The following is a 72,089-nucleotide window of genomic DNA, read 5'->3' on the forward strand; positions in this document are numbered from 1 at the left end:
GATTGTTGAGTATCTCATTCCTTTTGTATTTATGCTCATTTTTTTTCAAAAGCGTCCCATAAAAGCTGTCTGAGCCCAGATGCCATGTTTGTAATATTCTCTAGTGAAATAAACATTAATGTCAATGGAGAAAAAGTGGCTCCCATTCTTTTTTGTGTATTTATTTATTCAGTGAAAAAGATGATAGAGTTACTTGATTATAAAAACAATTACGTTTCTTTATCTTATAATAGCTGTTCCTGATGTCATTATGGTATGAAAGTTTTGTTTAAGAAAAAAGGAAAACTGATATTTTGGACATTGTTTAGGAAATCGGAGACATAGTTTCCTATGTGAAAATGTGGAAAGATTAATTTATTTGCTGTTTCTTTTTTTTTTTTTTTAAAGAAACGGCACTGCATGTTAACAACTTCCACTTTGAGTAAATGTGGCTTTAAGAAGATAAGAATCCTGAGAGCAGGAGGTGCTTTGTTTCTCTCGTTGCATTAAGAGTGCATTTCCACTGCGAAGGACATCTGAGCGTAAAGTGAGCCTCTTTTCGTCAGAAGGTAGGCCTTTTAACAGTAAAAAGCAAAGCTTTAACAGTGCTCCTTGCACCACAGTTCACAGCATACATAATGGAGAGGATAGAGTTACCTGCTACTTTAGGCTAAACATGACTGCCAATAATTGCCTTACCAATATTTGCATGTCCCTCTTTGTGTTATTGAACACCCTGCTAAGTAACTGAGCACCCCGGCCCAGGCACTATTTTAAGTTGTTTGCTGATTCCACGGTGGGCTGAAACGAGACAATTATGAACCACATTTCACACCATTATGGTGTTTTAAAGGGGCTTCAGGTTTCATTGAAAGCTTGGACTCTGGCTACTGAATACCATGCTCATGTACCAACATCTACAGATGATCTAGACATGACTTCTAAAAAATAAATTTAAAAAAAACAACAAAATGTTTGATATTTTAGAAAAAGAAGTCGTCAACTATTTAAATTACTGAACATGGAAACAGTGAAAAGGAGAACTTCCTGACTCTGGCCAATCGGTAGTAAATATCTTTGTATCGTTATATTTTGACCTACACTCGTTATAATCTGGGAAAACTGTGGAGTTTGGTGATGAGATGCATCACTTGCCCAGATTTTGTCAAAATCTGATAAATGGTTTATGAGATACAAACGAACAAAGGAACAGACAAAACCCCTTGGACCTAATCAGTGTAATTACAGAAATGCTGGAACGCAAGGGTGAGATGCATAATTTTCACAGGTTTTGGCAAAATCTGATCAAGACTGGCCAAGAAAACAGATGGATGAAGGAGCAAATTATGGAACAAATCAAGAAGTGAAACTTGACTAATGGTATAGAGGAAGTTCTATTTAAGAATGACAGGAAATGCCTAATACAGCATATATTTTTTTATCTTAGGAACCATAAGTAATAAAATGAACAGTTAACCCTGTAAGGCTGCAGCAGTGTAATCAATACTATTCGAATGCTTAAATTACTATTCGAATGTGACTTTTTTTTATAAATATGTTGGCTAACGCTAGCTAATCACACTCTTCTCGCCTTGGCCTACCCGCATGTGTCACTCAATGTCACGTCTTATGAACAATAAGTTAGCGGGAGTGAGAAACACATGGCATTGTGAGGTCTAAGCTAACATTACATCGAAACTATGTTCCTACGTTATACGACTCACACGTACAACCAAGCTCACTTGAATGCCAACTAACATTTTTTAAATAGCATATTAACATTCATCTTAATCACAGTCAGCAGCCTTTTTGCTTTATGTCACCTTTTTTATGCATGTTCTAAATTTTGTTGAAGACTATCAATCTTCTTCCCGTCAGAAACCTCTGTATTAACGCCCCGAGCCCAACATTATTTTGTCATTACTTACAAATGTTACTCCCTTGTGAATGGAAACTATCAATATCTGTGCCCCTGTTCTTTTCATTCAAAACTGGCCATTGAAGCAAACAACATTTGATGTGTTTTCTCTGAAGTATTCAGCACAGTTGCAAGGTTGCAGTTGTATTTCTTTTATACAGATTTACCTTCATGTTTCATGTAATTCATAGCTAGATAGTGTCCCGAGTATCACAAAGTGTATAACATTACTGATTAATAATTATAGTCTTTTGGAATTATTTGTAATATTTTTGTATTTCACCATCACATTTGTGCCAAGCTGCTGTTCCACTATGAGATTTGTTTCTGTATGTAAATAGTTTTCAAACGGAGGGGGCTTATGATAGTATGTAATGGCTTAATATTTAATAGAGGAGTTTGGTTCAGCTTGTGAAGTTTGAAGCACTGCGGCCTGTGTTACACGAATAAAGAATGGTTTTAGATTAAAAAAAACACAGCCTGTTCCCAGGTCATTAAACCCTAGTCTGCCTAATTTGCCTGTCATCCCACGCGTGGCTCAAACGCCAGATGTCCATGACCTTCTGCTCTCTGTGTTTTGCCGTTCTCAAACTCTGTTCGCTTCAGGAAACAACAACAAACTTCGAGCTAGCAAGCTACACGCTGAAAATGGCAAGTTTTAAAGAAAGTTTGGACCATGCACAAGGCAGGCCTGCTTGGTTCTTTCGGGAATGATTGTAAAGATTGACAAAGAATATGTTTACCGCATTTATTCTCTAACTGGGACATTTTGGGACCGATTGGTGGGGATTTGCTATGGACGAGGTACACATGACGATACACTGGAAAGAGCAAATTATGTTTAACCATGTATTCAGCTAATTTAAATAGCTAACGTTACTGTATTGTGTGAACAGTTAACTTTATTTAATATTTTATGTGGCGTGTTCTTTTGCAGGGTGCAAATGTTCCACCAAAACAAGTTCCTTCCTGAGACGATTTTGCAGAGCCACCATCGCTGCACCTGGAGCTTAGCATCGCACAAGACGATTGTGATTGGTTTAAAGAAATGCAAACAACACAGAGCCTTTTTTCTCCTATCCTAGAATGTATGTGTGGTGTAGCCTAGTCTATATCCACGATGTTCCACTTCCAGGATTGCTACGTTGCTGCCGGAAATTCCGCCGGATGTCACGCTTTCAGGCTGGATGTCTGTTACCTTGGGCTTTATGAGGACTGTGGTTAACTACTCCTCAGATCTCTGCAGGGTAAATCCAGACAGCTATCTAGACTATCTGTCCAATCTGAGTTTTCTGTTGCACGACTAAAACAACTTTTAAATGTACACGTTCCACCAAAACAAGTTCCTTCCCGAGGCTATTTTGCAGCAGCAATGTTGCTCTGTCCCAAGACGATTGTGATTGATTTAAAGAAATGCCAATAAACCAGAGCATGTTTTTCTCCCATCCCGGAATGCTGTATGGACTAGCCAGACCCTAGCCAGTCTGGCAATGCGAGACTATTAAACCCTTTACGTTGTCCAATGAATAAATGTATTAAAATGTGTTGAAGTGATTATCACAAAGCATCGGCGAGGTGTTATGCATATGATTTCTGATACAGAAAAAAACAGAGAAAACTAATTTGGCAAATTTCTGAATAAAATTCCTTGCATTGCAGAGCCTTCCATAAAAAATCTCCCAATCACACTGAGATAAATTAAAAAAACATGCAGCAGAATGAAGACATAAACTAATTAGGAATCAACACAATATGACTAATCATAAGTAATCCAGTTGTGGTGCATCAACAGACTCCCCAGTGAGAGCAAGAAGGAGCTGGAGTTGAGGCAAAGTGATTTCCCTCAGGCAGACATGCCATTTAAGTGTGCTCCATTGTTGTGGGTGAGATCCATTAGTCCTCACTGTGGTTCGCCACATCAAAGCAAACTCTCACATATGGATTATATTTAAATAGTGTTTTTTAATCATTTCAGTGAGTCTGGAACTGACCTATTTGACTTGTTCAGTAAGTTGAAAAGGGAGACGTATGAAATGTGTGTGTGCGTCACATGTGTACAGCTTACGTATATTTATCTGTGTATGCGTCTGTGTGTTTATGTGTGCATGGATGTGTGTGTGTGCGTGCGTGCGTGTGTGTGTGTGAGTAAACAGCTTAATGGAACCAAGCGGATTTCATAATGGAAAAGGCCAACGTTAGCGTAGCACGAAATAGTGTTGTTATGATGTGGATTACACTTCAAACCCAAAATCAACTTAAAGGATAATTTATTTATTTTTAAATCTGATACTCAAAGGCCTTCTTTGGCCTGAGAGTCATTTAATAAGCAGGTGAAAGTGGAATGCATTGGTCTGGTTCTCTGGTCATCGCCTCCCAAGCATCATGACAACTGTAACATGTTTCATAATTCATACTCAAATCATCCTAAAAGACCTTAAATCAAATCAGCAGTTAAGCTAAATGAGGATGATGTTTTTGAAGCATTTCACAGTCCTCTAAGTATTAATGCTGACTACATTTTGATGATGTTTACATAGCTATTGCCATCAAAATTCCTGTTTTAAGTGGTTCATAGAACCTCCAGCCAAAGCTCCATTTAAATGTCAGCAGAATTATCCCTTGAGATTGTTTGATTTTTTTTTTTTGTAAATCTGACAATATGGCTTTTGTGCATTTGCAATGACATTCAGCTCCAAGAGAGATGTTTTGAAGTTCACTTTAACACTGTTTCCCAACCACATGTAGGGTATTTAGGTATACATGTAGGGTGCATTTATGATTCAAACTCCTATCCTAAATTTGCTAAATTAAAACTGTTGTTTTCTTTATGTTGGTACCACTGTTTGCTGAGGTGCTAAGTTTGGCGTTTCTGCACACCTTAAAGGGTAACTACTGTTTTTTTCAACCTGGACCCTATTTTCCTATGTATTTGTGTCTAAGTGACTGATGGGAACAATCTTTGACATTGGTCCAGTATTAAGCAAGATCGCTGCAGTCGGCAGCGGCGAAACAAGCTGAAATGTTAATAGGGCAATTGTCCAGCTTGTATTTACCTTCACAAAAGTGCTTGTTTTGCCACTGACAGGCTCAGATTATTATTCTAAGTGTCTGACAACATTATGGATCCCTTCAGAGATATACCTTTAAAACCTCTTTGAGACCTTTCTGTTACCAGAAACAGATCTGAAGTCGCTAGCCCTAAACCCACCAGACTCCATTTAAAAAAGCAATACTTTTAGCGTGTATAGAGCCAACATATTTTCACATGTAAATTGGTAAACTATGTGTTTATTTCAACCAAAACTAGAGTCGTGATGGTTGGAAAAGTGGAAAGACGACCCAAAATGGCTTTTCATTGTTTTATTTTGTTTCTGTCGACTTTGAATGAAGTGTATTTTACGATGCTAAAATGAATATGGAGTCTGGTGTGTTAAGCGAACGCAATTTCACGGATGTTTTTATGTTTAAAACAAGGATCTTACTCTTTAACAGAAAGGTCGACCTCCTTAGGAATCCTTTCCATAATGTTTTCAGACACTTAGAATATTAATCTGAGCATGTCAGTGGCAAAACGAGCACTTTTGTGAAGGTAAATACAAGCTGGACAATTGCCCTATTAACTTACATTGTAGCTTGTTTCTCTGCTGCCGAGTGCAGCGATCTTGCTTAATACTGGACCAATTTCAAACATTGTTGTTCCCATCAGCCACTTAGACACAAAAACATAGGAAAATAGGGTCCAGGATGAAAAAAACGGTAGTTAACCTTTAACGCTTCATCTGTAATGACTGTGAGTCGGGCCAGGTGTTGTCTTGGACTCAGATCTAAATATTAGTAGTCATTTCAATCAGTTCCAGCATCAGCCTTTTATCATCTAAAAACATTGCTGTAGGGAGACTCTTGTCCAAACATGATCTTGAAAAGTTAATCCAACAAGTTAGAAAGCTCTTTGGCAACATGTCCAAAATGCTTTCTTTGTACTGTATGAACCCGTTTTTTTTAAGGCAAGGACCCTTTAACTGAGAGAGATGGATCAGGGACCCCATATTACATATATTGTATAAAATTAGGATGTATATTAAACTGGGCCTACAATAACGTGTGGGTCTCCTAAAGCTTTTATACATAACATTTTAGTGCATAGAAAACTAAGCTAATAAAATAATAGTTGTTGGCATGATTTTATAAATCACGTTTTGATACTAAACATACATGTGGCACTGTCAATTATTAAGGTGAACTGTACCTGTGGATACCATAGACTCTTAGAGACAACCTAGTCTTGCTTTAACAGACCTTCCTCCACAGCGCAGCGGTGCCTCTGGAAAATAGCCTCGGGAAGGAACTTGTTTTGGTGGAACGTGTGTACATTCAAAACTTGTTTTGGTCGTGCAACAGAAAACTCAGACAGACAGATAGTCTAGCTAGCTGCCTGGATTTACCCTGCAGAGATCTGAGGAGCAGTTAACCATAGTCCTCATAAATCCACCAGAGTTTAAAATGCCAACACAAAGTAAGCCCAAGGCAACAGATATCCGGCCTAAAAGAGTGAAATCCTACGAAATTTCCGTCTGCAACGGAAAAATCCCGGAAGTGGAACGTCAAGCATATAGACTAGAGACAATCTTACCTGGGACAGTAAGCCTCAATTTCTTTTTATTTTTTTTCACTAATAGGCTGATTTAAATTTTCTAATAATATGTTGGATTCATGTTATGACACTTTAGTCTTTGAAAAAAAACTTTCAAAAAAATAAACAAGAATTTGGTAGCCCCCCTGCAGTAACTCTGAGGACGCCCTAGGGGTCCTGGACCCCCTGTTGAAGATGAACCCCCCATCTGATTTAGAACACTGAGGTCTTGTACTATTCCTCTGGTCCCTGTTTTACTATTTATTGATCTTATTTGAATAGCTTAATGCAGGGTTCTTCAAAAAATGTTAAGCCAAGGAACCCTTATCTGAGAGAGAGACGGAGCAGGGACCCCCTACTACATATTCTGTAAAATGAAGTTAACTTAGTGAATTCCTTACCTATAGGCCAGTAAGCCTATGGACAATGTGTGTTTTTATTTCACAAAAAAGGCTGATTTATATTTGCTAATAATATATTTGTTTCATGTTGACATTTAAATTTTTGAAAAAAACTTTCAAAAGTTGCAAAGAAACTCCCTTCATTCATTTTGCCTGATAATGGTCTAGTACCGAAACGCTGCCTACCAATAAACTTATTTTTTGCCAGTTAGACAGTGTGTGGGAGTTTCTTTGCAGCTTTTGACTTACTTATCCCCCTCCGACGCACCTGTTTCACGTAGATGTGCCAAGTATTTTTCTGTACTGAAAAAGCAGTAACTCTGAGGACCCCCTAGGGGCCCCGGACACACTGTTAAAGGTGCTGTAGGTAGGATTGCAAAGATCCAGGACTTTTTTTTTTTATTACCTGCTTCATGTAGTTCTACTCGAACATAGGGTCAGTTTCAGCAAATATGACAGAAAGTTAGTTTTATAAGTCTTACCTACTGCACCTTTAAGGGTCGTTGGCTTAATGTACTAGTACAGTGCCCGTTGAAAACGGAAAATTGGAATGGGCCGATTGCTTGGCCTGTGGTATTGCTGCTTGTAGAATTCTCCAAAACCAAATTGTACCCCAAAATGACTTACAGAAGGACCCCAAACCACTTAAAATGCAAATCCACTGTATACCTCACTACTGACTTACAGTGTACCTCTACATCAGAGGAAGACATTGTACTACTATATTTACCTGACAGAGAACGTGGCAGATTCAGAATTTAATCACAAAATATCACAATTTAAATGTGGAGTAATCAGACATTAGCATCATGGAGTCATGGCAGTTAGCTACCCATCCGGCCCGTTATGAGAGCTAATCAGCACAAATCTGCGTTAATCAACCACCAGAACTGGACTGTTTGTTTGTTTGTTTGTGTGTGTGTGTGTGTGTGTGTGTGTGTGCAGAGAGAGAGAGAGAGAGAGAGAGAGAGAGAGAGAGAGACGTCTCGTTTCGTATGATCGTTAACGAATTTAACCATTTCCATACAGGTTTAGTGGCTTGACGGTTAACGGTGAAGTATGGATTTGTTTCGCGGGGGTATTTTGGCGACGGTAACGTTATTAGTGTTGTAAGTTAGCAGTAGACTTAATTAACCCGACCCAGGGTGAGTCTGATGAAAAGTGCTGCGTCTGCCCGGTTCAACTCTGAGATTACGTTATGTTCTGCCTCTGTTTAGAAGTGGTGAATGTAGGCTACAGCTCACAGCAACTTAATACGATAGTGTCTGGCTTATATCCAGCAATCATATAGCTAACGTTGGAAGCAGGAAAAGAGTCAAAGGCGGTAACAAACTATTTTGCAGCGGCTCCGTTCGGAGCTTAGCACCGCCCATGACGACAGTGATTGGTTTAAAGGAATATCAATAAACCAGAGCATGTTTTTCTTCCATCCCGGAATGCTGTGCGGACTAGCCAGACCCTCCTCCGCAGCGCTGTGGAGGAAGGTCTGGCAAAGTGAGACTACTAATAACATTAACTATGGCTCTGTTGTATTCAAGTGTCCCAGTTAGCCATGGCAGTGTGGCAGTGAGCCAGCATGAACAATAACAGGACTCTGAAAACTGAAGCAGCTAAATGGGATTCAGCCATCATTCATTTTCTTATTTACACCTGTGCTTTTTTGAAATGCCTTCCGTGAAAAAGGCCTTCCTGGGACCTGTTGTATGTTGACTCATATGTTCCACAGTAATTCATAACACAACTTCAGCGTCCTCCAACACTGACAAACCGTGAAAACACGACTCATGTTCAAACATTTAGGAATCACCATGCAGGAGATGGTTTCCTAGCATTTAAATCCCATTTTTAAAACACAAATGTCTGTTAACTCTTTAGGCCTATTTCCTCTTCTATTGGAGCTGATTTTCGCATGCAAGTCTTATCCAATACAGCAGCATTGTTTCAGCCACAGCGGCGGGCTTATGAGGGGCCCAGACTCCACAGATAAGCGCATCAGCCATTACCGGGTTCCTCCTTCAGACCTATTAGGTCTTGCAAGGACTTCAAACACCAATTTGTTCTGCAAATAGCCCATTCAATTTGTGCCTGCCAAAGAGAGACACCGCTCTCCCTCTCTGCAGTAATTGAATCTTCAAAAGGGACATTTTCCTCTATTTCTGTCAGGTATTAGAGTGATGAATAGCAAACGGTCATTTGAACAGAAAGAGAGGATACATGTTTATCCATTTTCCGATAGATGCTCATCATGCACCTTGATGATCGCTAGGCTGGAAATTGAATGGCAACGCTGCAGGATCTTCAATAGAGGAATATCAATGGTAAAGCAGACAAGTCATGCGTTGATAATAAGTAAGAGAACTTCCTGAGCACTTGATGAATTGAACTTGTAGTAATCATGTAATTCAGATATAAACACTGATGATATAATGATGCTTGAATGATACGACATTACGTCACAGTGCTATGTGTGTGAAGTAGAGTTCTCAATCTATAAAACCCAAGTTTGGTAAATTGTAACGGAGTACATATTCTGAGGCTTTACAATGAATTTAAGGAGGCTTTTTTTTTTTTTTTTTTTTTTTTTTTAAATCTTCAATATTTTTATTAATTAAATACACCATACTGGAGCAAATGTCTCGGAAAATATCACAAATAAATTTCTCTTTCATTCAGCATTTATATGTTGATGATGGTCTCTACATTACTAAATATGAGCAAGTTTCTTTCCGTTTGCCATGGGTTTAGGTTTGGAGAGGGGAGGAGTGAGGACTGGAGTGCGGAGGATTCAGATGTACTGTAGCCACGCCTCGACAACGACATTTACATGCATACTGTACATACATGGTAGTTTTACAAATACACCAAGAGAGTGTTCATGATTTCTTTTCCACAAAAAGCCACAGATTTCTTTTTTTTTTTTTTTTTTTTTTAAACTCCATCTTTTTCTATATATACCATCAAAGAAAAGAAAAACATTCCCCTTCGACAACACTTAAAATATATAAAGTGGAAACACCATGTTGTTGGGAAATGAGGATAGAAAAGGAAGAGAGGAAAAAAAAAAAAAAAAAAAAAAAAAAAAAATCAAAAAGTCCCAGGTTTTTCCCCCTAAAAATGTCTTGAAACCAAATATGCAGTTGAAAAGCCTGCATCTCTTTAACATCATTAGTCTTTTTTTTCTCTTCCCCTCACTTCAGTCACAACATCCTCTTGTGTGTTACTTAATTTTCTCTTGCTCAAGAGTCCCCTTGGATTGTGATCGCCCCCCCTTTTTAAATTCCAAGGGTTAATGGAGTCCTCAGCGTCCCGTAACAGGTGCATTAAGTGCAAGTATCCGCCCATATTTGGGGAAAAGCCAAGGTTGAAGGCTGAGTGTTTCTGGGTATGGGTTAGCAGAAATAAAAGGTCAGGTAACTGGTAAGATGGGTAGAGGGTTCCTTTGGGGGCAAAGGGCCTGGGGTGCTGCTGATCCACGCCGTCTTGGGTGACAATGAGTAAGGGCTAAAATGAAGGCACACATCCTGCTTCCTGCATGGCTCCCCGTCTAACACACCTGAATAGTGAGAGATACAGAAAAAGATTTTTAAAAACTTTGGGCCATCATTGACAATATCAGTGCACAAATTGCCATCCTGATAAATCAACTTTCCACCAGCTCTACTGTTTGATTTATTGATCAGCCAGGCTTTGAAAAACATCTGCTGTCCCATTTACTTTGCATTAACTTAAAAGTGCATCCATGAAGCGATTCTCTTTGGTATAATTAGAACCACGCTCCAACATAACTGCAGGAGGTGCTCAGTCCTGTGAAACAGAAAAAAAATAAATAATCTTTTCTTCTTTCCTTTTTCTTCTTTTTGATTCTTAGGGGCGATTTACTTTTCCCTTCATCCCTCAAATCACTAGGAGGACTTCAGTCTATTAGTAATTGCAAACTCCTACTTGGGGGCTAATTAAAGTGACTGACGCTGGGAGGGTCTCGCTCCCCTGGGTCAAAGTAGCTCCGTATGAAAGAGGTAATTTGTCTGTTCTGAACAAAGAGATTAGGAAAGGAGCTAGGAAGAAAAGCTTAATAAATGAGCATCAAATGTCCTACGCCGCCGAACGCCGACAACACCAATTATGTCACGGCAAAAAAACACGTGGCACATTATCAAAACAACGGTCAGCAGATAACCCCTGTGTTTTCCGTATGAGTGGTAACTGCTTCATTTTCTCTTTGCTAAACCAGCCTGTGTTTTCATATTCAATCTATGTGCTGCTGTTAGGGATACATGAGCTATATTGATTTTTAGAGCTGTAAATTCTACTGTACGTCTGTCATTTGAGGGCTGTCTACACTCAGGTTTTGGCAAAAAGAAAGGAGAATGTGTGTGTAGGGCTGCAACTAACAATAATTCTCATAGTCGATTAATCTGTTGATTTTTTTTCTCGATTAATCGATTAGTTGTAAAATGTCAGAAAATGGTGAAAAATGTGGATCAGTGTTTCCCCAAAGCCCAAGATGACGTCCTCAAATGTCTTGCTTTGTCCACAACTCAAAGATATTCAGTTTGCTGTCACAGAGGAGAGGAAAAAAATAGAAAATATTCACATTTAAGAAGCTGGAATCAATTTTTTATTTTTTTACTTTTGTCTTAAAAAATTACTCAAACCGACTAATCGATTATCAAAATAGTTGGGGATTAATTTGAGAGTTGACAACTAATCGATTAATCTTTGCAGCTCTATGTGTGTGTGATAGCGTGCTTTCAGCGGCGGGCTGATTCTCCTTTATTTCACCCACCGAGATAACAAAAGCATCCCGAGACCGTTCCCGCTGAGTGATGCGTCTCTTGTTTATTTAATAATTCTCTCTCTCTGCTATAATTAAAGCACCGGGACCAATATTCAGATTGCATTATAGCATCAATAATTCAGCAGTTTTTCACTACAATTGATGTTAGCGCATAAATAAACAATGAGGTCTTATATTTACTACACCAGGCATGCTACAAGAGACATTGGAGGGGGGGGGGGTGTAAGGACTTAAACAGACATTTAAAATTAAGCTAGATAATGCAACGGCTTTCAATTTAAATGTGAGAAGCTCTAAGAGCTGATTTGTAGAAGTGACAAGCCCTTAAAAGGCCTGTGACGTGGAGGCAGTGGGGCTTAATGGAGTTCTACCTCTCTCCTCTACTCACAAAACCACTCAAGGTGAAATGCATGCTCCCAACAATATAATTCCTCTTTCAGTCAGACTCTGACACACTCCAAACACCCCCCCCCCTCCCCTCATATCTCTCGGTGTGCTGTGTGCGCAGACAAGGTATCAATAAAGCTCCTTGTTGTGAGGCAAAAATGATTATATCTCCTGCGGGGGCAGAATGAAGCTATCCTGAAGAATGAAGTTATCCTTCGTATATGATTAGGCCCTCTGTTTTGCTTTCACTGGAGGCATCAAGATCAAATCGAGGGGGGAGCCATGATGACAGCTTCCATGATGTACTGGCTGCTGCAGCTTGCTGTCTGAGTTCAGCCCTTGGGCCCTTGGATACATATTTTTGGCCTTGGGAGTAATAACTTAGTCCAGGTAATCCCAGTCTTGGTGATGCAGTAGTCAAATGCAGTTTTTTTTTTTTTTTTTTTTTTTTTTAAATTTTTTAAAACACTCGCTATTAATGGCAGCGTGCGTCACGTTTTCAGCACAGTTGGAAGTCTGTCTCGGGACAGCAAATAAATTCAAGATGAGTCAAATATGTATCGGCTCATAACAAACAAGAGTATGGCGGACAGCAGTACAAAAGAATTCACGTTTTGTGCCGACGGTTAATGCAGATTTTCTGAGTGCGTGTCCTTCCAACAAGAATGATGGGGGGAAAAAATCCATCTGCTGTCTACAAATAAAATTCATCTCTGCTCCGTAAGATTTAGTATCTGCTGCGTGCCTCGCGGTGAAGTCGAATCGACGGCGCGAATGTAAACGGAGTGAGAAATGTCGCCGGGAAAATTACAGATGTTTTTCTTTCTCCTGCTAATGACTCCAGCTGACTGATGACAAGCTTTTACGGACTGGTACTTTGAAAGCGGTCAGCCTTCTGTCCGTTTTTTAATTCTTGGAAAATGAGACCACAAAGAAGTCCGGAGCGCTCTCCGTCATCATCATCCGACAGACAGCCCCCGCCATGCGTCACTGGTGCAGAGAGAGAGGGATCTTACCTTCTGGTCGGGCAGTAGTGGGTTCGTCTGCAGCGAACTCAAATGGCCGTTGATGAGTGCTGTGGGTCTGTCGTGTTCGCAGAACAGGCTGCCGTTGATGTAGTGAAACCGATCCCCGGGGACGAGCCGGTTCCGGCAGGTGGAACAAGTGAAACACTGCGGGGGGGGGGGAGACACAGAGACGGCCGTTAACTAGGGCTACACAATATATTGTTTCTTTAATCGCCATCGCGATATCAACAGACGCAATATACACACAATGCGAAAGGCTGCGACATATGGGGATACACACTCAGAGAGTTTTTTTGTGTTTGCTGAGAGAAAATATCAGCAGAAAACTGCACTTCAAAATATAACTGTCATTCTTTTGTTTAAGTGGCACTTTTATATTCAGTGTTCATTTTGTTCAATGAAAGAATGCTGGGAAATGATTTCCTTTGTCGTATTTTAGCAGAATACTGAAGGCAGCAGCGATGTAGAACTGAGAACATTTTAATAATCGGTTTATTTTTCGCAAAATATCGCGATATTCAACAACGTTATTGCATATTTTCCTCTTATCGTGCAGCCCGAAACGCGAAATGAACTGGCGCAATAACCCTATCGCGAAAGGCTGCGACATGACGATGAAATAGACAAAACTGACTGTTCTGTTTTTAGTGCTGCCTTTTATATTCAATTCAATGTTAATCAAAATGTTGGAAATTTGTTTTAAATTCAACAAGCAATTCATTGTATTTTAGCAGAATACTGAAAGCAGCAGAACTGAGTACATTTTAACATCTGTTCATTTATCGCGAGTGATATCGTTATCGTGATATCGTTATTGCGATATCCAACAACCTTATCGCATATTTTATATGGTGCAGCGCTACCGTTCACAACCAGGCCCGAGGACTATGAGGCAGTGCTCCAACCTATTATGAATAACACCGTGGAGCTTGTGAACGCAGACATATGTGCACTTCTGCACAACTGTGTGCGCAGGTGTCAGCGGCGGTTAGCAGTGAAAATCCGGGTGAACAGCAATGTAGGGTTTTCCTAATTGCTTTGACTAATTGATTAATGGTTTGGTCTATAAACTGTCAGAAAAATAATGAAATAAAATGCCAATCACAATTGCCTTAAGACCAAGTTAATGTTATCGGATGTCTTGTTTTGTCCGACACACAGTCCCAAACCAAAGCTATTTCATTTACGATCACGTAGAAGACAAAGAGCAGCAGCTTTTACAATCGAGAAGCTGGAGCGAAAGAATGTTTGGTATTTCTGCTTAAAAAAAGAAAAAAATTTTTTTAAATAATAAAAAAGGGGACTTTAACTATGAATCAAATATCAAAATACAGTAGACGCCGATTACATTTCTGTTGACGTTCTGTCGACTGGTTAATCAACTAATTGTTTTAGCCCTTCAGCAATTAAATGATTAGTACAAGTACAATGATTACGGTTTAGAAACTAAACTTTTCGGTCCTTATTTTAAACACTGGGACTGGGAATTTTTTTTGTCATTAATAATTGCTTTAAACTATCATTAACACTGCTCTTCATAGACAGCAGCTCTATGTATACTAGACTCTGTACCTTTGGAGACAGAGTCTTTAGTGTTGCAGCCCCATCCCTCTGGAACACCCTCCCTGCAGAAATCTAAAATGCTACATCCCTGGACATATTTAAAAAACTCCTGAAACACCACCTGTTTACCACAGCCTACAACCTACAACCAACAGTGTCCATGGGTTTCTTGAAAGGCTCTATATTAATAGAAGTTATTATTATTATTATTATTATTATTATTATTATTATTATTATTATTATTATTATTATTATTATTAGTAGTAGTAGTAGTAGTAGTAGTAGTAGTAGTATTATTATTATTATTATGTGCTACTATCTTCAAATTCCAAGACTACAAGCTTGTCAACATTTACTGACCACAAAAGACATATTGATACAAACATGCTAGAAAATGATTGTGTGATATATTCAATTCGGTACAACTGTAATGTAAGGGCCGTTGTAAAGAAAAACACAAGGCCTTAATCTAAGGCTGGGCAATATATCGATATATGAGGCTAGATATCGTCTTTCATTTTGGATATCATGATATCTTTTCCTTGTCTTAAAGGCTGCATCACAAAGTGATGCACTTTTTTTGAACTTACCAGACTGTTGTAGCTGTTCTATTATTTGCCTTTATCCACTTAGTCATTGTATGCACATTAGTGGTGATTATTTATCAAAACTCATATTGTGTTTATATTTTGAGAAAGCACCGATAGTCATCCCTACAATATCACCCCAATATATCGACATCGGTGCGTTGGGTCAAAAATATTGTGATATTTGATTTTCACCATATGGCCCAGCTCTACTTTAATCTTAGTGCATAACATTCTTATGTTATCAAGTTCAAAGCTTTCATAGAGGAAAGAGGAGTTTACCTTGAGGTGGTACACATTGCCCTGTGCCCTCATCACCAGTTCACTGGCTGGAATGGACTGACCACAAGCGCTGCAAGCTCCACTGTTTCCAAATAATCTGAGAAAAAGGGAGGAAGAAGAAGGACAAGAGCAAGTGTTACTATGGAACCCCTGTAGGCATCTTCATAGCTTTAGCCTCGTATAATGGACTGTGGCATCCACACTTCAGGGGCAATTCCAGGATTTTTTAAGTGGGGTGGCACAGAGCGGGAACAATAATCAGTCAGGGTGGAATGGGGTGGGGGGGGGGCATTTTATCAGAATACAGCATAGAAAATCTGCTTGGAAATATTGAATAGGAGAGAACAGCACAATGTAATTATGCTAAATAAACATCACTTTCATTATTCATTTCACTTGTTTTCATTTGAAACAAATTGTATATCTGAATACAATACGTATTCCCTATAGCTATATATCAGTCTCCGACTTTAATTAAAAACCAATTCCAGTGCTAGTTCCATGGTATCAGAATTTTGGATAGTCATCATGGAAACATGAATTGGTCATGTGACAAGGGCTGGGAAGATTGGCAGAACAGGCAGCCAAGTAGACAGTACTCTGATCCAATGGAAATCACAATTGTCAGATTGACAGCAATCATATTTCGGGGGGGGGGGCTTCTAGCCCAGCCCCCACCACACTTGTGTCTACTGAGGATGTGACTGAATGAAGTTGTTCAGTGCAAAGTTCACTATACCCCCCCCCCCCGGTCCATTTCTAACTTAAAAAGGGAAAGCATGCAGGAGGAAAAATAGAGAGGGGGAGAGTAACCGAATGAATAAATAGAATATCATCACAACATTGACAGAGAAATGAATCCTCGAGCACTCTGTACACTCTCCACAAGCATCTATCTAGCACTGAAACTGCATATTACTTCTGGTGCACTTTTTTTTTTTGCAACCTAATAATAACCTGGAACATAAGCAATCAGGACCTAAGAGGATTTGATTGTACAGCCAGGTGGAGACGTACTGCTTTTGCCATTAGGACTCCTGTGAATGCTCTGTCAGTGCCGTGTTTCCATTAGAAACCAGTAGCTACTCGGGTTGATATATAATGTGCATGGGTTAACCTTTTCAATCATGGTGTCAACACTTAGATTTGCTTCTGCTCATCTCTTTCGTCCCTAACCTTCTCTCTCTCTCTCTCTCTCTATAATGAAATGCTTGCTCCAGCTTCCCTTCTATCTTCCTTCTGAGTCCACAATTTAGATTACTTCATCTCGGTGAGCAGCAAACTGAATGAAATTTCGATTTGAGCAGAAAGTAATTTACTGGGATCTGGACCCATTTGTCATCATATCTCACCGGGTGTTTGCTCTATCACTGCACTTTTCCTAAGCAATCAAATAAGACCACGGCATCTGACATGCTCCGGAGAGAAGGGGAGAGAGGGATGGAAAGAGAAAGGGATACGGGGGAGTGGTTAACATTGGTGTGCATGTGTGCATCAGATAAAGTTGTTTGGCTTAAAAAAAAAAAAATTAACAAGAAAAAAGAAACAACGAGGGGAAAGCGCTGTAAGAGTAACATTATTTTTTCTTTTTTTTCTGTTCAGACATTCTTGAGGACAATTTTCCGAAAAGTATTTAACAAATTCACGCCGAGACGGAGCGAGGGAATAAATGCTTCTACCATCCCAACAATAACCTAAGCAGTTGTTAGATATGTTGACGAACAAACAAGCCAGAGCTCTCTGCAAAGGGACACAGAAATGGCTTTCAATAAGACAGCCTAGGCAGAAGCAAATTTTGTCTTAGCATCGTTTGGAAAGGCTCCATCAAAACTCAATTTCAGAAACTAATTAACTGGAGACTGTCGTCCCAACACTGCCAATTCTCTGCTTTCACTGGGACAAACATGATAGTGGAAATGAACATATAGGCCTGTTGCTTTAAGACTCTTGTGCTCAGGCAATCTGTGGAAAAGCAAAAAAACCACACTTTCGCGCATTTCAAAGCCCGCTCAAGAATTCAAACTTTGCTCAAACGGAAAAATATGTTCTTCCGTGTTCATGTTGCATTTATTCCTCGTGGAGTTTCGTCTGCGAGAAAGCTTTTGAGGGGTGTCGAAAAACAAAGACCACAGGACGCTTTCACCACAGCCTTTTTATATTTCACCACAGTGTGGAACTCATAGCAGGATAATTAATTTATCAGGGGATAGCTTTTGATAGTATTTGATTTAAGGAGCCAGAGCCTTTAGGTGCTAAATTAAGCTGCTATATCGGTTTGAACTTGGGCTCTAATGGCCTCCTCTGCCAGTGACCTACAGCACTGAGGTGAAGTAGACAGCCCAGGTCAGTATAATTAAGGCCAAGGGACTGTTTAATTGCAGTGACACATCTGGTTTCAGCTTTTTCCCTTGCTAAATAAAAAGATCGGTGGCTCTTACTATGTTTTTTTGGCAGATGGCTTAATCTTGATTTATCTGTTTTCTTCCCCCATGGATCTGGCTTTGCTACGACCAATGTATTTGATTAAATTAAATAACATACAAAACAAAAAAAAACACATTCTGAGCTGTCTGTTGTCTATCTATATAGGCAATGACTATTGGATTTCATTTCAGCACTGACTGCCAGGTGAAATATAGCATGGCGTGCAGCTAGGCTGTCTGGTAAATGCAGACCTCATTCACCAAGGCCTTTGAGTAGGGTAAAATTACCCCCACAACAATGATTTCTGCAACACAGTCCATTAAAAATGCCTCTCTACATCAGCAGCCAAAGCACCTTAAAAGCACTAGGCCATATTGATACAGAAGCGGGGCTTTGCATAATGGCAAGAGCTGCATTAGAGAAAAGGGTGGAGGGGCCGGGGATGGGGTGGGGTGGGAAGATTGCTAGGATGAGAGAGGGCGCATGTGGATCTGTGTTGTGTATGTGCATGTGTTTTGGGAACAGGGGGATGGGGAGGTGTGAGCATGTGCATGTGTGTGTGTGTGTGTGTGTGTGTGTGTAGGGGTGGAGGGTGGGTGGTGGTGGTGGTGGTGGATCAGCCAAATTACACTTGGTTAATTCAGAGTAACAGATCTGGCCCCAAGTGAATTGAAGGCCTTGAATTAATTCTGTTATGACAAATCAAGATAAACGTTTCCCCTAAATTGCATGCGATTTAATTAATTTCTGAGATCCCGGGTTTTTTTCCTGGCCTAATAGTTCACATTCTCTTGTGCTGTCATAGTGCTTGAGTGGGCAGACTTCAAAGTGATATTAAATAACCAACTATTAGATTTACCTCACACGTTCTATTGGAAAAGTGCCATTTAATTACCTAGGCTTATTCAATTAAAGGGGACAGCATTCTCCCTGAATCCAGCAGCCACAAGTAAATTAATTCTCCCTCTACTAGCAGCCCTCAGAAATAATATCACCTCCAGCTTAAAACAACATGATCCCCGCAGCAAACGCAACTTTGGCTTAAAAGTTTGACATTAAAGCTTTTCGGTGGCAGCGCTTGCATGAAAAAGGAGAGATGGTGCCTGTCTTGTGATGTGTGTGTGAATATTCCTACTTGATTGATGGGAGATGGATATCATCCCAGGCCAGGCATACATCCCATTATGGCTGTGATGCCATGCGTTTCGACTCCTGATCAATCAGATGAGCATTTTCTTATCAGCTGTATTAATATAAGTTTGGAGCTATAAACTTATGCGATATGGGCAGCATGGCAGTCTATCACAAAAAAATGAGTCTGCCCCTTTAAGATGAGTGGGGAGAAACAGCGGCAAATGGCCTTCGTAATAATCCCTCTTCTCTATCTGTCTTTCTCTCCTGCTCTCTCTCAAAAGCCAATTTGGTTAATTAAATGTTTTGTTTGCCGTGTGGCTCTCATTCATTTCGGACACGTCATTGTGAGCGGATACAAGCCAGGGACCAGATCTCATTAGATAAAACCCATCAGGACTAAAGGAAATGGAGGGGGACTATAATTAAAGCATTTAATTGTGTAGACTCACTGTCAGATGTTTTTTTTTTCCCCTGCCACTCCTATCTTTATCTCCACAGAGATCTCGTGGTTCCATAATATGCGTGTTTAGCTCTTCCACCAAGCATGCTCTCATTACAAGTGGGAAAGGTGTATCCACGTTTTCCCCCGTTCCAATTTTAATTACGTTATAGTCCCATTATGAATGAAGTACCCCATTGACTTCCTCATCCTTTTTATGAGGTGGGTGTGAGAGCGCACAGGCACGCTTTAGATTTTGAATTATCCGTGCCGATTCAACAGCAGCGTTGCATGTTCAATGTTGACTGTAGTGCAATTCCATCTTTTAGATTATTAATGCAAAAGAAACAAACTCGGATGCATGGATTTCCATGTGTTTTTAACGTATGAAAACAGAAAGATTCTACTAAAAAAAAACAAAAAAAAACACGTCTTGCATTGATATAAAAATGACCTGAAGTGTTAGAGAATAATAGTCAAAACAGTTAATTATTGGGTTAAAATCAATACCATTCTTGAGCCCCAGGGTGATTCCAGAAAGTATATGAACTTCCAGTAAACTGTGCCTTGTGCCGTCACATCAGAATGCTCTACATTACCAGAATGAGAGTGTCATCAATAAGCTCTGCTTGGGTGTCTGGCACACCTACTAGAATATTTAAAAAGGCTCTCTTTGCTAATTAAATGGGGCTTTTCTGTTATACATATTAAAAAAAAAGACCTACAAATAAAACGATAATCTGTGCCCAACACGAACACTGTACATTTGTCTCGCAGAGCAAACATAAATGTGACAAGACCAATTTTCTGTCCTTCAGTTAACCATGAACAGCAAACAGGACAGACATGCAGATGGTCTGCAGAGCAACTCTTTTGCTTTGTTGCTTAGTCAACATGCCAGCGTGTTTGACCGCTTTCAGGGTAAACCAGGGAGACTTCAACCAGGACACTTTAATGAACACTGATGACGTTAGTACAATTTGAGACACATGCTCTGAAGAAACACACCCAAGCTTGCTGATCATTGCGTGACTAGCCCCATTTTTGTTTGTTTATAACTTGATTTAATAGTGTTTCTTAATATCTTCCAGGACTTTTAAAAAGTGATTTTATCTGGTTTCTGAGAAACACAATTCTCTTGGGGGGGGGAGAAAAAAAAAAAAAAATCACATAAGACGTGACATTTATTATCTTACTTATACCCAACTGTAACAGCAATTGTTTCAGATAATCTGTGGTAATGACGGCCGATGATAATCTCCTGAAAATGAGTGCTAATCTAAAATAATGCATGCATTTTCTCACCTGATATAGTCGTTTCTACAGAGAATCATGCCGCTTTTTGTGTAGCACGACGTGCCGATTTCGCCCAGCTGGGCCTGGCAGCAGGAGCACTTGAGGCATCGGCTGTGCCAGTAGCTGTCCATGGTGTAAAGGAGGAAACGGTCTGCGATTTTGCCCCCGCACCCTGCACACCGCTTCCAGGACAGAGAACCTGCGCCCACGGGTGGTGGCTGGCTGCTGCCTCCGGGATTCACCATTGTCCCTGAAAACAAACAAAACACAGAGAAGAGATGATATTAACAGTCTGCTTGTTGTACACGTCACACCCAGAAAAGTTGCTGTTCACACTTTCACCAGGCAAGTATTGTTTTGTATGCAATTGGGTCAGGACCTGGGATGGGTCACACACGGGGCTATGTTGGATCCCTATACCATACAACAGGGTATTGGATCATGTATGCCACAGGCCACATGTCAATTTATCAATTATCACATTGAAAATTCCAGCCCTTTGAACATCTTGTTCCATCAGCGTGGTCTTTGAATGTCAAAATCGTATCAAAACACAATAACGGATCTCATAAAGGGAACCGTTCAGAGTCCTGTTCTGCTACAAGAGAGCTACGGGTCATTTAGTGAACTAATCTGCCCTTGATCTGTCTCATCCCCGTGCTGTTGCTTCATTGGACCTCTCATGATAAATGTCTGTTAACTGTTAACCCCAGGAGACAAAAGGAACAATTATGCAGCATGGGCTTTTGTTGAGCTGAATTCTAAACAGCACAATACTTCACCACACAATTTCCCTCACTCTATTGCAGTGAATAGCTGGGAGGTGGTGTTTATGGCAAAACACAAAAGGATACTGTATGAATAGGCTGAATCAGAATTGGCTTCAAACTGACATGTGAAACACTTTGCCTTGCTGGCTCTGTGTTTACCAACACTTGGTGCTTGCAGGCCTTCGACCTGAGGGCTGAAGATGATCTGTCCTGCAACTAAAAACCAATATTTAACAGCACCTTAATAGGACACATAGCCAGGATATACCACAATCCACCAGCAATGATTCTAAGTGTTCTAATCGAATGCAACGCAGGCATTTGTTTCACCCACAAAATGAATGTGGGTTCTTTCAAATGTAATCCTCTCCAATTTGGTCAGGCAGACTACATGCCTGGATAAAGCCAAATCTTTGTTGAAAGGCAGGTAGGCTAATTAGAGTTGGGGAGAGGGGAGGGGGGGGGGGGGTGCACACAGAAAAGCATTCAGTAAGCCCATTAGCGATGGCTCTTAGGGACAAACCACAGCGTACCTTAGTGCTGATTAAATCTAAATGGGGATGAATCAAAAAGCCGACCTGAAAGTGACTCCCTGGATAAACAAGACGGACCATCGTCAAGTTTCATTCAGAGAGGAGTTTCTTTTTTTTCCGCTGAGAGATGGAGGGGGCAGGAGGGGAAGGTGAAGAGGAGGGGGGTGGCTTTTAACTTAAATGGGCTAACTCAAGTAATTACACGGGCAGGCAATTTGGGCGCAGAGACCAAGTCATGGAAAGAGAGAGAGAGAGAGAGAGAGAGAGAGAGAGAGAGAGAGAGAGAGAGAGAGAGAGAGAGAAAAAACATATCAGGCAGCCATGTGCTAAAAGGCTGCAGCTTTTTAATGGAAAATAAAAGAAATGTAGCATCACATTGCGGGGTAAATGCGTGAATAGGGGCTAAAGAGGAGGATAATGTCGCAAGAATAACAGAGGCTATCAAATATCACCGCTAGCATTCATGACAGAAAGACACGAGTAGAACCGACGAGGGGCTAGTTTCCAGCGTAAAGCGTACCGTTAGCTATAAATACAAAGAATAAAACAGAAATTTTAGCCATGCAACACAGCTGTAATATCAACGAACACCCACCTCGTTTGTCTCGTTTAAGAGTAATGGTTGTAAAGTTAATGACTTGCAGGGTATGCAGGTAAACAGGCAGGCTATAACAGTCCCAAAAAGTACAGGTAAAAAGCGATACACTATCGCGCGCGGTCGGCCTCCAGCTCCGCGCGACAGCGAACCTCAATGAGGACTTGAGCTCGGATGTTCACTGGCAACAAGCGGAGCGCCGAGCAAATGGAGTTATCAGATAGTATTTCCACTGGATGGTTCCCGTTTTACTGTTGCTGCTTTAGTGTTCTTTTTTTCGCTGGAACAAAAGGAGTCCATTGCAAGGCGTAATTAGAGGTCTACGCGTGCCGTGATGTCCTCAGACCGAAAAGTGCGTGTTTTGGCAAAAGAAAGGGAAAAGAAATAACGAGGCTGGCACAGAGGCTATGATTGACTGTCCTCCGGTCTGCTCTCTGGGTCCCGTTAGCTGCTTGTTCTACATGTGTCGCTGACAGGAAGAAACCTCCAGTAAAAACCCCTTTCGGCCGCGTGACGAAGGCGCCGCCGCAGCCAATCGGCACGCAGTTCATTTAGCAGGAATAACAAATCCAGCCAATCAGGGGGAGGTGAGATTGACTTGGACACGCAGAGAAGGATGGAAACGGAGTAGAAGAGGTGAATGGTAGAGATGGACCGGAGAGGTGCGAAAGAAACGGCGAAGAGACGAGTGTCAAATGTACACGCTTGAAAACAATGAGGATTCAATGCACCAATAAAACCCTTGTAATAGGAGCGTGTGTTCAGTTTAATTAGTTTCAACAATAAATTACGTAATTATCTTCTTTAATCGTACACATGTTCATAAAGGGAGTAATGGGCTGTGATAGCTGAATATTTATAATAAAACTTATGGATCTCCTTTTTGACTGGTTTCATATAGACGCTGACGTTTTTATTTTTTTATTTTTCTAAATACTTGCTTCAATGGCAGCATCCAGTAAGCTGCATTCATCTCACGTCTGAGTTTAATTAGTTGACATTCAATAACTACTTAGTTTACTGAGGGTGACTCCAACCTCTGGGAAATATCAAGGCCTAATAGCTGCGTAGTGGCGCCATCGTCTGTCACTGAAAATAATCGCAAGGCCTGCTGTCGTTTACAACCCCATTAAGCCTCAGGTCATTGGTTTCAACACCTATTAAGGCTAATCTGCAATACCTCGATTTGGCTAAGATCCTTAATTCAACAGTTTAAGTTTCAAAGACAAGATAAACTGGAAGCAATTGCAATACCTAATACAAATAATGTGGTGCTGACATGTTTGCTAACATGATGTCGAAAGAGAAGGTAATTCCTCCTCTTTTTTACTCAGCTTTTACCAAAAGAAAAGCTGAAGTGCTGCAGTGTAGCAACCGTAAATTGTTCTGTGAAAAACAAGCGTTGTCTTGCAGTTTAACTAAAAAAAAGTGTTGCTATTGGAGAAAAGTTGCCTCAGAGGAAAGTAATTTGAGATTCACTGGGTTGACTGGTTTTACATGACAAAACAGCTTCATTATAAGATGCCCCTGGCAGATGTATAAGGATGATCTTTTTCTTTACTTTAATTGTTTAATTATTCCTGCAGCTCCAAAGAGAGTGTGCTGCATCAAGCTGATTTCCCTTTGGCAAAGCCAATGCTACTCCACCTTGGTTTGAGCCACATTCTCTTGACATCCTCATCAAGGCTCTCACTCGCTAGAACAAAAAACCACAGAAGATGGGCGAAGAATATCTTTTCCACCAAAGAATGATTAATTGATATAAATGATTAAAACAGGGGGAAAATATGAAATGGATTTGAAAAGGGGGCCTCACAGGAAAAGCTTTGTTTGTTCCAGGGCCTATATTAATGAGCTTTTCATAACTGGGCAAGAGAAATTACTCTGTGTGTTCTTTTTCTGGAGCTCTTTTGCAAAATAATTATGGCTAGTTGAAGAGAGGAGGAGGAAAAGGAGGAGGAGGAGGAGGAGGAGGAGGAGGAGGAGGGGTCAGGGAGCTGTGTGCGGGAGAGGGTTTGGAGATGAGGAGAAAAAAAGGAGGGGGTCCCTCAGAAATTGATCATCTCCTTTCTACGCTGAGATCTTTCAGTCCTGTGGCAGTTTCCAAGCAGCTGCATTATGAAGCACACTAGATTCAAAAAAGAAAAAAGAAAAAAACAGTGGCACACAACAATGTGGCTCAATACTATTTCAGTGTTTAAACAAGGACAAGAGAGCATCAGACGTGGCTGGCTGTGTTGATACTCCCCACAGGGGTGATCTCACCGAGATGAAAAGGAGACCACGGTGCTTCATAATGAAGCTGCTTGCCCTGTGGGAAAAAGCAAGAAAGCCACATTCAACATGGTGACTTCAGATTGGGATTCACTCTGTGTTATATTCTATTAACATGACACTGAGCCACAAAGAGGGCCGGTTTCAATCTGCAAGTTTACACACCACGGGCAATCTTCTAACTAAACAACAGGCAGGTCACCGTAACTTTCTCTCACACTCATTGCGTACGATCACATTGCATTGTTTACCACAGTTACTGTGGCTCGTCTCCTAGTTTGTGAAATAGCATCTCACTCGCTTTACTGCATGAGTGTGTGTGCTATCTTTTAGAGAGAATGATATTCAGTTAGCTGAGCCAATTGATGACGGAAGATTAGAGTTCAGATTATCTACAGATAGACAGGGCCCACTCCATGACGGAATGGAGGATGGTGGACTCGGCAGAAAGATACCCAAATGAAATCTTCTAAATGAGTAACTGGCTACTTCCCTGAAAATACATTAGGAATAGTTCGACATTTTTGGGAAATACACTTCTTTAGATGAGAAGTTCAATACCACTCTCATGTCTGTATGCTAAATATGAAGCTAACAGACCGTTAACACCCAGAAAAAAACCATACAGGTTGATTGTGCAAGCAGCTTATAACAACCCATATTTATGTTTGTTGTTAGGCTGCAAGCTCTAGTGGGCGTAGTAATTATTGCGGAAGCAAACAAGGAAGTAAGGTGACAAAGTATAAGAGCACCAAACTCTGGTGGTGGATGTGTCAATAAAACACAGGACCTTCACTCCGGAGACTGGGGTTCGTGTCCTGTGTGAAACCAAAAGTCAATGGGTACCTTTTTAAATTTATGGACCTAAGTCTGTGATGTAGTTATGTCCTCATTTTAGTAGTTTTTGCGCAACTCATTTTAAGCCAATCCCTGATGTTTTCCTAACCCTAGTCTCGCATTGCCAGACCTCTGGCTAGTCCACACAGCATTCCGGGTTGGGAGAAAAACGTGCTCTGGTTAACTGGATTTTTTTAAACCAATCACAATCGTCTTGGACGGCACTAAGCACCGGACAGAGCCACGGTGCCACTGCAAAATAGCCTCAGGAAGGAACTTGTTTTTGTGGAATGTGTACATTCAAAAGTTGTTTTAGTCGTGCAACAGAAAACTCAAATTGGACAGATAGTCTAGCTAGCTGCCTGGATTTACCCTGCAGAGATCTGAGGAGCAGTTAACCATAGTCCTCATAAATCCACCGGAATTTAAAATTACAACACAAAGAAAGAGGAAGGTAATGGACATCCGGCAGAAAAGAAAGATATCCGGTGGAATTTTCGGCGGCACCGGAACAATCCCAGAAGTGGAATGTCGTGGATATATAATATCCTAACCCTAACCAAGTATTTTCGTTGCTTAAACTTAACAAGTTCCGTTTCACAGCGTTAACTACGTGTTTAAAACTGTGACCGCTATGCAATGCTCACGTGATTAAAACTATCTGCGTGGTCACGTGTTACGGTCACTTATCACTGCGTTAAATACATCGGTCATATAATAGGCCTATGTTGTTTTGGGAGTCATTGGCAATCAACCTATTCTGTCATTTAGGTATGAGGACGTGTTGGAAGCTAAAACCAACTGGCAGTTAGCTTATCTTAGCATAAAGAGAGGAACATTCCTGTTTCCAGTGTTTATGCTAAACTAAGCTGGCTATCTGCTGGCCGTAGCTTGAATTTTACCGTACAGACATGACGAGTAATATCAATCTTCTCATCTAACTCTTGGCCACTTGGCCATAAAGCATACAAGCAAATTCCCCAAAATGTCAAACTATTTAAATCATTCTGCAACATTGGGATTAGACATCATTCAACTCCTTAAATATGTCAGTTTTTATATGAAAGTCTTGTGGTACGTTTGCAAACAATCAAAAAAGAAAGTTTCTGGTGCATTTGTGGGATGCTGTAAGACCACATTCAGTTAATTACATAGTGAATCAGTACACTCCAGTGTGATGTGATGTGTTGTTAAAATGGCATGAATATAAGCACATCAAACCCTTCAATCTGAGCTCATGGCTGTGTTGCTTTCTCTTGTGGTATGTTCTCTGTACTCCTTCTACTTTCCCCATGTGGTTCCAGCTCGACTTGGGTCACGAAACAATGAAGCCGTCATTGTTTTGCTCAATACTCCCCTCTCAAAATATGTCCCACTTCATTTATTTGGTGGTATTGATCTTGTTCATTTATCGTTTGTAATTAAACGGAGAACAAATAAGCTTCAGTAAATAGAAATCAACAACTCAATAAATACAACCTGTATGGCAGTGGCTTTCTTTAAAGCCTGTGCTGATGATTTGACAAGCTCCAGGCAACTCTGAAAAAATGTGTCAGGACCAATACAGTGGTCTGAAGATCAAGAGATGAAGTAGTTTTGATAGAACAGCGTATGGTTCCCTGCAGTGCTTAATTTGTAAAGTGGGAGGTCCCGGAGCGCAGAGGGGGAGTGGATCCGGCGACTCAAAACAGGGGTTGGAGGTAACGGAACCAAAAAAATAAATTACACCTGCCTACGTAGCTTCTCTGACTCTGACTAAAAAAGCCTAAACAACGCTGTGTGTACATCAGGGCAATGTTTATTTTTATTTCAGAACGTGCACTGCATCGGTGTGAAATGTAAAAAATTTTTTTTAAATACACTGCAACGATCGTTTTCACAAGCAGCAATTATCCATCGGACAATTAAAACAAAAAACCCACTGTGGTCTCCACATTCTTGATCGGCAGAAACGATTTTTGCTTGTTTGGGATCCGACTGGCCAGCGTATTTGAAAAAGTTAAGCAAACTTTGTTGTCTTTTTGACATTTTTCCCCTGAGTGAAATGAGGCTATAACAGCAATCTCAAACAGCACAAGCGCTTGTGTCACTTGGAGTGCAGCGCCGCGCTGTTGAAGTGCCGATCCCCTCCCTCCGTCCCTCTCCCCCCTCTGTCTTACCGTGAAAATTCACCTCAAAACTCATTGAAAATGCAAACACAAGACTTTTGTGGAACTCCAATGGGGAATAAAGACTAACAAGACAGATAAGAACATTGAACACTATACAAACAGTAGTTTATTTTTTTCATTTAGGCGATTCATTTTTTTTGACACAGGAGGTGCCGGTACCCTAAAAAAGGTTCCGGATCCAATGTCGGAGGTGCCGGAACATGTTCCGGCGTGTTCCGGCTCAAATTAAGCCCTGGTTCCCTGTATTTGAGACACAAATCACATGCACACAAGACAAATTAGTTAGCACAGAGCAAGTAAGTAACATGTATTTGCCTTAAAGTGCCCATATTATGAAAAAATCACTTTTTCTGGGATTTGGGGTGTTATTTTGTGTCTCTGGTGCTTCCACACACATACAAACTTTGAAAAAAATCCATCCATGCTGTTTAGAGTGAGATACAGTTTCTGAATGTGTCCTGCCTTCAGTCTCCGGGTGAGCTGTTCAAAATCTGCACGGCTTGTGACGTCACAAGCCGAAACGAGTTGGCTAACTGCAACCATTAGCTCGTAGCGTTAGCATTAGCGTTAGCATGCTACCTCGTTCTCAATAGCAAAGCACTGCTACAACACACAAGTTCACCATAATCTACAAAAGAACTACTTACATGTGCGCCCTCATTTAGAAGTCTCCCAGCTAATCCTGCCTTGTAACTGACCAAAGTTGTAGAAACAGCCTTTCTTTTACTGTCTATGGAGCTAGCTAGCTGACATGATCTACATCTGAGCTACTGCACATGTGCATATGCAATCAAAGATAGTACAGAAGAAGAAAAGAGGTCTCACTCTGTAGCTAAAACAGAGACCAGCTGAAAAGAGGATCTGCAGCAGTGAGAGAGAGCACTGCAGTACAACAAAAACATGTTGTTTTTTGAAAATTAAACCATGTAAACCTATTCTGGTACAACCTTAAAATACAATTATGAACCTGAAAATGAGCATAATATGGCTGCTTTAAAGGTAATGTTTAACATTTGGGGAAATATGCATAGAGAGTAAGATGAGATGATTGATATTAAGTTCTTATCTACGTGTTGAATACAGAACTGAAGTAAGAACATATTTAACCCAGTTTAGTATAAAGACTGGAAACAGGGGGAAACAGCTAGCCTGGCTATGTCCAAAGTTCAAATATATACCTCAAAACATCTCTAAAGCTGTGTTACTTAAACACTGTATTTCAGTCGTTAAACCTGCACATAACTATAAATGTAACAATTATAATTTGTGATTTTAGGGGAGTTACGGGCTGCAGATATTTCTTGACAAGCAATATATGTATATACTTATAACACAGGATTTGGTCTTGGTGTACAGGCACAGTTGAACCACACCTGGCAAACTCCCTGATGACAAAACATAAAGCTGCTATAATCAATATTATGTTTTATATTAAAATGGATTAAATAAGTGAAACGTAAAAGCTGTCACTCATAGTGATGAATCCTTGGATAATTATCACATGTCACTGAAGTTCTCCTCAGCTCAAATCAACACTGTACACTCCCTGGCCAACCCCAAACATCAGACAGACAAGTGGAGTTGGTGGAAACTAAAATAGAGCTAAATGAGAGTGAATATTGGACTTCCTGCATGCTAAGATTTCTCTGTGTCTGTTGTGTGTGTGTATAGGCAACTGTTTTTTCTTACAAGTTCTCACTGCAACTTAAAAGTTGATGTTAAAAATTCTTGTCAGCTTGTTTCCGCTGCCACAAAAATGACACTGTGGACGAAGCAAGGCTAGTTCTCCCTGCCTCATCTTTATATGCATGGTTATCCATGTCCCATCTCCACTCCATACTTAACACACAAACATGATATTGACATTATCTTCATTACTCACTCTCTGAAATAAGTGTATTTCCTAAAATGTTGAAATATTCCTTTACCATATGTCTTTATATAGCACGTCATTGCAGTATGGAACAGGACCGCTTTTGGGGGTGATTTTCGGACATGTCCATTGGTGCAACAGGACTGAGCTGGAAGGCTGTACTTTGGCAAGAAAGATGTAAGTAGATAGTGAAGCAAAATACAAGATTTGTAGTATCCAATGGGCAGAGTAACAATGCCTCTGAAAAGACTGGTCTTTAACCCTATACATGGGGTATATTGGGTGGCATTTTTAGGCTACATCTACACTACTACGTTTTCATTTTTTAAGCAGCATTTTGAGACAAAAATTATCTTTTTTTTTTTTCTTTTTTTTTTCGCATTTATTTATTTAAAACAGGGACAATGTACAATATACATTAACCTTAGACAGGAGAGATGCATTTTACCAGGTTGTAGCACTTGTGCTAATTTCCACCTGTAGTCCCACACAAGAGTTATAGCTCCAGTAGCAGAACTAATCTCCGTCCATATTAACACGTCTGACAACACATATCACGTGATCACATTTGCATACACTGGGCATGCGCATGCCAGTGTACTAGGAAGCAGATTGTCTAACATTGCTCTGCGATTGAAAAAAACAGAAAATACTTTGGTGAAAGAACAACAATGGCGAAAAGTAAGACCAAGGATTTATTGCTTGGACCGACGATCATGTGGAACTGTTACTGAAAGGTATGTAAGCCTAACTAACCGATAAGACTGATATTGTGAGCATCGTGTTTCAATAGGTCTCCGTTTGTGCCCGTTTCAGACTGTAAAGAAACCCCAGAGTTTTCAAACCAAAACAGGGGCAGCAGTGTTTTCAAACATCTCCATTTTAGGGTCTTGGAAACGCCGTAGTATTTTGGACGTGAAACGAAAACGTAGCAAAAACTATACGTTTTTGAACCACAACTTGGTAGTGTAGATGTAGCCTTAGAATTCACTGTCACAGATTTACACTTGTTTAAAAACGCACACAGCTTTTCTCATTTGATACCATTCTAAACAAGAAGGGACTTTTCTTCTCTCCCCCCAAATGAACTGTACTTTAAGCTCATGTCTGTACAGGATATGGGCTCCAGAAGCCAACTTTTCCTGTAAAGCTATATAATGAACCCATATAGTCTGTTGTGACATTTTCAAATAAATGTAATGTATTTTGTAGATTTTTGCCGGATCATGGTGCACATTTTCAACAGCTCTTGACAGTAATTAATGTGCACAACAGTGCCAGAAAACATCTCAGCGATGGTGGAATGATGGAATTCAGAAACTAAATGACAGAGAAGCAAAAAACAGCCCTTCCTTTAAGTGCTTTAATCGTTGGATAATTACTTCTACACACTATCTCAGACTCTCTGCATGCGCACACGTACAAACACAAACAGAACACCATGTGCTGCCTCTAACAACATTGCTTTAATGAAATGTCGTGAATCCTTAATGAGTTCCAATGTCTTGTGATAAATTTCATAATTATTCAACCCCACACAACTGGAGAGGGAAATTCATCAGTCAAAGCAAATTAGTTGGGATCCATTAGGGTTCAGTGTCTTGTAGGGACATTCACTTTATTAGCTCCTTACACCCATTGCCATAATTGGGAGCATATTTCATTTGGCTCTAACCCCACTTTACTGAATGACTGCTCTTTCCCTTTTTTTATTTACAGCGACATGCTTGGTGCTGTGCATACAGCCGCTGTTAAACAATACGATAGTGTGGGAGATGATGTTGTTCCTTCATTCCTTCAACTTCACCTTCTTACTCATTTTTCTTTCAGTGAGTGAGGCACTGCGCCAAATCAACCTGGTCCATCCTGATTGATTCATCTAAAACTTCAAATAAAGAAGTGGTAAGAAGCGATATCTGCTCCCTTTAATGTAGATTGAAACAAGCCAATAATGAAAGAGGGTTTTGTCTTTTTGCGAGGAGGCCATGGTCTGAGCACACCGCTCCTTGTTGATCAGTGGCACACGGCAGAGGGGATAATTTCTTTAGGATGACTGATGATGGCTTCTACTCACAGATGCCTCTCTTGTTTGTCTTGGGGCTGACTCGGGGTTCGCCTTACCCTCGCTCCTCTCCCTCTTGCTCTGACAACCTGCAGACATCTCAGATGAGCAGCATTCTTCCCACCGAGACACCAAGTCTCAGACGTGGAAGAATGAACAGGAAAGCCTCTCTGTTTAGTGCGAGGCCGTGAGAAACTGATGGTGGTGAGTGGCACAGGATGGTGGTTTACAAGTTGGTTGAGTTCAGGATTTGTGAAGATTACGGACCAAGAACGAATGCAAACTAGTAGCAGTCAAAGTGTTGTGCTCGGGCTTACCGCACAACAATTTGAAAACTATTAATTTACAATAAATTGCTGCTGTCTCTACTGCATGCATGAACATTTATAAACAAAGTATTGCTCCTATTTTCCTTAAACAGTTTTTGGAAAATGTTTTAGATGCCTCTTCAGAAGTCTTGGTCTGTGAACAATGACATAACGGGCCTTATTTTTCTTTAGAACAATTACAGAATTGGTTGTTTGTTCAAATGCCTGAAATGCCTATAGAACAACCTATGTTTACCTGACAAAAATTGTAACTGCGAGCCTAACACATTCATTCACTAAACTTAACCATTAAGTTTTCTCCCTCAACCTAACAAACGATAAAGAATAAAAAAAAAAAAAAAGTAATTTCATTGATTTAGTTTGGAGGACTTGTTGGCATTTGTGGGCTGGTGCAAAAATAGCAGCAGCAAACACGTGTTCGCAATGCAACCTCCAGCAGGCAGTTGGCAATTTATTTGCACTTGTTTGCTATTTCCACATCGTCATACATGCCTGCTTGCACCAAGGTGGGTGGAGTGACACAGCTGAAGTTGCGTTTGTGCAGACCAGGTGGAACAGTACAAATATCGGCTTACAATGCTGCTTGTGCAGTTTAATGACAACCAGGGCCTGGCATACCAGATTGAAAACAGCGGCACATTAAAAAAATACAAGGGGCTGTGTTTATGTACCGACTTTTGACATGGTTCTTGTGTTTATTAAAAACAATTAGTTCATTTATCACTGCAGAAGACAGAAAGGTCGGAACTTCAACTCCAAATGCTACCACTGATCGTCTCCCAGAATGCATGTGTTCTCCTTCTACTACCTCTCACTACAGCGATGCTGTGGCATGGTACTGACACCTAGCGGTGGTTGCGGTCAGGGCTTTAAATTAACTTTTTTTGATTACCAGTAAACATGGCTAGTAGATTTTTAAAGTTACTGGCCAATCAGATTTCCCACTAGCCAAATTTAGTTTTTCCTAACTTTACTTTAATTTCAGCTCCTCTGGTTTGTTTCGTGCCGTTCCATTCATCTACTCTGTTACAGCATAATCGATTCTGCGCACGCATTCACCTAGCTAACGCTAATATGAAATGCCAGGACATAGTGTTCATGGGAAATGTAGGATTAGTACTACAAGCACTGTTGCAAGATAAGGATTATGTTTTCCAAGCCAAACACACACCAAATTTCATGGCAGAAAACAGACCAATCTGGAAACACTGACTTGTTTTCTGCAGCCTGCCGTTCAAACAAACGCAGTGTTGTTCGCTTCATTCATCACCGGCCAAATTGGCTAGTAAGTTTACAACGTAACCTGCCAAAATACATTTTTATCTGCATTTGGGGGGTTGGTGGGTGTAAAAAAGGTGTAAAAGACTTGAATAGCTATTTGTAACCATAGACAAACATTAACAGTATTAGTTTATACAGGTACTATATACAAATGAAAGGTAAGTATAACATTTCCTGCAGGTGTGACATCAGAAGTATATTCTTGTACTGTAGGCATGGGCCTAAATTTCTTCTAACATAAAATTTGTTAAGCGCAGTTATTGAAGGGTACATGTGTAGTTATGGAACTCAGTAAGTAGGCTGGCAAAGCTATTTTATTCACATTAATAAACATTGGATGAAGTGATTCTTTTCTCTAATACAGATGATGCTGAACTGAGAACTGAGCATCCTAGCAAGCAAGCTAGCCAACTAACTTGCCAGCCAGCCGGCCAGCTACTCAATTAGTAAAATTTAACAAATTAATGTTTCATTCACAAGCTCTTGTTACAGCATAGAAAAGCACTGCACTTTTGCCAGATGAGTGACAACTTTGTTTGGCTCATTTCCTATAACCAGTGTAGCATGAAAGCAAGAGGGTGGAAATAGCAAGCTAGCTAACTAGCTAACTATCCAACAAGCTACCAAGCTAAGTAACATTATATTTACTAACATAGCTTGCAGAGTTATAAAATATATACTCAGCATCATCTGTATTAGGGAAAATAATAACTTCATCTGATGTTTAAAGTGAATAACAGCCTTGCCAGCCTACTTACTGACGCAATTTGTTCTCTCCCACAGTCCCACCGGACTTTTGTGTACATTAATGTAAAGGGAGAAAGCAGGCAGGAGACAAAACCACTGTGAGGCAATGCATTTTTTTGTCCTGTTTGCGTTTGTAATGTTCTACGACTTACACAATTATTTTAAGTATATATTATTTACAATACACAGTGTGGTTTTAATGATATTTTGAGGGGGGGACAACCCCAGATGGGGTAGGTCCTGACCCCCCGACCCCCCCACAATTTACGCCTATGACTGTAACTAGTATAAAACAATGTTATTTTTCCTTACAGGTCTACATGTTGGGGATGCCTTGGCGGATAATGTTGCATTTTATTGAGCGAGGTTCTACTTTTTGCCAGACGACCCTGTGTTATTTTGCTGAGGCCCCGTGCATTGGTACTGCCGCTGCAACAACGAAGTGGCCTCATTCAAATGAATAAGGGGGCTGTATTTTGGACATCTAGTTATTGTGTTTTCATGAAACAGTAATGTTAGCAGGTCTATTTTGACATCATGTGGATATATTTTTTTTTAAATTGTGTTAAGCAAATGGGTTGTGGGATAAGACACTGCTTACAGCTGAAGGGCAAACTCACTTTCATACTTTGTGTCAAATTAAGTATTTTCCGAGTTATCAGGGGACACTGAATTTTCCACAACAGCAGCAGGACCTTCACTGAGGCCTTTGCTTTAGTGTCTCTAATCTCATTCTACTCACATCATGGCCACATGTTTGTCCAAAAAGCCTTTGCTTTGGAGCTGACCTGATTGGAAGGTAATAAAAATCTAAGTCGAACAAAGGAAAGAAATAAGCTACATTCCCGCATGTACGCACGAACGCGCGCGCACACACACACACACACACACACACAGAAAATAGCACCCTTATCATCCCTGTTTCATTTAGAGTTGATTGCTGTCGGATTATAATGCAATCACCACGCTGTGTGAGCCGTAACTATGGGAACTGGTTTTAACTGTTTATCTTGCCAGAGATCTTAATTTAAGTTTGAACACTCTGGATCACTTAGATGTGAGAGACATGGGAAATTGACAAAAAGGGGACAACAAAGAGAAGGGAGGGAATGGGAGCTGTGGAAGAAAATGGAGAAACAGACACGTTCTTGTTCTTTCTGTTGTATTTCATATGCAATTAAATTTGTCTCTCAGAGAGAAAATCAATTTATGATGACAATCCACGGGTCAGTAATGAAAGCAGCGGAGTTCCTTTGCCATGGGAAAGTTTCTGCTGGAGAATGCCACTAATCTTGGCAAAATGAATCATTCACACTTTATTTGGACATCTGTGTTAACCCACTCACCACCCCCCTCACCACCCCCCTCCCCCCCACTCTCTCCTTCTCCCGACTTTCATTCATTTGTGACAGTTTTATTACAAGTTGTGCAGGTGGCTGGAGGCTCAGGAGCCAAAAAGAATGCCGCATGGAGATGGTTCAAAATGTTGAGGAGTTGTTGAGTTTATAATGGCGTCACTGTAGTTGGGACACTCTTAACTTAGATATTATCAATACCTGAGAAGGGAAACACTGGACAAAACTAGGTTTTGTGCTCCTACAGAGTATGCTTCCCACTATGCTGCCTGCAATCTACTCAACAAAGATGTTTGACTTTAAGGTGTGAACAAATCCAGATTAAAGGCTCTGAGGCTACGACTTTATGTAAGCCTGAGCTAACTCCATCCTAAATACAGGAAATTGCACATGCTGCCACAGTATCCACAGTAAAGTTTGGGACTTTACAGCACGCAGCTTTATCACCTTTTTGGCATTCAAAGAATTTCTACAAAACATCCACAAGCTGCCCTCATTTTACAGTTTGCTTATTGAGTATTTCAGTATTTACTTATGTATATTCAGTATTGAGTGAATATGTGTTATGTTAAAGTGTTCACTCGTAGTGGACCATGAAGTTAGTGTTTTGGTTCACTCATCGCTCTTATCAACCCTATTTCCAGATTTTGAGTATAAATAGCTTTTTTTTGTCTTCTACAGCGTACATATCTGCTCTGTAGATGACTTTTCCTGTGTTCTTTGAGAAAAGAATCAGAAATAAGTAGGAAAGGAAATTTTTGGTTTCACCATGGCACCCCCTAGTTTTGCATTACATAGTTATGTCTACGTAGATGGATACAGCCAATCAAATCTTGCATAAAGCAGTAATGTCACCATTCTATTATTGGCAGAGCAGTCAACAACAACCATATTAAAGGGGGATTTGGGTATTTCTTTAACCTGGACCCTATTTCCCCATGTGTCTAAGTGACTAATGTAAACAAGAATCTTGGAAATAGGACCAGTATTGAGCAAGAATGCTGTAACTGGCAGCAGTGAACCAAGCTGCAATATAACCCTGAAGGCACATCAATGTACGTCCACTAAAAGTGCTTTCTTTTCACTGACATGCCCAGATTGTCATTATAAATGTCTATAAGTGACAACAAAATGATTGTGATGAAAAATGTAGTTTGGAGACCAGCTATAAAGTGCATTTTTAATTTGCACACAAAAAACCTGAGTGGAAACACCGTAAGTCCTGAAATATCGCAAAAAGGTTTTTTTGAGGTGGAAAAGTTGCCTCCTCGATAGAAGCAAAATGGGACAAAGTGCAATGGAAACAGATTCAGCGAATAAATAATGACAAAGGCTACATGAAAGTCAAACACGGGGCCCCCAGAGTCAGACCGGTGGGGACACACAGACCTCAGCCACTATAGCAACTCAAATTCAGCCAGTTGCGGCAGCTCTGGTTATGCCCAGCGCTGCTGCCGGCTAAAAGCCTGCTTTCGCCCCCAGCAGGGTGCGAACTACGAGGGAGCTAGGGGGAGTTTGGCTCCCCTTAATAAGACATGGGCTCCCCTGAAAACGTGATTTGTGAAATGTTGGGGGGTCTCTAAAAATATTGACAATGTGTCATTTTAACGTGCAATTTCAGTTTTGTGTAATGTGATCATCTTGGATTATTATGTGTAAAATTGCAAAAATGACGGTGATTTAAACCTAATTCACTTCAATAAAGATAAATATACATGCTATTCTTGTCATGAGCATCAAGGCGTGGTGGCGCTGTGGTGCAAATTCAAGTCATGTTTAGTACATGTTAACGCAAAGAGTCGTAGAAAAAATACAAACGTTGGCGGTCATTAATCGGCGTGCAAAGTCCTTGAAATCCATTCTACAGTAAGCATCATACAGCCATGGAAAAAAGAAAACAAGGCAGTTTAATTAATTTTGGTTTTACTAAGAAATTGTGTAGCGGTGACGTTGATTTCACGACCAACTCACCTGCTGCAAGCCCTGTTAGCACACCTCCCGCCGGGGTGACAACGCAAGAAAAAGCTGAAGAAATAATGTCCTCTCTGGCTGAAGATGGTGGTGGTAACAGCTCGTCAGAGGCCGGTCACCATCCTAACCCCTCTTGCTCCTCTCTCCCGTTAAATTGGAACAGCCAGCAGTGAAGAGACTGGAAGAGCCCATATACATGGCTGTTTGTTAAGGATGGAAGCTTGGGGTGCATCGCTTAGGCCTAATTGAATGGAGGAATTATGGTATTCTTCGGTAGCCTGAGTAACTTGTCTTTAACCGTTGTTCATGTGAAATCTCAAAGACAGCCTGATGCTTTGTTTATAGACTATTTATGGGTGGCTGTTTGCTGTTTTACCTATCTATTCCTGTCGATAAAGTATAATAGGGTAAATCCCGTATAGTGCATACACTCGTAGCTGTTAATGTATCTTTGTAAGTCATTGTAAGTCGCAAAAAAAAAAAAAGTGGGTTCTCCCAAAGGCCACAGTATAGTTCCAACACTGGCCCCCAGTATTGGGTTTGTGCTCAGCTGCCTGAATTTGAGTTGCTGTTCTGGATCGTTCCAGCCCACTTTAACCCCTGAGTACGTACATCAGAAAGTGAAAGAATCCGTTTTAATTTAGCAAGCAACATGAACAGACGTTTTAAGAAAATGCAAGAGAGCAGGTTCCTCATTACGATGTGGACATGTTTCAAGCAGTAGAAGGAAGATATAGAAGGGTTTAGGGCTGCTATGTTCTCTCTCTGTTTATTATGGTACCAACTTTATCATTAACCTTAATGTCTTCTTGCTTTATCCTCCATGGCAGTCTCAAAACACGATGAAACAATTGGGGTTACCAATATGCAGAGGAAAAAAAAGTGATTTTATCATTTTGGTTATTTCAGCTTTGTTTTTGTTTCCCGCTGTAAAAGATGACATCTATTTTAATTGAATGTATTTCATGGAACTGTAGAGGCCTGCATTAACTGACCAAATTAAAGCAGATTATGAACAGGTTAAAACAGGAAGAAAAAAAAAGTGAAAGAATCAGCATTCAGGCCACAACATCCAGCGATGATTCGGACTGTCATCAGTTGAGTAGCACGTTCAGTCTGTTGCTAGTTCAAGCTGTTACGTTCAGTTCAGTACAATACTAGGCCTGTATAGGTCAATTCAACTCTTTGAGTAACTGTGGAACATCATGATTTTTTCTGTGGCTTTGACATGGTAGATGCTAGATCGGATCATAGACAGTAAAAGAAATGGACAATGTGACCCCGTTGTTTTCCACGGAGACCAGTGAAGTCTATTAGAAGCACTTTTCCAGTGATGGCTGAGCGTTGCTGCGCAGCTGCAAACTGAGCTTGCCGACGTAGATGTGACGTGAGCAACCTGTCTGAAAGTTGTAAGTCTTCTGGTAGCTGTGCCAAGATAAATCTCAATCATTCCGAATCTTGCAGAGACAGAGAGCGTACGTATATGTAAGGAGATAACATAGGCACAGGCTAATTATTGCTAACTAAAATGCTAGTTAACATTAGTAATTAAACTTAAACAGCTAATGTAAGTCGAAACTGCCTGCGAGCTTCTCCTGTACTGTATGGTAATTTATCTATTGTGCAACAGTAAGTCGCGTGGTTATGACACAATCGTTAGCCTATTTTTACAAAAATGTCTGCTATGGAGCCATTACGTGAGATACAAGGTAATGGAGCCTTTTATACATTGTCGTGTTTCTTTAGAAATAAACAATGGACCAATAGAGTCTTTAAACACTTCAGATGTAAAGTTATTCGCTGTCAAAGTGGCGCCAAAATGAATGGCAGTCAATGGAATGCTAACGGCACCTGATGGCTTATTAGCATCAAAATGGCTCCATAGGAGGTACTCTTTGTGGAGGCTTGCTTACCCCCTTGGATCTGATGCGCTAGCTATGTCGATGTCACAGGACGTTCCTTATTCTGCCTCTGATTGGCTTACCCTGGTATTCTTACCCAACCCTAACCAATCCCCACTACCCATGCCGAAACCTAACTACGTCGACCATTCTAGCAGATGCGATTTAGGATTTACCCTTTAACATGGAGGTAAAGTACTATGTGTCATGGTTTTAACTGACACCAGTGCTCTCATTCGCCAGTAAAGGGAGCTCCGCTGCTATAAGCCAGTGATTGCCATCCAGAGGTACCCCAGGGACTAGCCTACTTCTGCTGTTGCCAGGGGTTACGTGGAAAGGTTGTGGAGCAACTCAACTAATTTGAAAAAATAAATAGAAATGATGATTTGATTAACACAATATGTCAGCTCTAACACCTGAACACTACATGTTGAAGTTATGTAAGAGTGCTGGAACACTAGTTAGCAAGCGAGCATGGACGTTTAAGTAATTAGCTAAAAGTTATGGCTAAACGGTTGAAATAATTAGGTTGAAGTATTGCATGAGTAGCTGAAGTGGTTAGCTAAAAGTAGGCCTACTGACTGAACAGTTTAAATCAGGGATCTTCAGGGATCCTCATAGTTAATGCAGGGGGGACCTCCAAATTATTGTAAGTTTTTTCAAATTTTAAAAAGTCTTAACATAAATCCAACATATTATTAGCAAATGTAAATCCCCACTGCTTACTGGCCTATAGGTAAGGTAGTGACTAAGGCCGTCCACAGATGTGTGCCACATGTATGTTTTAACATTAAAACATGATTTATAAAATCATGCCAACAATTGTTAGGCAATTTGAATAGCTTAGTATTCTATGCAAAAAAAAGTATGTATAAAGGCTTGAGGCCATCCTACAAGTTATTGTAGGCCCAGTTTAATATGCAACTTTGTTTTATAAAATATATGTAATAGGGTGTCTCTGCTCCATCTCTCTTTCAGTTAAAAAAAAACGTTGAAGATCCCTGGTTTAAATATGTTAGCTAAAAGTAATGGATAGATGGTTGAAACATTCAGCAATATAAATCTCACCTATTTTCACTGGCTTTTCACAGCCCAGCCAGCTAGCCCAGGCTCCTAACTATCTTATTCATATATTCATATATATATATATATATATATATATTGCAAAAAAAAAAAAATAATATATATATATATATATATTTGTGAGTTTTTATTCTGCGCTGTAGACAGTGACCTTGAGTTCCTAGAAAAGCTCTATATACACTATTCTCTAGTGTTATATACATTTGGAACATACGTTGGGAATTGATAAAGAATATGTGAGTTCATCTGACAGGTAGGGTTTGAAAGATGGAATTTTTTGTTGCTTTGTTTTTTGATCTGTAATGGCTTGTGTGATCTCTCATATTGTCATGTTGGCACATGGAAAGATCACAATATCATAGCCTATGATTAGACTTGTTTTGTTTGTTTTTAGCTACTGCATAATCATGATTGCTGATTTTTTAATTGTTTTTTTTTAAAGTGAAACCTTAGTGTTCGATTTCTGCATACTGTATCCACGTAGGATTACCTGGAAATCTAGGTCTATGCATTTCCCAGATTTCTGCTTTAATAGAACTCAATATTTTTCCTTGAAAAGCGAGCTCTGATCATAAGTGAAAAAACAGCGACAGTGTCGGCTCTGCAAAGAATTCATAGTGTCCTCCAGCCTATTGAGCCTGCTGCTGGGTGGGTCCTTGAGCTTCAGTCTAAAACGTACATTTCTGAAAAATCTATTATCAACAACAGCTTGAATGAAAACAAGAATTTAAAATCTCCAGACGGGAGATAGGACTGCCAAAACATACATTATTCTGAACATAATGACGTTAAATTCACTTCCACTTGCAATGTGTTTCACCAGAACTAAATTGACTGAATTGTAAGCTGAAGTGTGAAATGGAAATAAGTTGAAGTGGCGAGGACAGAGATCAATAAGAAAGTTAATTAATGAGGAGTATGCAATGGTGTGAAGTATGGATTTCCCGAATGCTTATGATTGTGTTCCAATCATTGAAATGTCACCAGCATTACATCTGAAAAAATAAATCCACCCACCTTTAGTTTACCTTCAGTTTATAATCTAATAAAGGAAAATGTTTACCTTTGTCTTCAACCAACCACCCACACTGAATGTTTTTTTCTTTTTGATTTGAATAAAAAAATAAATGAAGTTGTTTAACATGTCATGACTAAAATTGGTTGAACAAAGTGTATGATTGAGGACTGATAACCAAAGACAGAATGTGTTTCACTTTGTTGACTTCATTTTTGAAGTTTTGAATAAATATCTTTTCTTTTTTTTTTTTTACAAAATTGTATTCAAAGATATGATTCAACTGCTGGCTGTGAATAAAGATGGTATCTCCTTTATTGAGCAATCATTTTCGTGACATTTAAACAGCTTTGATCCAGATGAAAGAAGAGCTAGAAGAGGTTCAGGTTTTGATAAATGCTTCAAAAATGCAAAATGAAGTGAGAATGGTCATCTGTATAGTATATGATTAAAGTTATATGTTTAAACAGTGGAGAAGAAGCTAATGAATTAATTATGTGCCATGTTTAAGATAGAGCTATGCACACACTGAACATAGTGAGTATTCATTGGCATTGACCCATGTAGAAGCAAAGTGACTTTGGAAATGGATGAGTGTATTTTTGATTATTGTATGTAGAACATGGCTGTGGTATTGTTCAAGCTTTACAAGTTTACGTCAGAAAAGTTGTGCTGCGAAAGAGAACAAGAATAAAAAAAATTAAGTTCTGATTACAATTACGGGACGTGACACTTAGCTGATTTCAAATCAGCGAGGCCAAATTTCACAAAGCCTGTCAATGGTGGCAGCAAGCTCGCCAGATCCCTCCCCAATCAAAAGTTTGCTCTATATAATTTTACGCAATCAGATTTCTCCACAGTCATCCAGTGCAATCAGGTAATCAGAGGGGAGCATTAACAAGACAAATGGGGTTTAAAAAGTGGGTGCACTCTGTTTGCAGGAACTTCCTATGGAGAAGCCCCCTCCCCTCCTTGATTACTTCTATCACCCTCATACAGAGCAACATCCCCGCTAAATAGCTTTTCTACTACAGTACAGGCAGTATGTTCCATAGTGATTGACTTTACATGTAAAAGTCGACAGGTAAATTGTTATTCTTAAGGCTATTTATGTCAAGTGATTAACTGCTCCAACTTCAGGTTCTCTGTGAATGATTTATATTGTACAGTAATGACACTGCAGCCCTTTTCACACCTTTCATTAAATGTGAAACTCCTGTGATCCAAATTGCACAGTCAGGGACTATTTTTGCCAGCATGCATTTTCACTCCATGTATGTGACTGGATTTGTGCTGACTGCTGTCTGTCTTCTTGTATACAGTGTTTCCTACATATGCTCTGAGTAATGTACTGTAGATTTCTAGAATGATGTTAATACTAGGATTGGGTTGCAGCAGCTATTCTTAAATACATGACTCTTAGATTCCACCAGGCGTGTCTGCGCTGCGTTCCGCCACAAGCATTCAAGTCCACTCAAGAAAATGCTTGTGATCCCACCAGCCGCGACGCAGCATGTCGTAGAAGCATTCCAAAAGGCGACTTTTCGCTCCGTTAAAAATACGTGCCAGGTCTTTTTTTGATGGAAAAGGACGGGCAGGGAGTGGAAGGGCTGAAGCATAATCACCTTGATCAATAATCACATGAGGAGAGAGCAGAGAGGGGAGGGGCTGCTCCTCAGTCACAGAACAGAAGAGAAAGTGACTGTTTTGGTGGCCTCAAGACAGAAATACCTCACGTGCTTGCTGGACAATACTGGTCTCTTTTCAACAGTTGCTAGTCGCTTTTGTGAAAAAGTCGCTAAATCTAGTCGCTAAGTTGGCAACAATGTTAAATTGTCTGTACAGGACACAGGAGTCTTCTACCCGGAAGTTGTTGTAAACAATAACTATAGCACCTCCCATTAAAAGCAATCACATTTTTGAGAGATAACATGTTAATTAGTAAACTTTAGAGATGCTAGTAGGTGGATTGTGTTACCTTTGGACAGAGCCAGGCTAGCTGTTACCCACTGTTTTCAATCTTAATGCGAAGCTAAGCTAACCAGCTGCTGTTGGTAGCTTAATATTTACTGTACAGACATGAAAGTGGTATTAATCTTCTCATCTAACTCTCAGCAAGAAAGCGAATAAGCGTATTTCCCAAAACTATCTATTCCTTTAACCACTGGAAACTTCTGTAAAATAATATATTTGGCTATAATTATATTGGTTGGACTGTGACGTATATCATAGACAGAGGTGGGCCATCAGGCACAGCAAGGCCTTCTCTGCTGGCCAAGAGATTGTCAGAATCAGAAAATTATATATGTATATTTTTATATTATATATGTTAAATGAAAAAAAAAAAAAATTTAAATTAATTTTTACATGTATTTTACAAAGTCCGTTCCCATGAGTCTATTGACGTAATTTCATTGCTACTCTCTCCCCCTGTTGTGCTGCTTCCAGTGCTTCTCATAAATAAGAGTTTTTATCCAATCAGATTTCCCCCCTGTGCTGTCCCCGGATGAAAATCTCAGGCCTTCAGAATATTGAGTGAATCCCTCTGCTGTTTAAGCAAATAGGGACAATGTTGTCGATTGTCATATTCTTTAGTGAATCAAATTTCGATTTTGCCCTGTTTGGCGTATTCTTTGACAGGCCGGAGCCTTCTAGCTGGCCCAGCCATCTTCGTCAGGATTTTTTTGGGCCAGTTAGCCAACTAAAGCAAAACTAGCTAGCATCACATGATCGTTGCAGTAATGTTTGTTTAAGTTTGTTTAGAGTTTAAAATTTAAAGTTATTGAAAGAAAGGAGCATGGACTTTTTCTTCAAATGACGGGCAGCTTTGATAAGATTTTTATGCATTTTAGTAAAATGATTTTACTAGCTATTACTGCTTGTTTTAGATCGTTGCAGTTGGGGTAAATGATGACCAGATTTAACCTTTGTTTGTGCATGGTGGCATATGTGTGTTTAGCCAGGGGTGTCGGACTGGGGGTGGAAATGGGACTAAGTACCCAGGGCCCTCATGTGAGGAGGGCCCAAAAAGATGCTTGAATGAATGAATAGCTGTGGATGCAGGGAGGGCCCCATAGAAAATGTCTTTCTACAGGGCCCAGAATTTTGTGCTTCGCCCCTGCATTTAGCCCAGCAGCTTGGCTGGAGTTTGTGGGAAAGCTGGTTGATTCCTGATTGTGTTATTTGTGTTTAACAGCATTTTTTATTACTTTGTGGTCGTCCTATGAGTAAATGTGACTAGGGTTATATGTGATGCAGCATCCTGTCATACTGCGTAAAAGTGATGGTTTCAGTCACTGTGTATTCATGTGTCTGCACAACCCAGTCTCATGGCAGCTTGTGAAATGTTCATGTAATTTGATCTATTGATTCGTGTACACGGACACGTTTATCTCGTTTTTTTCGTGGTGGTCAGCATGTTTTTTAAACTAATGTATTTCAATGGGAAGCATCTTTCGTGATCACAGCACGATTCGAAATCTGAAATGAAGTCGATTCACGGCAGACAGCAGAAAAAGCAGTAAAAAGTACACTAGCTTTGTAACAGGTTCTGGGGCCCGTCTCTAGTGGTAGTTAAAGTTTTAAAATATACTGGTATATTTCTCATAAGTAGAAGTTGGCAGTGTAGAATTTTGGATACATCCTGGGGGTTTTTGGGATGGGGAACACACTGTTTAAAAACTGAATCGTTACATAGGTGAAAAAAGCTTATTAACATATTTGACATTGCTTACAGTGCGTAAACTTTGGTGACCATATCTACATGACAGTTGAGGTCCAGAGCTTTCTATTACAGCTGGTCCTATGTTGTAGCACCTTCTGTTGCTAAATGACAAGCCTTCAAACATGGACTGCTGTGAGACTGGGTTGGTCTGCAATAGTGTATTGCAACTATTTAGGTGTTGAGCCTTGTGTCAAATCACTTTATTCCATACGATAATGCCTTAGTGTCACGGTAAGGTTATTCAAAGATTTTTTAAATGCTAAGGATAGTACTGAAGGCCCAGGTGTAAAACACACGGCCCACCACTGATCATAGATCAAGCCATACACATGTTGTTTGATTATACATAACAGAGATTTATTCTGTGCAGCACCTTATTGGAATTGTGTCTTTTCTCCCAAAACTTTTCTCACAGTTATAATGATACATTCCTCGGTAATCTAACAGATTGACCTCTTCACACACTTTCATTGGCTCTGAAATAACTAGGGAAGACAATGTGGAGGTTGACAAAAGACAACAGCAAAATGAAATAGGCCCTCTCTCCGGCCTTTAGGGTCTTTGCAGCAATTCTAATTAAGCCCATCCAGATACAGAGGAGCTGGATTGGGGCAGTTTCTCATCAGGGTCCCTCCATGAGCTTCTTTTGTCATGAGCACACAGCCAATTACAAAGCTCAACAATAGAGTGGGGAAGTCTTATACCCTCCACAAAGATGTGGGACTGTGGAGATCTCAATATATCCATAAGCATGAAGTGAATTTGTGAAAATACTCTCACCTTCCTAAGAAGTGAAATCATATATGCGTTCTGCGTTTTTTTGGTGGACATTAGACTTAGAACAAGCTTGCGGGTTCAATTCCCTGCAGTAAACACATAATTTTATGTTTCCAAGGGAACACTACACATCCAGTAATGGAGTGCTTTTTAAAATATGCATGTCCCACTAATTAAAATGAAATATACTTCTGTGTAAAATAAATCTGAACAGTTCCCACTCTATATCAAGACAAGCCAAAGATAACCTCACTTGTTTATCATCTTTGCATATTAGTCTTGGCGAATAATATGAGTGGCTGTGTAATCTCCGAGCTTGCCAGACCTTAGATTATGGAGCTGTCTCTCATTTTATTCATTGTGCACAGAGGGTAATTACCCAGAGATAAGTGTTCCTCTATCAGGGGTCCAGTCACAGCACTTCGAAAGCAATCTCCTCAGACACGGGTCCCTTCCCATGGCTATTTGGGCGACACAGAGTGGGAAGTGGGTGCTGGAGGACGCCGGCTGAGCGCTGTGGTTGCCTGCGTTCGAAAGAGGCCTCCTGACAGTCACGGCCAGGTAGGCCAATCTTTCAATCAGACACCCTATTTAACATTGCAAAGCTCTACTGCCTTGCCTCATTTATAGCCGCTTAGGTTGCTTGCGATGAAAAGCAGATAAGAGTGTACAGTCACCCTTCCACCTCTTTCCTCAGATGGAGGGAAAACATCCTCTGGGGCCTTGGACTATTATTTTTTGTGTCACATCAAAAATGAATGCTCCATCGGATTTGTAGGAAAATGAGACGTCGTGTCAGAAAGTGTAATTACTCACTGAGAGAGGATTCTGTTTTCTGTGTGATTTTGGATGGGGATAAGTGAGGCAAGATTAATGCTTCTAAGAAAAATCAATGAGTGAAAGAGAAATTTTTGTCTTGTGAATTTGTATCCAAAATGTTTGACCTGATGACACACACACACACACACACACACACACACACACACACACACACACACACACACACACACACATACACACACACACACACGCATACATACAAACAGATTGATGTAAAGCAAGGAAACCATAACCCTCCCTCTACATGGAGAAACAGACAGACTTGAAATAACACTGTTCAACATAACAGCCCAGAAAGAGAATGGTGTTTATGCATTAAATATGAACACATTTCTGAGAATCTTTGAGGATGAAGCGGTTATGCCCAATCAATAATATGTGTGGTTGTGTAGGCTAACTTACAGGTAATTAACTACATAGTCTATATACACGACGTTCCACTTCTGGGATTGCTCTGGCGCCGCCGGAAATTACGCTTGATGTCCAACATTTAGGCCGGATATCTGTTGCCTTGGCCTCCCTTTGTATTGGCATTCTAAACTCCAGTGGATTTATGAGGACTATGGTTAACTGCTCCTCAGATCTCTGCAGGGTAATACGAGACAGCTAGCTAGACTATCTGTCCAATCTGCGTTTTCTGTTGCACGACTAAAACAACTTTTGAATGTACACATGTTCCACCAAAACAAGTTCCTTCCCAAGGTTATTTTGCAGAGGCGTCGTTGCTCCGTACAGCACTTAGCGCCGCCCAAGACGATTGTGATTGGTTTAAAGAAATGCCAATAAACCAGAGCATTTTCTCCCATCCCGGAATGCGAGACTATTAACTACATGGTGAAAAAAAAATTGTTGTCTGTGTTTAACACACATTACTGATGTAAACTAACCTTTTGCAGCATCAGACCTGTCAATCAATTTGGGTATCATAGCAGGATTGGATTACAGATTGTTGCAAGTGGCTCAACCAATCTAGCTTTTTTGACACGTAGAACCGCACAATGTTTTGTTGTGATTTGCAAGGTGTGGGCGACCAGTGGTGGAAGAAGTACTCCGATCCTTTGCTTAAGCAAAAGTCATAATCGGCTACTACAATGTAGGGCTACTCGTTAACGCTTTAGAATACAGCCAGCAATGTACACTGTAATTCTTTTCAATTTACAGTGTGATTTTTTTTTTTGAGACTAAAAAGGCCAAAAAAGCAACAATTGTGACATATATTTACGTTTATAGTGACGACACCCTCTAGTGGCCAGAAGCCAAGCAGGAAGTAAGGTGACGAAGTATAAGAGCGCCACATTTCTATGGAAGTAGGTAGGTTGGGGAGGTGGATGAACTTAGCATACAGATTGAAAACATTGGGAAACAGCAAGCCTGGCTCTGTCCAAAGGTAACACAATCCACCTACCAGCACCTTTCTCTGAGTAGAGCTGCAGAGAAATTTGCATAAATCTTCTCAGTGCTATAATTCCAGCTTCATTCGGAACTTTTACATTTAAAAACACAGCCCTGTATGTACCGTTTGTCAAGTTTATTTTCTCTGAGCTGAATAATCGCTTCTATATGTGTTCAAGGGACATAAGGAGACCTTATGTCTACCACGTCACAGTCACAAAAGGAACTCTACTATGAGACTCTTAATGAATAGCATTGAGTGGAAGTTTTTGATTATAGAAAATAAACATCTTACCTCAACACACTGAATGGAGCCACCTCATAGTTCAAAGCACTTCTCCTCCCAAAGCACATATTGAAAGTATGTGCTGCAGCTTTACCTAATTCTACATTGTCACATGAACGTTACCATGGTCAGCATATTTAATGGAAATACAAAGATAACATCTGGAATGACATGTTCGTTACTGATTGAAAATATTTCAACAATATAATATAATATTTTAACATACTTTTCCCAATTCATACATCTACATCTTGTTGAATGTATGAATATGCAGTTTTCATTTAAAGAGAGGCGAAGTCCCTCTCCTTCGGATGGGCCACCATGGGACCTTATTTCAGAAAAAATATGTACGGTAGTGAATGGCAAGAGACAAATAATTTTTTGATCCTGTTTGAATTGAGCCATGGATTACACATATGGTATGATATGATATGATATGATACGTCAATTTGAAAGATAATTTTGCAAGTCAAAAAAGTCTCAGTTCGTCGTAAAACAATTGAAGTATAAGACGTGAAGTGTGAAAATACGAAAGACTACTCACCCCAAAGTCACACAGGTGACATCTTGCTAAAGCTACGATATCTGTCTCCTTTATACTGGGATGTAACGTTACTCACATAAGCAACAGATCTTGCTAATTCTTTCTCTTCCCGGCAGATAAAAAGACACTGGATAAAACACATCTAATAAAATAACATTACATGTGTTTTGAAACATACTATAGCTAAGCTAGCTAGCTAGCGAGCAAGCCGAGCAGCAAGCAAGGTGACGTTCATAGTGCAAGACGAGATATGTAGTTCAGTGAGCTGTTTCACACAAAACAAAGTCGTACTACGACCAACTGTGATTTTCTTCACTTGCAAAATTAACTTTTAAATTGACAAAATTCATATGTGAAATTCATGGCTCTCCCCGTTCACTATTGTATGCTACATCCTCGATGACTCATGAGTTGTAGATGACTCGTGAGTTCTCGCGGGAGTCAGTCAATCCCGCTTTCAGCCAAATCAGCCGGCTACGTTGTCATGAGTGGATCTGATTCAGACGAGCGAGTGAAGTCTCTCCTTGAGCTCAGAGTAAAGCAAATCCACAACAAAAGCCATTCTTTCACTTCTGAAATAACATACAATGTTCTGCACGTAGCCTAGCTAGGCCTACTGTAGGTTTTGGTGTATACATGTAGTATGTTAAAATGCAATTAGTTCGAGCACAAGCACACAGTCTGAAACATTACAAGCTCGCCTCGGCTCGTGAGTTGTCGACTCATGAGTGAGTTGTCGACAACTCACGAGTCCCCGATGACTCATGAGTTGCCGATGACTCGTGAGTTCTCGCAGCCGGCTATGTTGTCATGAGTGGATCTGATTCAGACGAGCGAGTGAAGTCTCTGCTCGAGCTCAGGGTAAAGCAAATCAACAACAAAAGCCATTCTTTCACTTCTGAAATAACATACAATGTTCTGCACGTAGCCTAGCTAGGCCTACTGTAGCTTTGGTGTATAAATGTAGTATATTAAAATGCAATTAGGTCGAGCAGACGCCTCGCCGACAACTCATGTTTTTTTTCAAAAAACGTATTCAAGTACAGATACACATACACATTGAAAACATTAAATGCATACATACATACATACATACATGAAAAAGGGGCACGTGAAATTTACATTAAAGAGGTTGTAAGTCATTGTAAATGTTCAGAGTCCAGATGACTTTTTTATTTGTCAGTCCTATTAAAGTTTCAAAATGTAATTTCATGTCATTTTTAAATAAATATTTGGTTTACTTTCAGACCATTTACATTTATGGATATACAATTTTCCAAATAAAATTAAAAGATTCTAAATGAAAACATGGCATTTTATCCAAATCAAAAGCTCGCCTCAGATGTAGCATACAATACTGACTCAAGTGACTCAAGTGACACGCACAACCTGGATCAGTTTAGTGAGTGACTCAGAATAACCCGAATCCTTAAAAGGAATCGAGTTGCCAGGCCTAATTGCAACACAAAAATCCCCTGCGGCCAAAAAAGCATTTTCCCCGTAGACCACCATTATAAGAGAGATGTCTGTAAAATGATTTACAGGACACCTACAACTGCAAACAAGGTCAAGTATTACTCTTTGTATTATGACTTCTCAATTTATGAAGGTTCCATATTTGTAAAACTTATCCAGAGCTTAAAAAAATATATTTTTATTTGAGTGACGTCATTGACCAACCATACTTGCCGTAGATGTAATGTGCAATGAACAATTTTGAACGCCATAAGGTGTGCGTTTAAGGTTTACGTTCTAATAAAGCGGTAGCTAATCTGCCCGAACTGTTTGATTTTCAAAATGTCTGATCGTCAGACTGCTCACGTTTGTTGCCCTCTCTGACTTATTTTTAGTTATGTCCTTATGTAAATTGTGAAATCTTGGCAATTACTGTTGAAAAATCTTAGATTACAGTATCAAAGTTTACACCCCTGATGGGTTGAGTGAAAACTCAGCTTTACATACATTCAAATCATCATACATTCTGAAATGGGTCTGAAATTTTTTTTACAAATTTTTAACTTGAAAATGATAAATCGTATGTAGGCCATTAACATTAAGTTAATGAGAAAAGTTTTTTTTTTACCCCTAAACTGCTTTGTAAGATAAGATAAGATAAGCCTTTATTATGATGTGTAACAGTTTTGTAGAATCATTTTCAAGTCTGATAAATCTTAAAAAAGAAAGTGAGTAGCTGCTATATTGCAGTATCCTTATGAACTGACGGTATACTGAAGGTATAAATATATAAAGTCCAACAGTTACTTGCCAAAGATAATGCTAAAGTCTCTTATAGCAATACATACTGTAGATGCTACTTAACTTCAAATCAGTTGTCTCGGAGCAAAGTCGAAATAAGGACACTTCCTTTCAAACCAGCCATTTAATTTCCCCTGTACCTTTAGGTTTTTGCCTCAGATGATCCCACTAAGAGTCCTGTGTCACTCGGGCACCCAGAGCAAACACAGACTGTCCCTGCGGCTGCTGTTGTTTTACTTTTATTTATAATGGGGAAGGTTTTGCTAAGCTTGCATATTCTTTTCTTGCTCTTGTAACCGCATATATCTAGTTGTTGGCCTTTTGAGCAGCATTAGCAGAACAAATGGGAGCAAAAGTGGTTGTTTTTGGAGGCGAACACATTACTCATTCCTTTTCAGCACCGAGATTTTCCCAGCTGGTGTGGGGAGTCCAACAGATACAAACCCTAATTCTCTCACTTCTAGGCTACTGCTGCCTTGGTAAAAGCCCACTTTACTCATCCAAAATATACTTTGTGTGTATTAAAATTGGAGTGAATAAGGGCAATAAGATAATACCATGATTGTTCTTATATGTGGACCTTCTTGCCTTTCTCCCCTGCTGATTCCATACAGTCCAACTGAATAGCATCATCACATATCCCTCTTGCCAAAAAAAATACACTCCTTCTCACAGACAAGAGAGTAACAGCACCAAACCATTTCCTGGTGTCGCATGTTTCAACTCCGCAAGGCTGAAACAATTCTTTCTTTCATTATGATGAAACATGAGATGCCAGATAATCTCGTAAATATGTGTTGTATTTCTTTTTCTGCACTCACGCTGGTTGGGAGAAAGAGGCAGGCCTTTGTTTGGGGCTTCCTTGCTCACAGGAAGTGATTGCAGTGAGACAGTGAGGGACACTCATCTCTTGGAAAGGGGGAATGCGCAAAGACGTATCCCTTTTTGATCAAGGCTTGCTGACGGATCGCCCGGAGAAAGGCAAATGGGGATCATACCGGGGCCTGATGACAAGAGGCCAATTTTGATGTCCCTTTTCTCTCATTGCGGTGCTTCTCTTTCAAGCCCAAATCTGGTTCAGCAGCCTGGGAAAATGGCCTTTTACCCACCTTCCTTGTCACAGAGTTGACAGGACAACTAAGAGCTAAATTGAATTTAGATGAATGTTGAGACTAAATAAACTGCTTGTGTCTTAATTGGAGTTGCAATGAATAGGCTCCTGATTGCTTCATGGAGTATTTTTCTCATCTATTTTGCCGGATAAAACATTCATCAGGAGTCTTTTAGCTGTGGTCATTCTTTTGTCTTTGTCACTGGATTTGATTAATGTGCTATTCATTCGCAAATGGACAGTCTGCCACAAAATGCGCACAGAGAAGGGGAGAATTCGGGCCCTGGAAATCCATAAAAAGTGGACAAAAGTGAGAGTAAAGCGCTGAAATAAAAGCTGTCTGCTAGCAAAAACAAGTGCCCCGCTTCGTTTCATCCCAGATTGTTTAATTGAAAAATGTTGACCCATGTGAGAAACATTATATCTGAGCAACATCAAGCTCCATATTCAGTGTAACTCTAACCTCAAAGGCCACATGTTCTCGCCGTGTTTATAATGCATTAGTGGAACAAACTCTACACTGTACTCTCTTTACAAATCCCACCTGGCCATGTATTAGTTGCAGATGTGGCTCTCTAATTCATAATGAACTCATAATGGCTTTGTTAGTGCAAGATTGTTTTCCTTTCCCCCCTCGCACACACGTAGATGGAGATAATCTGTACTGGAGGTGTGGCAGTGCAGGAGAAGATATTGCACCCAGCATGAAACATAGACTTTGGAATGTGTTGTTGCAAGACAGCAGGCTTTGAATTGTCTTAATGTGACTCACTCATCATGAATAGAATGGAGCTGTATCATTAAATACCATTTTTTCCCCTTTAGGGAGTCACCTTTCTGTATCCGCCAAGATGATAATGACTTCTTATAAATGAAAAAAATAAAATCCACATATGAGCTCTCCAACATACACAAGAGAAACCGCAGAAGTTCAGCAGCTTGTTTAATTGAATGTCTGTATTTGCGGCAGATGAAACCATGACACAGAACTGCAAATTAATGACTGCATATTTTGATCGTGCGCTGATTTGAAGGAGAGCTCAAGGACTAGACATACAATAAAGTAGAACAAAGGATGGAGATCTAAGGGCATCAATTAACAGCCTGATTCAGCTTTTATGTCGAAGAAACTACAGTGTCTTTTTTTTGGCTGCATAGAGTCATATTGACTATATTAATGCGTAGAAGTCTCACTTAAATATTATGTTTATTACACATATTGGTAATGTTATATCAAAATATCTGCCCAATGAAAGTTATGAATGCATATACTTGCGTGACAATAACATGAATGAATGTGTTCTGTTGTTTAGTATTACTACATCACAGCATATTCCGTTTTCACCACATTGGACAGCAAAAGTAACAAAAATTGAACTCAGTAGATTGATAATTGACCGTTCGCAAAACCCTGAGTCCCCCTATTTACCGTTGCTATGTCTGTCAAGCTTTCTATTCCCACAGTGAAAATTCTTAGTGGTTCATTTTACACAAAAACAGGCTTCTCAATTCTTGCCGGCTGATATGACAACTTTAACTACCATATTTATCGTGGCTAGCTGGCTAGCTAATCATTTTTAGCTTGATTTGAATCGGAAACCCTGTAAAAGGGTCTTAAATATGCACTTGATGGCTACATACACGAAACAGCTTGAATACTGAGGCTAAATGATGGAAAAGTCATCTGATCCATGTAGAAGACAAATAAAGAAAAAAAAAATTAAATAAAGGAATGGAGTTGTTTTTGTACTGCAGGATAGAGCAAGTTATCCCTATAGTTTTACATAATGTACAGCATAATAAGGGACAATTTAAGATCATGTGGATGTTATATCTGACATAGCCTAGTATGGATGCTTAGTTTACGGAAAAACATACTTGGACAAGCAATGCAGAGGATATGATGATGATGAGATTTATGCTTCATTGTTCATACCTTGAAACTGTTTTACTGTTTTATGACATGAGGTTTTGAGGATGAGAACTAACCCATAAGTGGCTAACTTAACGCTATCTTGGGTACCATTTGGGAAGGGGTTAATGGAGAGTAAATTTAACAAAATCAGGACACAGCTGCTAACGTTACACTAAACACTGTAGTAGGATCCAGAACAGGCTCCCAGGCAGAGGGTAAATATTACACAGTGGATGTCCCAGTCCTGAAGGGAGCAGTTTCTATCTTAACCCTAGTCTGGATCAACGGAAGTACATTTCCAGGATAATTGCCTAACATCTGGCGCGTGTGTCCCTCATCTGCCGCGAGCTGTGTGTTGCCGTTCTCAAACTCCGTTCTCTTCGGGAAACATCGACAAACTTTGAGCTAACAAGCCACATGCTGAAAATGTAATTGTACATTAAGGCAGGCATGCTTGGTTCTTTTGGTGAATGATTGTAAAGATTGCCAAAGAATGTGTTTACGGCATTTACTCTCTAACTGGGACATTTTCGGACAGATATGAGAGGATTGCTGTGGACCAAGTACACACAGCGATACACTGGTAAGAGCAAATTACATTTAACCTAGTCTTGCATTGCCAGACCTTCCTCCACAGCGCTGTGGAGGAGGGTCTGGCTAATCCACACAGAATTCCGGGATGGGAGAAAAACGTGCTCTGGTTTATTGGAATTTCTTTAAACCAATCACAATCGTTTTGGGCTGCGCTAAGCACTGGGCAGTGCCGCTGCAAAATAGCCTCAGGAAGGCACTTGTTTTGGTGGAACGTGTGTACGTTCAAAAGTTGTTTTAGTCGTACAACAGAAAACTCAGATTGGATAGATAGTCTAGCTAGCTGTCTGGATTTAACCTGCAGAGATCTGTGGAGCAGTTAACCAGTGGTGGAGGAAGTACTGAATCTCAGTATTTAAGTAAAAGTACAAATAACCAGAGACATATTAAATTTAGTAAAAGGAGAAGTACCACGATGACAACCCTACTTAAGTAAAAGTAAAAAGTACCTGATTTTAAATGTACTTTAAGTATTAAAAGTAAAAGTACTTGCATAACGATTTATTCTCTTAATCTTATTTGCATATTACCAAAAAAAAAGTTGGTTAGTTCGTTACTTTGCACCTTGGTCAGTGAGGGCACTGTGTCTAGCGACCCGTGATTTACAAAGGGGTGGTTCAGTTATTTTGATGCTGAGCTTCGACAGTATCCATACTGTCCACTACCACAAACAAGGCCTGGCTTTCAAAAAAAGTTCCTATCCTAACTAGCATAAAACGGAAATATGTTGTTAGAATCGGAATGCGGTTGGTTTTATTCATGCAAAATGTAACAAAGTAAAAGTCAAAAGTATGCACTATTGACTACTTAAGTACAGATATGTGAAAAATGTATTTAAGTACAGTAAAGAAGTATTTGTACTTCGTTACATTCCACCACTGCAGTTAACCTCATAAATCCACCGGAGTTTTAAAATTCAACACAAAGAAAGCGGAAGGTAATGGTACATCCGGCTGAAAAGAGGAAGTGGAAGGTTCCCGGATATAGACTACATTTAACCATCTATCCAGCTTATTTAAATAGATCACATTAATGTATTGTGTGAACAGTTACCTTAATTTAATATTGTATGCAGCGTTTTCTTTTGCAGGGTGCAAATGCTCCACCAAAACAAGTTCCTCCCCGAGACTATGTTGCAGAACCACCGTCGGTGCGTCCGGAGCGTAGCGCCACCCAATACGATTGGGATTGGTTTAAAGAAATGCAAACAACCCAGAGCGTTTTCTTTTTTTTGTGTGATGTAGCCAGCCTTTACTCCACAGCGATGTGGAGAAAGTTCTGGCAAAGCGAGACTATCTTAACCCTAACCCAAAAAAAGAATGTAGTTAGCTAACGATATGCCAATGGGATATGGCTACGTAAGCATTAGCTGGACTTGCTAACATTTGCAGCTCATGCTAGAACACCAAAGTCTTTAAATGCCAGGTATTTTCTTCATACAGCCCCATGCACGCTACATCGGCCTGTGGAGAAATCCAAAACTTGAGAGACCTGCCTTGCCAAGTTACAGTTGCTAAGGTATCTAGCGAATAGTCAATTTATGTCAATTTCATGTCAGGCTCAACTATCAACATGGAAATCCCTGCTGTAGCCTACACACTGCCCAATTTAAGATCAGCCTATAACTCCTTTAAAAAATCTGCTTATGATTTTAAAATACCAACAGACGCTGCCAAACACACAAAATGTATTGAGCAGCTTATTTTTATGATTTATCTGTATGGATTTGGCCAATCGCCTCTGCTCAAATCAAGCTCTGAGGAAAAAGGAGCAAAGGAAACATTTGGAAGCAAAAGGTCTGACCATGGATCAAGATTTTAATTTATAGCTAGTGTGTATATACAGAAAGACCTCTCATGTATTAAAGAGCTGTGCTAGATTCAGAAATAGAGCCTGGCATGTGCAATACTGGAAATCACATCCACTGTAGTGTTAATACTGAGTGCCAGGAGCTTTGAAAACCTCTCAGATTTCCATTATTTTGCACTGTAGACTGTGCCTGCATGCACACAGTTGTTTTCACAGAATAAGTGCACTTTGACAAAGAGATACCATATTATACTGAGGAGTATGTCATCCTGCTTTCAGTTGGAAAGCATGTTGATGACGTGCAAAGAACAAAGCCGGAACACGTGCGGTGTGAAGTATTAAATTAAAATGTGTCTTCCCTTGTAGATTTCACCTCGCCACTTTGATGTCTGACCTTTGAGGAAGAAGAGTATAAAGCTGCACGATCTGTTAGTGCAACGTGTGTATGTGCGTGCATGAGTGCGTGCGTGCGTGTGTGTGTGTGTGACCAGGTTAAACATTTTGGATACAAATTCACAACACAAAAGATGTTTTATCTTTCACTCATTGATTTTTATTATATTTTATAATACAACAGCAATCACCTCTAAATGAAACAGGGATGATGAGGGTGCTATTTTTGTGTGTGTGTGTGTGTGTGTGTGTGTGTGTGTGTGTGTGTGTGTGTTTGTGTGTTTTTGTGTGTGTGTGTGTGTGTGTGTGTGTGTGTGCGTGCATGCGTGTGTGTGTGTGTGTGTGTGTGTGTGTTTGTGTGTAATCTCATTAGGGAATTCTACCCCTGCGAAAAGATTTCGCAATAAGGAAAATAAGGATGATAAAGAAAATGAAAGAAGGAAAAAAAGCATGAGGAAATCCAGAGGAAAGGAGGACTGGGGATATTGTAATTAGTTGCACCTGTTTCCTTTAACCCAGCTCCAGTTTCCCTCTACAAACGCATGCAGATTACCCATCAAAGCCCCTCGTCGCTGCCTCTGCTCAATGGATCCTTTGTTGCCAGTTGTCAGGGAGGCGGCCCACAAAAGTATGTAACACAAGCAGGCCACATTGCTGTGGAACTTACAGTACATGCAAGCCTCCACCGGCCACAATAAGAATAATAGGGAGTGTTTGTAGACACGGAGTCTACATCACTCCGGTCTCCATGTAAGACACTGGTGGCACTTTTTTTCAGATTTGACCACAACAGTTGCATCATCTGTCAACGCTCTTAAATGGGTCTGTATTCGCTGTAAGGGAAGAAGAATGAGTTCTGCCACACAGGCCTCATATTAACTGTGGAAAGATGAATTTGCGTGTTTGCATGCTCACTGAGACACATAGGGAAATGTCTATTCAAGGGACTGTACTACTTGTGCTGATACTACTAATAATTGTAATGCATAGTCTCCAACAGTTTTACTTAAACATCATTTAGTTTGATTAAAACATATTACCTGCCCCTCTGGGGAAACGGTCTTGTTTTATAAATGAATACGGTTACCATCTCTCCTGGTTCTCTTTATAATATTTAGTAGACATATTGAAATATAAGCATATCTCAAATGATTAGTCTGGTGAGGCTATATTCTCCCTATTGTCACAAGTGAAATCTCAGAATGCACCTAGAAACTGTGATCGAGGTGCAAAAAGTGCCCCTAAGACTGTAACTTTTTGATATTAATGAACGTCCGTTACATTCAAGTCATTGCCAAATGAGTTGATACAAAGCTAATTAAGACTATCATCGCCACACAACTCTCTGTATTTCTCAGTATGGCTATGTTCAGAAGATTCTGGCGTCTGGTGACTTTCCCGTGCAGATACTCAAGTAAAGATAATTCCTCTTCTGAAGAGACCATCATGTTTTTTAATCCTCTGTGTCCTCCTTGCATACTAGCAACTGCATGGAGGAGGGGTGGGTGGGGGGTGCGCAGTCATGGAAGCCTTGTATCGTTTGGACACGCTGACAGTTTTGTTGTCATTACTTAGAATTCCTCTTGGGAGCGACAGAAACTACGCACTATAGCTTTAAGAAAAACATTATACTCAGCAGTTTGGGCCAATATCCTGAATCTAAAATCTTAATCCTATATCAAGGTGTTTCAGGCAGTTGAGAAGAAGTGCTTTCTGTGGAGAGAAAGCTCCATTTGGAGTGAATTGTGTTTTTAGTACTTTATACATCTATTACATACACATCATAATAGGTCCTCTTTAAGCCATTTTTATTTTCATTAAATTCATTTAATTTTCATTAACGTCTGTAACATACACTTACACCACCAACAGCGCTGTTATATATAAATGTACTAATAATAGCAATAGTATGCTTTTTAATTACTCATGTTGGCACAAGTTGGCGATTATTTTACGCATTTTAATCTGAGCTCATTTCACATTACAAAACAACAACTTTATCCACTAATTGCTATTTTGTAAAGTGCCCCCAAATTGTTGTAAATGCCATGATTTTATAGACAGTGGGGGCAAAAGTAGCCCACTGAATATTTTGTTAATTTCCTACACTGGTTGTGTGTGTATCAAAGCCTGATGTAACTTCTGTGCCATAGCTCTCCAGCGTAGTCCAAAAACAATTAAAAACCCATCACTGTTGTACTGGGTGACATGTTCCTTCATTACCATGAACACCCACTATAGTTTATTAATGTTTGGTTAAAAAATCTCTCTAGCTCACTAAATGTGTATTAATCTGCAACTGAAAATAGTCCCCAACAAATGCACTATTTATTTATGTTTGAGTTATGTTGGCTAAAACATTGCTTGCCCAGCTGTTTAATTGAATAGCTGAGCCTTTCAATAAAACAATGTCCGTGACCCGCTTTTCTAGATTAATGTCTTTAGTTAGTCTGGTTCACCAGATGTAATGACAATAACTAGAATAGAGAATAATACCAACCATATCCTTTTAAAAAGACATACCATGCTCATTTTCAGGTTCATACTTGTATTTTAGGTTTCTACTTGAACATGTTTACATGCTTTTATGTTAAAAAAAAAAAAAAAAACACGTTATTTTTCTCATACTGTCTGTCTGAATATACTGTACCTGTATCGTGCGCGATCACGGAAGACTTGTATCATGTGGACACGCCAACAGTTTTGTTGTCATTAAGTAGAATTCCTCATGGGGGCGACAGAAACTACACACTATAGCTTTACGTTAAATAGTTAAAATTGGATGTATAAACAAATATAAAGCCTTATATTTTCCCTTTCACACTAATCAGTGAAGTAAATTCATTTATTAAATTACAACTTTATTACTCTACTTTCACTAGCTCACTTTATTTTTTTAACTTTGAAAAATAAAAAGCGTTTAGCCCTTGGCTGGATATATTTTTGACTCATCTGATAACCTATAACTTTATTTTGTCCCTGTTTTAGGGATCCATGTTGAGGGGTCAGTTGGAATAAAGTTTTCTTTTCTTTTTTGTTTTGTTTTTGTGAAACATCTCTCTTGTTTTAGGTACTGGGTCACTTGTACTTCTTATTTAGTTTTCTTTTCATCCTTCATATATTGTAAAAATTGGATGCTCATAATTTGAATTATTTCTCTGAAATGCATGTTTTCTACATCCTCTTTGCTGCTGAGACACCATACTGTCATTACCTTTGTGAAATTAATACATTGTATCTTATCTTTAACCTGAAATAATCACTAGCACATTACTGTAGTTAAAGAACTGCTAATGAACTCCTCACAATGATGTTGACAGCGGCTGCAGCAACATGAATGAACCTCAGTCATACTGTAGGCTATATTGAGCTCGCGACTGATGGCCTCCACAATCAATATCATGTATGGATTGTCCATGTTTCAATTTGTAGATAATCTGGATCCAGCAGCTTTCCCATTTCCCCCCATATGGCCAACACATAATTGAAAACACTTAAAGGAGTGTTATTTTGGTCGGGGTGTTCCTGATCCTGGATCAGCCAGTCCTCTGCACAGCTGCAGCATGCAGTCTAATAGCATTCACTTAGCGTTTCAATAAGAGAAGTACGGGGAGGAGTGACGGTTATGCGCTGCTACAGTGCCATTCTCCGTCATTGAATTGGACGCTGATAGGTTCACGTGCTCACCTCATGGAACGTATCTGACAATGAGCGCCGCGGCGGAGGCAGGGGGTAAAAGGGGGAGAGAACATTCTGCATTCAGCCGCTAATTAGAAAAATTAGATCTATGAAAGGCAGCAAGTGATCTAGGCCTTCAACCTACGTCTGTGTACCGCTGTAGAGGCACAAAGAGGAGGCAACAATAAGCACTGAGGAGGAGGGATTGGGGGGGGGGGGGGGATAAATAATTTAATCCATTATCTACTCTGCAAAGCTCATCAGCACGGCTACACAATGGCCACGATTGAATTGCTGATTGCATTTTCTCTCCTACCCTCCAGGAGAAAATGCCCATGCTCCACTATGTGCTCTCAGCCTGCCAGCACAACCAAGAGCGAGAGAAAGACAGAGAGAGAGAGAGAGAGAGAGAGAGAGAGAGGGAGAGACAGAGCAGTGTAGAGTGTCTCCCACCAAGGTCAAACTACAATACAGCAATCTAATTAAGAGTATCAGAGAGTTTCCTGTACAGGGTCAACCTCCCTGTTGTGCTCACAGGCTCATATTGTCCATTATGTATTACATCATGTACTCCTACATGTAAATGATGAATGTGATGCTGTGATCTCCCTATCTGTAATATTTTTAATTGATAAGAGTGTATCTATAAAAAGAGTTGCAGTTTGATCAGCAGGATGTATGCATGCATTACTGCTCAGGTCTGTGATTTGAGTTGTCGACCTGTTTGTAGGTCAGTCCACCTACTTTGTTCCAAACTGAAATATTGCAACAACTATTTCAAGGATCGCCATGAAGTTTTGCGCAGACATTCATGGTCCCAGAGGATGAATTGCGCTAATTGTGGTAACCCGTTCTCGCTGCTAACTCCTCAAATACTGACGCTTGGTCAGTGGCACTCAGCGTCAGATACCAACGCTAAAGGGTGCCTTTTGCGTCGGTATCTGATGGTATGGGATGCACCGGGCAGAGCAGCAGCTCGGCCGCGGCGTTGTAAGATGACGTAGTATAAAAAGCGACAACGGTAGCGAGTAGTATGAAATCCACGTAAGGAGGTAAGTTGGGGTGGTGGATGGATCAAACAACACAGGACTTTCAGCCAGGAAACCGGGTTACGTGTTCCGTTCTTGTCCCGCGTGTCACTTAAATGTAAATTTTTTAACCCCGCTCATGATCTTTCCCTAACCCTAAGTAAATGGTATTACCCTGCACGTTGAAAAACGCCAATAGTCCGACCCAGAGCATAAAAAAATGACGCAAAGGGGCCAGACCAAGCACATTGAAAAATGATGCCAAAGGGCTATCCAGAGCGTGAAATATTGCTTGAGGTTCATGTTTCTGCATTTGATCTGGTAAGTTTTGGTTTCAAACTGCAGTTACGCAAGCGCACTAAAGATCTACATGTGACAAAACTACGTCGTGCCGTCATCACAGACATGAGCTGCGTCTCCAGATACTTGTAATTAATTGGTTTGTAGACGGGCTTCCCCGTCCTCGTGTATCCTCTCTGTTTCAGAGACACCTACACTGTACATGTACTACCACTTCACAAGTAAACTGCTGATTTATTCTCAGCTCTGATAGCCGACAGCTGTCTGCTCTGAGCGCATTCACCGTCACACACTCTCTCATGTAGCCTACACACTAAGCACTGAGCTGTTCCTTAAGGTCTTATAACACGATGATAGCCTGCTTCCTGTATTTGGTCTGAAAGATCAAAAAAATGATGTCACGCTAGAAACGAACCGGACCATGGTTCAGTTTGATCTGGACCGAGACTACCTCTTTTGATCGGACCAAATTCCATCCGTTTGGTCCGGACCGTGGTCCGGGGGAGGTTTCACACCTGTAATTTTGGTTTGGATCAAACTGTAAAGTCCGAAGGTCCGGACCAAACGAGGTAGATGTGAAAGCCCCCTTAGTTGAAAGCCTCTTGTGTCTGACTGAGACGTTAAAGCAGACTTTTTCTGTCAGTAACTAACACCAAAGGCAACTGACCAAGCGTCGGTTTTTGACGTGCTGGGAGTGAGACTGTGTTTGACTTTGGGGATCCCCTGGCAGATATTCCCCAGAAGATGAATCCTACTGATTGCCAGACTGATCTCATTAAGTGGCATATGTATGACACGCCACTCGCTTTTTAGCGCGTTTATCAACGCCGTTTGGCCTCCATTGACTTACATTACCTTGCGATTGTGTGTGAATTTACGCTGTAGCGAGTAGTATGAAAGGGCTAAAATCCGCGTAGGGAGTTTGGTTGAGGTGGTGGATGGGTCAAACACAGGACTTTCACCCAGGAGACTGGGGATCATGTCCCGCGTGTCACGTTTCCTTCGTGTCCTACGTGTCACGTTTCCTAAACTCAACCGTCGCTTTCTTATTTTCCTAAACCCAACCCCGTTCTTCTTTTCCTAAACCCAACCTGCGTGTCACGTTTCCTAAACTCAACCGTCACTTTCTTCTTTTACTAAATCCAACCCCGTTCTTCTTTTCCTAAACCCAACCGGTTCTTCTTTTCCTAAACCCAACCCGTCTGCTGTATACGGCGCTCAAAATGCATACAGATAACACGCCACTTGGCTTTAGAAAGTGGGCGTGTATGTTTACGCGAAGTCATGATGTCATGTTGTGATTGCGGTAAATCGCTGACCAACGTAAATTCACATTTGTGGTTTTGGGTGAAATGTCTTGACAACTCGGCCTATAGGATGGGAAGACTCTTCTAAGCATCTGGATAAGAAAAAGAAATCCAGTCTGTGGCATAATAAAAGATTTTTACCCCACTTCCTAAGTGCGACTCTACTATTTTACCTGTCTCTTAAAAATGACGTTCCCATATAACTAAACTGCAGTCTCAATTACGTTTCCTGGGAATTACGTTTGTTTGTGACATATTACAAATACGTTTCTAGTCCACATAGGGAAGTGCGTGTAGACTAACACAGGACATTCACCCAAGAGACCGCTCTTCGTGTCTTGTGGTTAACTTAACTTACATAACATTGTAACATTACGTTGGAAAGTAACTTACGTAATGTACTTGACTCAGGTCACATACGTAACATACTTAAATAACGTACGTGTTTTAACACAAACCATGATCTTTCCCTGAACCAAAATAAATAGTTTAGTTTCAATTCACATCGTTAATGTGCTTAAAACTGCGACCGTTTCACAACGTGCTCCTGTTGCTGGTGTTGAAACAAACGTAATCTATGTGTTAATATGTTTCCCTCGAAATGTAATTGACAATGCAGTTTAGTTGTATGGGAATGTAATTATGTCGGAGACAGGGTTGACCTTTCAGGTAACCACGGGCTACCATTTTTGTTTGGATTAGGAATTTTAGGATTAGGAATTTTCTTTTTTATCGAGAGGTGGACAGAGTATTTGTTCATCCAGATGGTTTGGAGTCTTTGAGGACTCCAGAAATTCTTTCAGAACAGCAGTAAGTCCTGTTAAACAACCTTCTGGGGGTTTCAAACATATTGTAGAGAAATGGATGTTCTGTGAATCGAATGTAGCGCACGAAAGCCACAAACTGTGTACATTGTGTCAAAGTACAGCTTCACCGAGCTGCTAGCATGGCTGTAGACAGCTTCACACTTCACATCATCAAATGGCAATATGTAACAGGCTAGAAGATAAACCATTTATAGATGAATCTGGCAATGCTTTATGATTGTGATTGCCCGCCCCCCCCCCGTCAACTGCAAACTCTTATCTGCATCAGGCTCCAGTAAAAATAGGAATATCACGAACATTAAAGTTTTCTTGGCCCAGTGCCTCTGACATGCTGGTTTAATTTTACCTTCCATTTTCAGTGTGGCACATTTACATAGAACACAGCGAAAAGTAGTACACATAATGGTCCCCTTTGGCTAAGTGCTTGAAGGCCCTGTCCATAGTCCCAGTGAGGGGCAGTCAAGCTGCCTCTGCTCTGCTCTGTTTGTTTTATGGAGCAGTAGTGAAACCACTTCGAGGTCAGCTAGCTGCAAAAACTGTGCTGGGTCTCCTATGGTCGACTGAAAAAAGGATCCAAAACCGATCCAGAGGGCCATTTTTTTTTTTTTTGAAATCCAGCCAACTTTCATTGACGAAAAGAGGTCATTACTCTGTGCACGGCTTCAGCAATAACAGGATAAAATGCTTTGGATGGGTTGTAATGGAGACATTTTCTTTATGTTAGGGCTGCTGGACCGGCTGATCAATCCGTCTTGCAAAGGTGGTTGTGCAGGAAAAGGCTGATTATAAAAAATACAAAAAGCCCAAAATGTCCTCTTTCACAACATGCAGTAATATGGGTACTCCATTTGCACACCCTGGATTAATTTGACTGCTGTCATTATGCAAGAAAAGCACAAATTGTCCAAGACCAAGTGAAAGTATTTATAGCGTTCACAAGGCCTAGAGAGCCAAGTGTGCCTAATGGTGTAATTTGTATTGTTAATGGTAATGCACTATAAGTTTGTTCCATTTGCCTTTGCACAGGTGCTTTAATGGGGGCTTGGTGAACCGTTTCAGTCAGCCTGAGATCCCATGCTGCTCCGCGGAGGCTATTTTAGAAGGACCATGGCTCCCTCTGGTGGCTCAGAGCAGAACAGCGAGACGGAAACTGATGCCAAAAGTGTACACTGCAAACACGAGCTGGAGTCAAGGTTAGCAGAGAAGCATGTTATTTTTTTTGCTGAAACAAAAGAAAAACCTTTCGTCGAATAGATCAAATCAAATACATTGTCAGGAAGGAGCTGCTTAAAAACAGATCCCACAACTGTCAAACAACAACAACAACAGCGCTGGATAGACTTTTGAAATATCGTGTTCCTAATTAACCTTCAAGCTCATCAGCCACAATCAATATAGAGTGTAGCCCTTTTTTTCTAATTGAGATGAAGTAATTATCAGACTGTATTCATCTCGTTAATGAAACAATGTTCCAATATGCCTGCAGCTAAACTGTTAATTGAGTTCTATTTTCTGAGACGGGCGGCCTCTCCTTGTGTCCATGGCCACAAAGCGTCAAATATGGGTTGGGGCCTTTATGCTTGTCTCTGTGTAGACACAAGAACAGGCTGTGGACTGGTGGAGCGTGCTAGTGTTTCTCCCTGCAGACACTTTCCCTCACTCCTGTCTATTCTGCCATCAGAGGAGGAGGCAAGAGTTGGTGATACTGCTGACTTCAGCAGATCATCTCGTCCCAGTCTGTTATTTCACGCTTTCAGTGGTTAAGTACTCCCTGTTGAGTAAGATATAGCGAGGCAATTACTCTGTAATTATGGAGCCAAAAAAAACGAGAAATGGAGTCAAAGAGTTACTGGGCTTGTGTAAATCACTACAAGGGACCCGAAAAAGGGTGCGAAAACAAGCCCGATGGTCCACTTATGGGAGTAGTCATTTCCCCTGTGTACTGTATGAAATAAAACCTCCTATCCTGACAAAATCCACTTTTAAAAACCAGTGGGGAAAAAAGGCTAAACATATATTCAGTGTCCACTGAGGCCTAAGATCCCTAATCAAAAGTGTTTCTGTTTTTTTCCCAGCTGGTCTGCCCCCCCCACCCCCAACAGCCTTTGTTGTTTATGTAGCCAACCTAATGCTTGTTTTTTTTAAATTCAGTGCTTACTTGTTGTTCAATTGTTTGTTTAGGACTCTTGTAATTGTAATTGCTCATTATATATTCATTCTGTAAGCCCCTAGGGCAGGGGTGTCAAACTCAACTTCACTAAGGGCCACACTGGAAAAGGAGAATTGCATCAAGACATGTAGAGTTTATTTTCATGCTTTTATTTCGAAAAAGTCAAATATCTTTGACTGTATTATTCCATGTCTCATATGGTCTTCTCACTTACAGTTTAGTTGACATAAAGCCCTAAAAAAGGCAGCAAATAGTTCCTTAGAAATCTTAGAATTTAGCAAATCAAGCAAAACAAAGATTACATTTTAAAAGTCGACTCACAGCAACCTGTTTCCCAGCTTTAATTTCGGAAACTCTCGGCTTCTGTGGGAATTTCTGGAAGTCTCAAAGTCGGCAAATCAACCAAATTCTGCTCTAAGTGTGGTGTAGTTGCCGTTTGAAAAACAGTTTCCTGTCTTTTTGTTTTGGTGCACAACTAGGCGGGCCAACATTTATTGTGAACCTAAATTGATATGCGGGCCGAATCAAAACCTGCCAGGGGCCGGGTTCGGCCCGCGGGCCTTGAGTTTGACACATGTGCCCTAGGGGTTTTCTTAATCACACCTGCACAATCTGTTTTTAATATTATTTTATTTTATTGTGTTACTGTTGTCTTGATTTTATTGTGCAAAATAAACAAATTCAAAATTCTATTCAAATTCATATAAAACTAACTAACTAACCAACCAAAGTGTACGGTGAAAAATTAAAGGGGCGCTCCACCAATTTTATACATCAATGTTTTCAATGTAAAAGTCACAGTGAGTGTACTCTCTATAAACAGATATCTGCAAATGAATGCAAAATCTGTACGCAACGGGACAAGATTTTGGTATCGGAAGCGTTCTGGTTTCCGTTGTTGTCTGAGTAGTATTGGCCAAATCACTTTGGAGCGTGCTTTGGTTGCATGCGGGTAAACAGTCTGTGTGGAGAGTAAAAGAGGCAGAGTGCATTGGCTGAAATGCAGTCTCGGAACCCATCGGCTATGGTCTGATGATGATTTAGCTTTTTAAAAATTGTAGCTGCATTCCATTGAGAGAAATGGTCGTCAGATGGATAGCCGATGGGTTCGGAGACTGCAGCGAGTACTACACAGTAGGGCTGCATGATAGGAAAATATGTCATATGCGATAACGTTGTTGAATAACGAGATAGCAATATTACTTGCGATAAATAGATAATAAAGTGAACTCTGCTTTCAGTATACTGCTAAAATACAACAAACTTCTTGTTGAATTAAAAAACTCTTATTGAACAAATTAAACATTGAATTTAACACAAGAAGGCGCTGATTTAAAAAAAGAATAGTAGTAATAGTTACATTTTAAAGTGCAGCTTTCTACCGATACTCTCTTTTAACTAACTCAAGTTGCTCAACTTGATATCGCGATGACGATAAAAAAACGATTTGTTGTGCATCCCTACTACTCAGCTTGTAAAAAAGGGCTTGGGGACTACATAGCCTATTTTTCCCTTAACTTTTCCTCTGGCAACTAGTACATTTATGACTAAATACCTCTTCATTCTACTTATTTATTTATTTGTATGTTATGGTATTTTTGGTATTTTTTGTTGTTTTATTTTTTACAATCTACAGTTAATGTACTTGTATCAACTGTTTAGAGCTTTTATTTATTTATCTATTTATTTTATGTTTTGGTTTTAAGTTTATTGCCTCCGTTTCCTCACTTATGGGGGCGGTTCAGCTCAGTTCCTATTTTTTGATGAATTTTTTTTTCCTCTATATTTTCTATATTTGAGTGATAGCCATCTGTGGAGGTTCTGCCATAACTGCTTAGTGTTTGGACTTGGGATAATAATATTTATGCTGAACAAACATACATATCATGAACGTCAACTTACAGGCAGGGAGGGTCTAACAAAAGATTATATCGAGTTGCACTATGGGAAATATAGGAAGCAGGAATTTTAAAGCTTGATCATCTTCATTTACAGTGTATTTGCTTTATCCATACTCGGGACTAAAGCGCCTACACATGATAGGCAGCAAAACCACTGTGTGCTGGCCGTTCCATTGATTTCCTATGGGGAGAGCAGTGCCACCCACCTATGTGCTGTGCTACTCCTGGCGTCATGCACCGCTCAGATTTGCCGCTTTGCGCTGCGCTCAAAGTTCAAATTATTTCAACTTTGATCTAGCTGCTGACCTTTCGAAAGCGCAACCAATGAGAGAACAGCTGTCGTTACCTAGCAAAGTGAAATAGCTTCCTTGCCACCCTTGAGGATGAAAACCTGCGCTGTGTTTTGCTCTGCACCCTATCTAGCGGTGCGCAGAGAGCCAATCGCTTATCATGTGTAGGTGCCTTCAGAGTCTCTGCTGCTACAATTTTTTTATTTTTTATATATATTTTTTTAAGAATATTTTTTGGGGCATTTTTAGGCCTTTATTTTAACAGGACAGCTGAAGACATCAAAGGGGAGAGAGAGGGGGAATGACATGCAGCAAAGGGCCGCAGGTCGGAGTTGAACCCGCTGCTGCTGCTTCGAGGAGTAAACCTCTACATATGTGCGCCCGCTCTACCAAATGAGCTAACCTGGCCACCTGCTACAGTTTTATATGGAAGTGAAATTCAAAATGACTGGAGAACGCCTATAAATCCCAGTGATAACCAATGCAGGACACCAACGTTCCATTCCTGATCAGTGTCATCATGAGTAACATGACACAAGCATACACATTTAACATGATCAACAAATCTTATAAAGGGAATACAGTAAGAGTAAAATGAGCCAAGACATTTGCTGTTCTCTATTTATGTTCATGTTCTTAATGGCATGTGAAACTGAAGAGAAACAGGAACTGCAGTTCATAGGAATACACAAAAAAAGAAAAAAAAAACATGATTGTGAGATCACTGGAAAATATATGCAAAAGAAATGTCCTTAACTTTGTGATAAAGGCACTATCAGCTCTACCTCCCCACATTTTCTGACATGTTTTAGTCCAAACAATTAATTGATTGAGAAAATAAATTGACAGACGAATCGACAATGAAAATAAACGTTAGCTGCAGCCGTAAAACCCTGTCCTCTAAATATTATTTTTCAGGAATCCCTTCTTGGTCAGGCTGTGGTCCTTTCACAGGCTAAAAACAGCAGATATCAGTTATATCAACGATGCACATCACTATCTCTGTGATAAAATACTGAAACAATGTGTCTAGAAATTGAGAACATCTCAGAGGGATTGAAAAAATTCCTTGTCACGCACCAAATGATGCAATGGTCCACTCTATTGTCTTTTGCTACTATTTGGTCCAAAAACATGTTCCCTGCATGTTAATACAGTATGTACAAACACAGCTCTGATTCTTTTTGTTGTTGTTTTGTAACAGTTTTAACTAGTGGTGTAACAGACCATAGTTGGTCTGTACGGATCAACACTCACGGTTTGGAATGCATGTGAACCGCGGTTGCAAAGTTTAACCATACAATAAAAATGTAAAATACATTTTGACTGTCGCTGTTACCTAAACTAGGCTGAAAAATCTCTATGGCGGGTTGCCGTGAAAAGATACAGGCAACGCAATTGTCTGTTCACGTGAATGGCACATGTTCAAACCTAAACAACCGGTATCTACCGGACGGAATAGCAACCAGGATTTCAGTGCCTCATTCCGGTGCCACTTGAATGTCTGCGCTGCTCTCTGATGCTCCAAAACAGACGTTAGAAGAAACAGAAGCATGCATTAGCTGCATGTCACCGCTAATTAACACTAACGTTACACTTGGCAGCAGGTAACGTTAGCCTACTGTTAGCCTAAACATGGTTCAAATGCTGACAGCTAAACGGTGTAAAGTGTGACTGTATTTCACTCCAACGTCCAACACCGGGACATAGACAGTCCGCTACTAAACCTATGAGCTAAAAGACACAAACTAGCACTTGGTCACTGCTGTTGTCGGACAAACAACACGTGACGTGACTAAATGCTGAGTTTTCTTGAAACTGGTAAACATCGTGGTGCATTCAAAGTTATTGTAGAATACCCTTTTCTCATCTGTTTTTGTCGTTTAACAGCAATTTACTGGTGCAAGAAGTCAATATTGTTAAAAGTTGTTATTAAATATTTTACATACATCATTTAAATTCCCCCCTTTTTTTGAGCTGATCTGAAAATCGATCCGAACCGTGACTCAAAAACGTCATCCAATCCGTACCGTGAGTTTTGTGATCAGTTGCACCCCTATTTTTAACTTGTAAACAAGATTTTGTGCACCTAAAATGTAAAGTGTGCAAAACAATAATACAACAGGGAGCTGAACAGCTTTGGTGCGCTTATGTCCTTTTCGAAGCTGTCAGAAAAACACATTTTTAAAATGGTTTTAAACTTGTTGAGGCTTGCTGCTTTTATGCTGACGCTCCACCCAAAACCTAAACTTCATAAATCAAAGGCTGCTTGTGTTTGGGTTTTCAGATGTTCCACATAAAAAAATTAGTCGCATCCCTCGTAAAAATTCCACTGTGCACTCTGAAAGGGATTTCCTGTACTGTAACAGGGTCAGAAAAAGCGTTCACCAGCATCTCTTGATGAACTTCCTCCCAGTGTAAACGACTTCTAACAGAGTCCTGGAAAGCCCCTGTGCAGCCCGCGTCTCTCTTTTCTATCTACACGTTTAGTTCCCTTTGGGGTAGATCTTTTCATAGAAGAAGCTCTGAGCCAGGACATAAAGTTCCCCATCTTTTTCCCTGACAGCGTGAGCACGCACAAACTGAAACTGTTCGAGTGCAAACTCGTAAAACTCGTTTTCGATTTTCCAGATGTCAGACTGCTGCAGCTTGGCTATCGTCTCTTTGGTGGGGGGCTTCTTTTCAGTGGTCTTTCGCAGATGGGACTTCTTTCCTGGAGGAACATGAGAAGGTTGAATGAGTCTGTCAGTTTAGACAATACGGGGTTACTGCAGGTCGCTGAGCCAAAAAAATAAACTCAGTAACATCAAAGCTCAAAAAAAACAAAAACAAAACAGAGCTCACTAGTGGACACCACAAACAGGACAAAAAATGTTGGAGTAGCAGTGCTGACTGTAGCTATGTTTCCATCCACACGTTTTATGCAAATTAATTAATGTTGTTTGTGAATTACATTTCATCAGTTCATTATGACCTGGGGATATCCTGGCTACTATTTGAAATATACCAGTCTTTTTATAATCCAAAACTACTAATAATTGCTCATCATTTTACTCAGAAATTAGGTCTAATTTAATGTAAATGACTATTGACCATATATGCCCACAAAAAAAGAAGTGTAAAACTAGTTGCAATGAAGTTGGCTAAAAAGGTGTAACACAGAATTTAAGGGTTATAAATTATACTTTTCTGTACTTTATAAACAAGCAAACCAGACCAGGGAGGACAAGATGGGCATGGTCGACGGGAAGACAACACAAGGGTTAAAAGGTTGTGAGAAAATCGCA

The 72,089-nt window shown here is 40.1% G+C and overlaps 2 protein-coding genes across 3 annotated transcripts in view; both read right to left on the reverse strand.

The window, feature by feature from the left end:
* Positions 1-10,197: 10,197 nt before the first annotated feature.
* Positions 10,198-23,247, reverse strand: lmo4b (LIM domain only 4b). The gene is made up of 5 exons (XM_031318455.2): positions 22,765-23,247; positions 20,876-21,116; positions 15,574-15,670; positions 13,130-13,285; positions 10,198-10,481 (listed from the first exon to the last, which is right to left on the reverse strand). Exons 2-5 carry the CDS (start codon positions 21,109-21,111, stop codon positions 10,473-10,475), a joined length of 498 nt encoding a protein of 165 aa, XP_031174315.1. The 5' UTR covers positions 21,112-21,116; positions 22,765-23,247; the 3' UTR covers positions 10,198-10,472.
* Positions 23,248-69,407: 46,160 nt separating this feature from the next.
* Positions 69,408-72,089, reverse strand: part of hs2st1b (heparan sulfate 2-O-sulfotransferase 1b) — a 20,931-nt gene continuing 18,249 nt past the window's right edge. For both annotated transcript variants that reach the window (XM_031318391.2, XM_031318392.2), the window contains one exon: positions 69,408-71,515. In XM_031318391.2, coding sequence (XP_031174251.2) covers positions 71,289-71,515 — 227 coding nt within the window. In that variant the 3' untranslated portion in view covers positions 69,408-71,288. The remainder of the gene's footprint in view (positions 71,516-72,089) is intronic.

Source organism: Sander lucioperca, chromosome 11, assembly GCF_008315115.2.
Source record: "Sander lucioperca isolate FBNREF2018 chromosome 11, SLUC_FBN_1.2, whole genome shotgun sequence".
NCBI classification, from domain to species: domain Eukaryota; kingdom Metazoa; phylum Chordata; class Actinopteri; order Perciformes; family Percidae; genus Sander; species Sander lucioperca.

What these genes read in the sequence shown, in the direction of transcription:
- lmo4b (XM_031318455.2), bottom strand. Translation starts at nt 21,111, where the DNA reads ATGGTGAATCCCGGAGGCAGCAGCCAGCCACCACCCGTGGGCGCAGGT. An exon ending in TGTAGAAACGACTATATCAG is followed by an intron (nt 15,671 to 20,875) that starts GTGAGAAAATGC and finishes CCTTTTTCTCAG; the next exon opens with ATTATTTGGAAACAGTGGAG. An exon ending in GCAATGTGTACCACCTCAAG is followed by an intron (nt 13,286 to 15,573) that starts GTAAACTCCTCT and finishes CCCCCCCCGCAG; the next exon opens with TGTTTCACTTGTTCCACCTG.